Here is a 72,089-nt window from a genome sequence, read left to right as displayed (position 1 = left end):
AGCCATGGGGGGGGGGGGGTGTTAGGTTTAGGCACCCCTTGGGGGGTTTAGGGTTAGACACTCCCCGGGGAGGATTTAGGTTAGGCTGTGTAGAGGGGGGCTAGGGTTAGGCACTCCCAGGGGAAGGTTAGGGTTAGGCACCCCCCTGGGAGGGTTAGGTGTAGGGTGCGGGGAGGAGGATTAGGTTTAGGCACCTCCGGGGGGACTTAGGGTTAGGCACCACCCTGGGAGTTTCAGGGTTAGGCACCACCAAGGGAGGGTTAGGGTTGAGGGGAGGGAGAAGGGTAGGGTTAGCCGACTTACCTGCCCCGTCAGAACTCTTCTTGTTCTGGCTTCCGGTGTCGGTATTTCATACCCAACCCCAAATTAACTACACTTACAGATCAAAAGGCATTAGGAACAATAACAGATACCTTATACCTTTGGCAAAAGTATGCAAAATGCGGTCATTTTCCAGCCGTTTTTTACAGTGCAGACACCTGCGCCGACGTGGGACTTCCGGAGAGGTAAGTATAATATGGGTGCAGGGTGTGCACCCAGGGGCTCGTGTGCCCCGCACACCCTGCACCCATTATAAATACGCCCCTGGCTGGGTGACTTCAAGCCTGGATTTCACCTGGTTCTAATGAGTCACAGAACCTGTGTAAATCCATGAGTGTCCCGATTTAAAGGGATGATATGGTAAGCATACAGTATGTATACATATATCAGTATCCGATTCAACAGCCACACATATGCAGCCCATTACATTTCCTTTAGACAATTATTAAACTGTATAATGCTCAGATTGTGGGAGGGCGATGAAATTACTGGTTTAAAAAAAAATCTCTGTCCCTTTCATCCTAAATGTCACCAGTACATTAGTTAGAGAAAGCACTATAGCTCAGTAGTCTCGGCAGCTGTATTGTATATAGATACAGCAGACTCAATTAGAAGCTGTCAGGGACATGCTTTAAAGAAGTGACATAAAAAGTGAAGCGAGCACAAAGCCTGCAGAGCTATCACGATGATCACCAGCATAAAGCACCTATTGATTGCTGGCATAGGAGCTGTTTGCTGGAAGCTGCTATGAGTATAATTATTAAATTACAAATGAATAGCAGTCATGCACCTAGCAATGTGAGGGCTTGGGGGAGTGTCACATGTGTAAGTATAGGGATACTCATTGAAGTCCTTTAGGTGTTTCAAGACTGTGGAGCTGGAGTTTAACGATTTACTGGTGGACGAAATAAGTAAATATGCAAAGTCAAGTCTGGTAATTAGCAGCGATTAATGCATTTCAAAAGTTTTCAAAAGGTGGATGAAAAACAGAGACTAGTAAGCATGCCCATATGTGCTTGTGAGGAGAGGAGTCAGTCATTTGCAGGACGGCTCAGTATCCAGCAACTGGCAGGTATTAATACCCTGGCTACTGCTGGGGGGCTACAGATTTAAGCAGAGACTTGCTTGTCAACCTGGAACTTGTAGTTCCACAGCAGTTGGATTAAATGTAGTGAATGTGCTGTACTGGGATGATCAGGTAAGCAGGGCATAAGCAGGGGCGGGTACTAACTACCCAGGCCCGAACTTGTTGGAGGGGATACGATGCCTCCCCTCCCCCTTACTTGTCAGCAGCCAAGCACACGCTGCTGCGTGCTGGGCTGCACTGGGAGGGTCTCCCTGGATTTGCGCTGGGCTGAGAGGCTGACAGCACCACCCTCGCCAATTTTTAAGGGGCGTGGCCACTCCACCCACAATTAAGCCATGTCCCCTTCCCCGAGTCTGCTCTCTACAGCCCTGGGCATAAGTAATATTCCCAGACTAGGGTGCTTATGTAGTAGGATGCAAGCTGTAGCCACTGCAGGAACTCCTGCAAGTCTTCCCGTATTTTTTAAAGCGGCAATCATTTTAAAGACAAAACCATACTGGGGGCGTGGTGTGGGCGGAGCTGCAAGCGCAGTTCTGCCCACACCTTGCCCCCTGTCTGGAGGCACTGATCTCTATGTACTTCAGGCTCAGCAGGTGATTTGCCCCCCATTGGATGGCTAATGGGGCCATTAAAATGGGGCAGACTAGATGGGCCAAGAGGTTCTCATCTGACGTCAAATTCTATGTTTCTATGTATAATCTCCTGTGCTCTGGCCAGAGAAGGTGCCTAGAGCACAAGCTCCACTGGAGCCACCCATGGTATCCAGAGTATACATTGCATTCATGCCTCACAATGGAATTCTCATCAGACACCACTGCACACACTATGCTGGGCTGGTTACATGCTCAGACTAACAACAAACAATGGCCATCATTCAGAGCCGCTCGTTAGCGGCAGTACGCTCGTTCCGAGCGATGTTTGCACATCTGCGCATGCGTACGGTTTTTAGTACGCATGCGCGAACCAGTCAGTGCGGCCGAAAATCGTTGGTACGCAATATAGCGAGTGCCTGCTATTTTGAATGACAGAATGAGGCGTATGTGGGTGGTAACAGGGGAAGGTGCTTGAAAATGGGGAGTGGAGATCCGAACGCAGGCGTGCTTAAAGGTCAAAACGGGCGTTTTATGGGTGTGTATATTTAAAACAGCAGCGTCATTGTTCACGTCACTGGGTTATTTTATAGCCAGAACTGCTCGCAAATTTGTGGTAGCAAACACCAACCACAAGAATAGCGAGCAGTTCATACGCTGGTCGATGTACTCGATTAATCTAATAAATAGCGGACATGACGTAGGATGCGAGCGGCCAGGGGGCGTTTGTAACAAATAAACGAGCGTATGTTTTGCTCGCTCGTTCAGACTTAGAGGTGTGAACAGACTGCAATGTGCGTACGGATCATTTGAATAGCCACCCCTTGTTTTTAAACGAACGACCGCAAATAGCGAACGGCTCTGAATGAGGGCCAATGTTCTTCTAAAATCAAACCCACAGATTTCAGTAGGATATAAATAGCTGCACATTTAAATTGGTTTTGTTTAGTCTTAATACTATGGGCCCTATTTACTACAATCCACCTTTAGAATGCAGATTGTAGTGTGATATTTCAGGCAATATCACAGGGATTTATTAAAAATCCCTTGCAGGGACAAAATCCCTTGCAGGGGAAAAATACAGTGACAGGGTGCCGGCCATGCACCGTCCGGCCCCCGCTACACCCCCCCACACAATCATGTGACACCCTCGCGAGCCCCCACAGCCCCCCCACCTTAATTTCTCTTACCTGTGACCCGGTCAGCTGTGCTATGCAGCAGTTGACCGGGTCACAGTGCAGGAGCCGGGAAACCAGCTGACCCGGAGCCCCAGAGGACATCACTGGAGCACGGATCACCGGCCCTGGACTCAGGTAAGTTTTTTTTTTTTTAGCAGTGATCAGCTTGGGGCCTGCCAGGCCCCGTTACCCAGCCTGGTAAAGCTGTAGCACTGTATAATGGCAGCAGGTGGGCCCACCAGGTAATCCAGCTCTGCCATTCACTGACAGCCAGGGCCGCCATCAGAGGGGGACTGCCAGGACTCTAGTCCCAGTCCTGGACACTCGAGGGGCCTGCCCGCTGTTAGCCAGCTACCGGTTCACAATAGCAGTGAGTGATTGACAGGTCCAGCCCAGGGATGCCTCCCTTCTACCAATGCCGCAGCTGGATATTCGGGGGGCCTGCCCACTCCTAGTACCACCCGCTACTGCTATCAGTCATGTAACGAGGGCTGGGCAAGCGGGGAATGTTACCTGAATGCCATTGTGGATGGGGCGCCAGTGCAGGGCTTGCATTCAGCGCTGAACCAGACATGTTGATGAAATCTGCACACCAATCCTGTCAATCGCCTACCGGAGATGGGTGCTCCTTCCTATGGCTAGCACCGATGATCTCTCTGCAGTGTTCATTGCAGACCAGGCGGCAGCAGCAGCAGCACCTATCTCCCGGCAGCGTCGCGCTCATGATGTAATGAGTACGCATCAATGCCTCAGAGGAGCCACCTGGGAGAAAACAGAAGGGGGTGGGCTGATGAGCTACTGTATGGAAAGAAAATAATAATGGGGGAGGTGGCAAAATAATAAGTGGAGGGGATTACAATACAAATACAGACAGGTGGGCACTAGAAGAATAATGCAGACATGAGGCATTATAATAAAAATACAGATGGGGCATTAGACTAAAACTACAGACGGGCACTAGAAGAAAAGTACAGACAGACGGGCACTAGAAGAACAATAGAAATTGGGGCACTAAAAGAACAACACAGAGACAGGCACTAGAAGAACAATACAGACAGGGGGGCACTATAAGGATAACACAGAGTTGTAGTGGAAGCGAGGTGTTGAAATATGTACAACAGACTGTGGGTTTATTCATATACAGGATAAAAGTAATCCGGAGTGCACCCTAAGCAGCATCTAGATCGCAAGCCAGAGACAAAGCCGCACTGCAAGTCCCAGCAGGTGCCGACAGCAGACTGTGTAATATACACAAGAATCACCCAGGAGAACCTCTAAGAGGAAACTGTGCGCAGGGCCGACATCAGAAATTGTGGGGCCTGGTACTGTCAAAATAGGCAGGGCCCGAAAGAGCAGAGGTGGGCAGAGCTACAACAGGGGTGGGACATCAAGTGGTTTATAAACCAGTATAGAAATTCTCAAAGAATCTGTAATATAGGAAAATCAACATTGATTCTACATTATACACATTATATATATATAAAGCCAGGTCCACATAAAATACACTGAAAAAGCTGGAGCTACATAAAAAGCCAAAAGGAGTGGGAAGTGAAAAACACGGCAGAAAAAGGCTGGCTGGGGGGGGGGGAGGCACAGGGCAGAGAAGGCCGGCTGGACTGGGGGGGGGGGGGGGGGGACAGGGCATGGAAGGCTAGCTGGACTGGGGAGACAGAAAAGGCTGGCTGGATTGGGGGAGACAGGGAACACTGGCTTGACTGGGGGGCAGGGAGCGCTGACTGAACCTGGGGGGTAGGACAGGGAACACTGGCAGGACTTGGGGGATGGCGGCTGGCTGTACTAGGGGGAGAAGGCACAGGGCAGAGAAGGCTGGCTGGACTGGGGGGGGGGGGACTAGGCAGGGAAGGCTGGCTGTACTGTGGAGAGACTTGGAAGGCTGGCTGGACTACGGGGGGAGGCATAGGGCAGGGAAGACTGGCTGGAATGGGGGGCAGGGCAGGAGAGCCTGGACTAGGGGGGAGCACATGGCAAGGTCAAGGAGTACCTTACTTTCTTCAGCTGGCACAGGTAGAAGATATGGGGCCCGGGTGGCAGCGGCAGCCAGGAATGGAAGAGAGAATAGCTATACATCGCCGACTGCATTTCAACTATGTGATTGGCCGCAAGCCAATCGCAGCTCGCGAACCCGGCAGCCAATCAGGAGCAGGCGCTTCTGATTGGATGCCGTTCCGCAAACTCTGGCTACAGACCACCCGACAGTTTACACAAACAAAGAACCAAAACCAAAAAAGCTTGAAGGAGCACCATTGTCAGTAAAGAATTTAGTAGAAAAAGGACTTACTGTAAAGTTTCAGAATAACAAGTGTTTAATTCAAAATGGAAGAGAAACGCTAGCTATAGCCAGAACATTTATATTGTCTGGATATCACAGAGCAGCAGGCAAAGCTAAGTACAAAGAAACACGCTGACTGCATTGACATGTGGCATAGAAGATTAGGACACAGACAGCCAGATTGCACAAAGGAAATGCAGAGAAGAGACCTAGCCAGGGATCTCACAGTGTCAGATTGTTTGGAAATAATGAAATGCCAAAGAAAAGCAAAAGCAGAGCTCAAGACCACTAGACCTTGAACATAGTGATGTATGCGGACCTATCAAAATACGCACTTAGGAGGCAAAAGGTATACTGTATGCTGACATTTACTGCCAGGTTCACAGTCACTTATCTAATACAAAGTAAAGATGAAGTCTTAGACAATATTTGAAAAAGACAAGATTTTAATGTCAAATACACTAATTAGATCCAGTGAGTAACCTCCTTCAGAACCTCTCTGGAAAAAATAATAAAATATATATATCTTTATTAGTTATTGTTTAAAAAGATAATTGTCCAAAATATCAGGTGGAATATTATAAAATCAAACAAAAATATATCAGTTTAAAGTAGGGATGTGCAGGCTCGGATAGGTTCGAGTTTGCACGTGGAGTTCGGATTTTTCCCTCCAAAAAAACGGAACTCAGAAAGAGGCAAAACGTCATCTTGCATGGACGATCATCATTCCTGGACTTTTGTAAGATTCGAAATGATGTTATTTATTATTTAGGAATATTTATTTTCCAAAATGACCGAGAAATCAAAGAATAGAGATCATAAACGAGGGTAATTAGTCCCTCTTAGATATGGTTAGTGTTCCTTTTGAAACCATTATCACACAAACATCCCACAAATATAATCATTATATTGGATTTAATGAAGTTATCTATAAGTGATCCACATTCATTTTAATATATATTCTCTTCATGTTATTAGTTTATATGTGGATTCTTTTTATTTATATAATATTTCTATAACTCCAAAATCCTAAAAATATTCAATTAGATTCATCATATATGGATATTCGTTAAAAAAATGGATCATTAATATCATAGGTTTTTACTTCTTTCTATTGTTTATGATCTGTATTATTTATTATTATTATTATCATATTTTGCCATCTTCTGCTGTGCATATTGCCAATCAGGTACATGACATATCAGATTTATAAAGAAGGATACATATGGAGTTGCAAAAATTCATCATATGTCTCCTCCTGCTAATAGGATGATTTTATTCTATATCATAGGATATATATAAAAAAGGAAAGAAGGGGGGAGGAATGTATTCTTTGGCTAGGTTGTTATAAAGAGTTGTCTATAATATCACAGAATTCACTGTATATTTCCTCGTGTTGGTTGGATAATGTTATTCTCTGATGTTAAATCCAATTAATTGTTAATGTTGTTATTTTACCATTTTGGAGTACGGTAAATATATAGTTATTTTTATTCTCATTACTTATTTTCTACCTGAATAAATTATATGTATAATTATGTGATTTAGTGAAGGTGAGTGTTGAAATAATAAAAACTTAATATATAAAATGAAACAGTGCTACAAGTTCACACCAATGTGAATATCCGAAAAGTGAATCACTCATAGAACATGTGTTTATATACGTATGTACACTTCTAAATACATATATTATTCATGCATTTTAGTATCTATCTATTGTATGTGTTCAACTGTTCATATCCATTATTCTCAAATATATATATATATATATATATGTGTGTGCAGTCCCTAGAGCTCCCATTATATTCTTAGATTGTGTATTATATAATATATGTGAAATTGTGTATATTAATCTCAGTGTATATATATTGGGCATGAATTAATAATCAAATGTACACTGTATTAATTGCTACAGATAATAAGTATATTTGTAATAATAGAGAAATCCTATATCCTTCACCCTTTTCTGCCATACAATGTTTTTAGTTACTAAATATTTGATTTTAATGTCCTCTTTAATATATCCTATTATAGCATCTTTTGATTTTTGGATATATATGATCATCTTATTATTATCTTTTATTAGGTCATCCATCTTCAAATCTTCCAAAGTATCTATCCATCTCCAAGTTACCCTCCATCAATCCACTCCAATGTGGTGAGTAGTGATGCCTTTCTCCTTTTATTCTAAGTACTAAGTTGTATCATGGATTTATTATGATTCTTTCTGACTTTACGAGATTTGGTACTCAGTCTCTTCAGCCATTATGTCTAAAGGTAAGCTCTTTCTTGTTGGATATATTTCAAGTATATTTCAATATAAGGGAAATAAAACTTTTTATTTTATCATATCCAGTAGTGTTAAAGAAAGACTCCATACTGATTATGTTTGTTCATTCCATATGGATCCACACTATTCATTAGGAATATCATTCTAGATTATTTTTTCAATAACTCCTTATTGATATCTCCTCCCCTTATTCCTAATTGCACCTTTTTGATACCAAAGGCTTTCAAGTGATCAGGGTCCCCATTATGTTTTTTCAAACAAGCTACACTTGTTATGGGTTTAAAATTAATCCTGTCCATCTTGTGTTCCTTACGTTTCTCACATGTTCCGTGATCCTTTGTCTCAGTTGTCTTTTAGTCATGCCTATGTATTTAAGGCCACACGTGCAGAAGATGCAGATCACTCCAACTGTTTTGCAATTAATGTAATCTCTGATTACAATATCTTTACCATATCTGTCTTTCACTTCCTTCTTTTGTACTACATACTTACAAGTGGCACAATTGCCACACTTGTAACAACCTGTCACTCTTGTTGTTATCGGATTAATTTGTCTTTTGAAGTGACTATGTACCAATCTTTATTTCAGATTGGCAGATTTGCGCCAGCTGATGGAAACCTGGAGAAAATACTGGGAGTTGACATCTAAGGTAAGTATCCTCCAATGTTTCTGTAATATTCCTTAAATTTGTTTCCATTCATTGCAGAAAGTACCAATAAATCGAACTTTATCGTTCTCTTCTTTTTTCTTATTCCCATTGGTGGGGAAGATCAGGGTTTCTCTATCTCCTTTTTTGGCTTGATTATAGCCAGATTTTATCATTCTTTTACTATATCCTCTCTTTTTGCTATCTATTTGTTAATTCTACTGATCTTTCTTCAAAGTTAATTCTGTACAATTTCGTCTTGTTCTTAAAAACTCTCCTTTTGGAATTCCTTTTATAGTAGCAGGAAAGTGGGAGCAGTCAGCATGGAGAATGCGGTTAGTGGCAGTCTGCTTCCGAAATTTGTATGTAATGAATTTCCTTTCTTCTGTTACTTTCATTTTTAGATCCAAGAAAGATACCGCCTCCTGGCTTATTTCACAGGTAAGACCAGAAACAGATTCAAGAGGAATATGCTAGCACTTCGCAGCGACAACAACAGAGGTGAGTTCACAGGGCAGAAAATAGAACAGTACTTAAGAGGACTCGGCATTGAGCATCAGAATACAGTACCGTACACACCAGAGCAAAACGGTATATCTGAGAGGAAAAACAGATCGTTAACAGAAATTATAAGATGTATGCTTACAGATTCAGGACTACCTGATAATTATTGGGGTGAAGCAGCAATGATAGCCACTTATATTCAAAACAGACTACTCTCCAAAGCAGTAAGGAAAACACCCTATGAATTATGGCACGGTAAGAAACCCAGCCTAAAGCACATTAGAATTTTCGGATGCAAAGCCTTCGCCTACATTCCTGCCGAAAAATGGAGCAAGTTAGAGAACCGAGCAGTAGAGGGAGTTCTAGTCGGATACAGTGAACATTCAAGAGGCTACATTCGTGGAAGAAACAAGAGATGATGTCATATTTCCAGTAAACTCAATTGAAGAGGGGAGTACAGAATCCAAAGAAACGGATGAAGTAGAGATCACTCAAGAAGTCGATGTACAACACAAGACGGATACCAGCGACACTCAAAGTATAACAGAAGGAGTGAGACGCTCTTCAAGAGAAAATAAAGGAAAAGCCCCCATACGTTTATCTTACAAAGCAAAAGCAGTTAACATACGAGAACGTACATCATGGGAAGAAATTGCTAACTTTCCAGAAAGAGAAGCACAGAAATGGATAGGAGCCACAAAGGAAGAAATGGAATCAATGAAAGACAACCAGACATGGACACTGACTAAACTACCAATGGATAAAAAAGGCCATAGGATGTATGATACTGAAGGAAAAGTAGAAAGATACAAGTCAAGACTGGTTGCTTAAGGATATTCACAGAAATTTGGAGAAGATTATGATGAAACGTTTGTGAAGCACACCACCATTAGAACCTTACCCCTAACAGCAACCATAAAAGGTATGCAGGTGAAACATTTCAATGTGTAGACGGCTTTCCTACATGGTGAACTAAGAGAAGACATATACATATAGCACCAGGTTTTGTGAACCAGATCATGTATGTAAGCTTAACAAGAGTATATACGGTCTAAAGCAAGCAGCAAGAGCATGGAATACAAAGATAAACGAAGTCTTGATGGAGAAGGGGTTCGTCAGAAGTAAAGCAGACCCCTGCCTTTATACAAAGAAAGATGGTTCTATGTAGGGATGTGCAGGCTCGGATAGGTTCGAGTTTGTACGCCAAGTTCGGATTTTTCCCTCCAAAAAAACAGAACTTAGAAAGAGGCAAAACGTCATCTTGCATGGACAAACATCATCATTCTTGGACTTTGTCCAGGAATGATGATGTTTGTCCATGCAAGATGACGTTTTGCCTCTTTCTGAGTTCCGTTTTTTTTGAGGGAAAAATCCGAACTCGGCGTGCAAACTCGAACCTATCCGAGCCTGCACATCCCTAGTTCTATGTATTCATTTACGTGGACGATTTGCTAGTTTGTTTAGAACAGGAAGGGGATGAAATTGAACTATTACAAGAACTAAACAGTCAGCTTGAAACAAAAGACCTAGGTCACATAACGCATTACTTGGGAATGCAAATCTCAAGAGAAGATGATGGAACGTTCACATTAAGTCAGAAATACAAGATTCAGGAAACCATTGAGGAATAGGTATGCAAGAAGCAAAGATAGCAAGCACTCCAATGGAGACAAGTTATGTAAAGGACTCAAATGATCAGAGTAAACTGTTGCAAGATAATCATCTATACAGAAAAGCGGAATCAGTATGCCATACCGCCGCCCCTAAGCCCGGCGGATGAAATACCGACGTCAGAAGGCTGGCAGACGGAGATACGTAAACCACCTAACCCTCTTTTAGGGGTGCCTAAACCTAACCCCCCCCTCCCCACATCCTAACCAACCTGGGGGGGTACCTAACCCTAACCTGCCCCCGGGGGTGCATGACCCTAACCCCCCCCTTCCCCTAGCCTAACCCTCCTGGGGGGGTGCCTAACCCCGTCCCCGTGGGTGCCCCTAAACCTAACCCTCCCCCCCGCGACTATTTTCTCACGACGCCCGGATTCCAATGATAAGCATCAGGATTTCAACACCTATCATTAGTCTCTTGCTGGGATTAAACAGTCGGGAAGTCGGTGGTTGGCATTTTGACCGCTGGCTTCCTAACTACATCCCCAGAAAAGCTATAGGTACATTGCAACTGTCACCAGACAGCAGTTGGGATCTTAAGCAGAAAAGTTTCCAAACCAACACAGATGGACTGGAATGCAGTCAAGAGGGTAATTTGTTACTTAAAGGGAATGATTAACAAGAAGCTTAAACTCTCAGCAAGCACAAGTCACAAGTTAACAGGATATGTTGACTTAGACTGGTCTGGAGACACAAATGATAGAAAATCCACAATTGTATATTTATTCTCAATCGGAGAAGGATTGATCAGCTGGACAAGCAAGAAACAGTCTTCCGTAGCACTGTCATCTACAGAGGCTGAATATATTGCGGCGGCTCACGCAAGTCAAGAAGTGATATGGTTCCTCAAGATATATGAGGATAATCAAGGATGCCTTGCGTTAGTGTAGCAGGGCTGAGTGTACCAGTGCGGTCACTCACCCTGCTACTAGGCATCCTCACCCTCCATGCCTGGATGGTGGGGGTGCCTTGGGGCAGTGGGAGCCCCGGGCATCAGAGTGGGGTGGGATCCGGAGGGATCCCAGCCCCGTTCGAGCATGTGGCGGTGCCCATCCGCAAGCACGCGGCGGACCAGGATCGGTCGTGACCCACCCCCCATCCGGCGCAGCAGGCATGGAGGTAGCGGCGGATTGCCGCCGCTACTCCACGTGCGTGATGGCAAGTCTGAATCCTGGTGGATACAGACTCAGCCAATCAGCACGTGCCCCTTTGAATTTGGCGCCGATTGTGAACCATTCAGGGCTCACAGATCGGCAGCCAGCAGGGGATGGCCACGGCGAGCCAATCACAGCTCGCCGCGTCATCACCCCGCCCCCTGGCGTCGGCTTGAATTAGCTGGCGCGAGGAGGGGACAGGAGAGTTGAAGGTCGGGACGGAGCGAGGAAGAGCCCCCGAAGCAAGAAGCATGAGCAGCACAAGGAAGACGCCCGTCCCGCAGGGCGGCGGCCATTGAAAAAGAGCTCACCCAGGCCGCCGGGCGAAGAGCGGCAGACCGGCGCCCACCAGGAATGAGGATGGAGCAGGCACCAGAGGCCCTGGGGCAGCAGTGTGCGACGCAAAAGAGCTAGCCAGGCCACTGCTGCCCAGATGAAGACTGCAGGAAGCCAGGAGGTGGCGGAAGTTGTTCCACCTCCGGCAAAGAACACGCAGAGGCTGGGCCAGGATCAGCTCAGCCAAAGGCCCCAGGACTGGTAAGTCCCTCATACCTCCCTAGACCACCAGTATTTGGTCCTAGGCCGTGGGTCATGTTAATTCGGCGCTAGGCGTGGGTCACGTTAATTCGGCACTTGGCCATGGGTCATGTTAACTCAGCGCTAGGCCGTGGGTCGTGTTAAGTTGGCGCTAGGCCGTAGGAGTTGTTGCTGTTGGCGATAGGCCGTGATCATTGAAATTCGGTGTTAGGCCTTGGACAAGGAACAGTCAGGCTAGGCCACAGGTACGCAAGGGCAGAAGGCCCCAGAAGCATCGTGGAAAGAGGCCAGGCGGTCAGGCCCCCATCAAAGGTAGACCGGGCTGGGACCAGGACGTTCTCCCCCGCAGTCAAGCCCCCATTAAATGTAGGCTGTTGGTAAGTTGCTGTATCTCCCACAGTCAGGCCCCCATCAAAGGTAGGCAGTGGTAAGGCATCTGTTACTGTATCGGGCCCTGTGCTGGGCTCTTGCTGTTGTGTTTATCTACAGGTGCTGAGATCAGGACTCGTCCAGCTAAGGGACAAGATTATTTTCAGTGAGCGTAAATTGTTTTGTGTGCTGTTTGTGTTGTGTGTCACCCAACTTCCCTTTTCCCTGTCGGGCGTTTTCGTTCGGGGTACACCCTTGTGTTTGGTACGTAGGTGTAGCCAGTCTGAGGCCTAAAGTGCCAATGAAGACCATCCACTGATCCCAGTGGAGGTCACCCCGCCTCAGCACCTCGTCTGGAGTCTTCGGGGCCTGGAGTGGAAACCCCATTCGCGACTGTCCGCGTCCGACCTGTGTTCCAGGACCGTCGACGGGAGCGCCCTCGGCGGCCTGAAGGTGAGAGGCTGGGAGTCAGGAGGCAAGTGTCCGAGTTGATCGGCACTGCAGCCGAACCCCCCCCCCCCACCTCTCACATTAGCACAAATGGAAAGAGTGATTCCAGGGACCAAGCATATTGATGTCAAGCATCATTTTCTAAGGGATCTACAAGAACAAGGTGTTATAGCGCTGAACTATTGTTCAACAGAAGATATGACAGCTGATATCCTGACTAATGGTGCGCACACACTGGGCGATATTACTGAGCGACTGCACGATTACAACATCGTAATCCAGCAATCGCTCAGTAATCGTGCACAAATCGTGCACCTTTATGTCAGAAACGACAAGCAATGCGCACTCCCGCTGGTCGTTTCCGACATTGTCCATCGCCTGAACATGCAGCACAATCTGGCGATAACGACAGATTGGCATGTTCAGGAATGATGGACAGTGCCTGCACTGAACGACTGATCGTTCAGTGCAGACACTACAGGGGATCAGGAACGACGGTACGATTGCGATGTCGTAATCGAACTGTCTTTCCTGATCGCCTAGTGTGTACGCACCTTAAGCCTTTTTTTCGGAGAGAGACATTGGAGACTTACATCAAAGATGGGTTTAATTGAAGAAACCTAGTCTATTGAGAAGTGGTGTTGAAATATGTACAACAGACTGTGGGTTTATTCATTTGCATGTACTTACATTGGAGGGACAGCAGATGGCGATATATTCATATACATGTGTATTGTTTGTCTGTTGTATATTCCTGTACTTGCTTGTACTTCTTTTCCATGATGTGTGCTCTAGGAAAAGAGACTGTGGGCTCTATTTACTACAATCCGCATTTATAATGCAGATTGTAGTGTGATATTACCGACTCAATTCGCATTGCGAATTCAGGAAATATCACAGGGATTTTCTTGCGAGAAAGCTGTCCCTGCGAATCCCATCCGCACACTAGTCACGGTATTTTTGCAAAAAAATACCATTACTGGTGACCAGCGCATGCGCCGACCGGCCGCCGCTGCTACCCCCCCCTGGCGCTAAGCCCCGTCCCCCGCACTGGGACTGTGAGCTGTCACAGTCCCAGCACCAGTTAACAAGCGTTTGCGCTGCTTGTTTACACTTGGCTCCGGCCACGAGCCAATCATTGCTCGCAGACCGGTGGCCAATCAGCAGCGATCTGCGCCATATTGAATTTGGCGCCGGCCGCAAGCCAATCAGGGGCAGCCACCCCTAATTGGCTGCAAGTCCGCAGCTGGAGCTAAATTCAATATGCTGCGCCGACGAGGAGTGAGGAGAAGAAGAGACGGGAGCAGCGCCTGTCAGAAGAGTGCAGAGCGGCACTGGTCGGCAGGGTGCAGCGCCAGTAAGCAGAGTGCAGAGCGGCACAGGTCAGCAGAGTGCAGCGCGGAGTGGTGTGTGTTGGAAGATGACCTGGGAGGGACTTGGAGGTGAGCTGGTAGCTGTAATGGGAGGGCAGGGGAGCTGTAATGGGAGCTGTGAGGGTGGGTGAGCTGGGAGCTGTGCTGTGAGCTGGGAGTGCAGGTGAGCTGTGCCATGAGATGTGAGGGCAGGTGAGCTGGGAGCTGAGGTGTGAGGGCAGGTGAGATATACTGGTAGGTGGGAGGTGTGCTGTAAAGGGCAGGTGAGCTGGGACCTGTGCTGGGAGGTGTGAGGGCAGGTGAGCTGGGACCTGTGCTGGGAGGTGTGAGGGCAGGTGAGCTGGAAGCTGTGTTGGAAGGTGGGAGGGCAGGTGAGATATACTGGGAGCTGAGGTGGCAGGGCAGGTGACCTGGAAGGTGGGAGGGCAGGTAAGATATACTGGGAGCTGAGGTGGCAGGGCAGGTGACCTGGAAGGTGGGAGGGCAGGTGAGATATACTGGGAGCTGAGGTGGCAGGGCAGGTGATCTGGAAGGTGGGAGGGCAGGTGAGCTGGGAGCTGTGCTGTGAGATGTCAAGGGAGGTGAGGGCAGGTTAGCTGGGGGATGTGAGGGAAGGTGAGCTGGCAATTGTGAGGGCAGGTAAGCTGGGGGATGTGAGGGCAGGTGAGCTGAGAGGTATGAGGGCAGGTGAACTGGGAGGTGTGAGTGCAGGTGAGTTGTGAGCTGGGAGGGCAGGTGATCTGGGAGCTGTGCTGGGAGGTGTGAGGGCGGGTGAGCTGGGAGCTGTGCTGTGAGCTGTGCCATGAGATGTGAAAGCAGGTGGCAGGGCAGGTGAGCTGTACCATGAGATGTGAGGGCAGGTGAGCTGGGAGCTGAGGTGTGAGGGCAGGTGAGATATACTGGGGGGGGGTGCTGTAAGGGCAGGTGAGCTGGGAGCTGTGCTGTGAGGGCGGGTGAGCTGGGAGCTGTGCTGTGAGCTGGGAGTGCAGGTGAGCTGTGCCATGAGATGTGAGGGCAGGTGGCAGGGCAGGTGAGCTGGGAGCTGTGTTGGGAGGGCAGGTGACCTGGGAGCTGTGTTGGAAGGTGGGAGGGCAGGTGAGCTGGGAGCTGTGCTGTGAGATGTCAAGGGAGGTTAGCTGGGAGATGTGAGGGCAGGTGAGCTGGGAGGTATGAGGGCAGGTGAGCTGGGAGATGTGCTGGGAGATGTGAGGGCAGGTTAGCTGGGAGATGTGAGTGCAGGTGAGCTGGGAGATGTGAGTGCAGGTGAGTTGTGAGCTGGAAGGGCAGGTGAGCTGGGATCTGTGCTGGGAGGTGTGAGGGCAGGTGAGCTGGGAGTGCAGGTGAGCTGAGCCATGAGATGTGAGGGCAGGTGAGCTGGGAGCTGAGGTGTGAGGGCAGGTGAGCTGGGAGCTGAGGTGTGAGGACAGGTGAGCTGGGAGCTGAGGTGTGAGGACAGGTGAGATATACTGGGAGGTGTGCTGTAAGGGCAGGTGAGCTGAGACCTGTGCTGGGAGGTGGCAGGGCAGGTGACCTGGAAGCTGTGTTGGAAGGTGTGAGTGCAGGTGAGCTGGGAGATGTGAGGGCAGGTGAGCTGGGAGATGTGAGGGCAGGTGAGCTGGGGGATGTGAGGGCAGGTGAGCTGGGGGATGTGAGGGCAGGTGAGCTGGGAGATGTGAGGGCAGGTGAGCTGGGAGATGTGAGGGCAGGTGAGCTGGGAAGTGTGAGGGCAGGTGAGCTGGGAGGTGTGAGGGCAGGTGAGCTGGGAAGTGTGAGGGCAGGTGAGCTGGGAGGTGTGAGGGCAGGTGAGCTGGGGGATGTGAGGGCAGGTGAGCTGAGAGGTGTAAGGGCAGGTGAGCTGAGAGGTGTAAGGGCAGGTGAGCTGGGAGGTGTAAGGGCAGGTGAGCTGGGAGGTGTGAGTGCAGGTGAGCTGGGAGCTGTGCTGTGAGCTGGGAGTACAGGTGAACTGTGCCATGAGATGTGAGGGCAGGTGAGCTGGAAGCTGAGGTGGTCAGAAGAATGCAAAGTGGCACTGGTCAGCAGGGTGCAGTGCCGGTCAGCAGAGTGCAGAGCGGCACAGGTCAGCAGAGTGCAGCGCAGAGTGGTGTGTGCTGGAAGGTGACCTGGGAGGGACTTGGAGGTGAGCTGGTAGCTGTGATGAGAGGGCAGGGGAGCTGTACTGGGAGGTATGAGGGCAGGTGAGCCGGGAGGTGAGATGTGAGGGCTGGTGAGATGGGAACTGTGCTGTGAGGTTGGAGGGCAGGGTGAGCTGTGCTGTTAGGTGGGAGGACAAGTGAGCTGGGAGCTCTGCTGGGTGATGTGAGGGCAGGTGAGCTGGGAGGTGTGAGGGCAGGTGAGCTGGGGGAGGTGAGGGCATGTGAGCTGGGAGATGTGAGGGCAGGTGAGCTGGGAGATGTGAGGGCAGGTGAGCTGGGAGATGTGAGGGCAGGTGAGCTGGGAGATGTGAGGGCAGGTGAGCTGGGAGGTGTGAGGGCAGGTGAGCTGGGAGATGTGAGGGCAGGTGAGCTGGGAGGTGTGAGGGCAGGTGAGCTGGGAGGTGTGAGGGCAGGTGAGCTGGGAGGTGTGAGTGCAGGTGAGCTGGGAGCTGTGCTGTGAGCTGGGAGTACAGGTGAACTGTGCCATGAGATGTGAGGGCAGGTGAGCTGGAAGCTGAGGTGGTCAGAAGAATGCAAAGTGGCACTGGTCAGCAGGGTGCAGTGCCGGTCAGCAGAGTGCAGAGCGGCACAGGTCAGCAGAGTGCAGCGCGGAGTGGTGTGTGCTGGAAGGTGACCTGGGAGGGACTTGGAGGTGAGCTGGTAACTGTGATGAGAGGGCAGGGGAGCTGTACTGGGAGGTATGAGGGCAGGTGAGCTGGGAGGTGTGAGGGCTGGGAGCTGTGCTGGGAGTTGTGAAGGCAGGTGAGCTGTGAGGGGAGGAAGTGGAGGAAATATGAGGGGGGCCCAGGATTGGGCCTGCCTAAGTAAAGCCCCCCTGATATTTCCATACCCCCACTTCAAAATTTCCACTTCGACCACTAGTATGGAGTGCAAGGTTTGAAGCACACTAGAGAGTTCTGGTGATGGTGTTTCCCTTTTAAATCCAGTGGAAGTATATTGGGTATATATTATGATTAAGACAAGGAATGTGTATTGTAAAAGCAGAGCAATAGTATAATGTTCAGAGAATTACTGATATCATGTGATGGCAACGTGTGGCTCTCTATCTGTTGTGGAACAACAAGTCCCAGCATTAAGTAGCATGAATTACTGATGAAAACAAAGGCAGGCGTGAGAAATCCAATGCTGCCAATTCTATGTCTGCAGGAATTTGTTTCCAGTCTGAACGAGGACAGATCTCACCGGGATTAGGGAAAATCTATCTATTGGCCTGATTCAGTGCGGATCACTATTCTGCTTATACGCACGGCAGATGCTAATATCAGCGGTGATATGTAAATGTTAGCATTCACATTGTGATCATAGGCAGACATAAGGACGCCCACTTCCCCTTACTCACATCCGTATACTAGGGCAACATAGAGAAACAATCGGTAACATCGGACCCATATGCACACTTGCACAAGCCCTGACCTTACTTACTAATTGCTAACTGCCACGCACACTATCGGTGCTATGGCCGCTTATGGCCACGCAGTGAATAATTTGTGCACGCCCCTGCAATGGAGTTGAAACGCACTGGCACACCTGCGTTCACCCGACCACCCCCATCACTGCCCACAAATGGCACTTCCTGTCAATCACTCTGCTCTGGGTCTGCGTAGCCTCTGCAATCGCAGCTCCGAATGCAATTGCTAGCTCGCGCACTGCGATGCATACGCAGTACGCAACGATCGACCAATTGCGATCCATGCGCTTCAGGGTGGAGACTGGGAAGTGACCTAAAGTGACCGCAAAAAGAGGAGGTAGCATTGGCATGTTATTGGAGTGTCATGGGGTGTTTCGGCGCGCAGTTGCATCCTCACCATTCACCGCAGCCATAGTGGCCGTATTATAAGAAAGTTACAAGGGAGGCTGTGTGCCAGGCAGGGGCTGCTCGAGGAGTTGATGTTGCGATCGATGGTGGAGAGATCAGATCCACCAGCGTAGTTGAGCAGTTCTCACTTACACAAAGCGATAGTCACAAAGTTAGCTCAGTCCATCGCACGGCAGGAACGCTTAAACTGACATTTGCATATTTTCGCACTTGCGAATCCACAGCCGCACATGAACTGCGCGCACCTTTAAATCAGGCCCGATGTCTCCATACATAAATAATAACAACTCTACTAGACATGACTAGCAAAACACAGAGCATGCGGGAACTGACGCATGAAGATCTACTAGCAGTATTTGCGTAAACAAAGAAGCATTGTGGGTAAACACTTTTGTTTTGCCATCCATAAGCCACCATTACTTAATAAACCTCCTCATATATAGCAGCAGCAATAGTGACCCCTGCAGGTTATAGAAAGGAATGCAGCCTGCTACACTTAATAGAAAATATAACCAGTGAGGTATTTTTCTATTGAAATAAATTGTAAAGCTCAATTGTATTTACTTTACATAACAGTTTAAAATTTGGGTCTTAATGACGGATTTAATTAGCAATCATGTAACAGTCTCAAGCGGATCTGCTTTCAGCTCTTTCATCATCACCTAGTATATTTCTTTCATGAGTTTGTCTTTGTCTAAGAACTCTGCTTTGTGCCACCCTCGGATCAGCCTCACAATAAGGCTAAGTACAGTACATGATTTATTTGTAAATTCAAAGGCAAAAGTTTTAACGGTTTGAAAATTTACATTTACTTCTCATAAAACATCTGTAACTCAGTACTGGGTCTTGTCAATCCGTAAGTATGGGCTGGCATCTACCATCTATCCGAGAGTTTGTGACATGGTCTTTTGGGCACATCTGCTTGAGCTGCCCTATTCTCCAACCATTCTTGAAGGTTGCCATCTCTCCCGCCGGGATCAGTATGATTTACCGCCGGCCATGCCGTCAGCGGCAGCCCGACAGAGGAGGAAATCCCGATCGGCTAGAAAGGTAAGTATAACTAATCTAATTCCCCCCCTAACCCTCCTTTAGGGTGCCTAACCCTACCCTCCTCCCAAGAGCCTAAACCTAAGCCCTAGCCCAAACCCCCCCCTTCCCCTAGCCTGATCCTAACCTCCCGGGGGGGTGCCTAACCCTAAGTCCCCCCCAGGAGCCCTAAACCTAACCCTCCCCCCGTGGCTGGCGTCCGGCATCCCTTCGATCGGGATGCCGGGCGCCAGTCTCCCGGCATAGGTAAAAATGACAGGCGTCAGGATTTCGACACCTGTCATTTAACCCTTGCCGGGATTAAGCAGTCAGGAAGCCGGCGGTCGGCATTGCGTCTGCCAGCTTCCCCTCTCGCCTACCAGATTCTCCATTTACAAATTCCACATAACTCAAAATATGTCTTGCTTCCTTTACCTATCCTGGAGTTCCCCAAGCTGCATTGTCACATCATGAGTGCTGTTATCAGTTTGAAAGTTGCTGCATGGAAGAACCCATCTCCCCCTCTGTAGTTGTGTATGGTATATTTAACAAATGGAGTATATTACATGCGTCCCGCACAACTCCTCTGCATCTTTTCTGGCAGTGTGAGCTCCTTAGAGCTCATGGTTTAAACAACCTCCCTTCAATTTATGATGTTGGTGGTTTCACCACCCTACTCTGGAACCCTCCTGATCTCTCTTGCTCAGCTATGGACTTCACCTCCCTCCCCTATCTCATTCTTTTTTTTTTCTCATTTAAATGATTTCCATGACTAGTTCTTCTGTGGTTGCATCATTGTACTTCAGACTGTTAGGTGATACCAGCGGTTTTCATTTGTCACCTTGCAACCTACTGATACAGATCCTTTTGGCGCAGTCTATACATAAACTTTAACAAAACAAAAGTCAGCATACAAGGAAGATAGCCACAGTTTCCTCAGTTCCATGGATTGTCCATCCTACCCACAAGGGTGCCAGACTAGGCAGCTATCTTGAGTGCAATACACAGTACCAGACTAAGGTCCACAAGGGCCTGGAGCTGACCTTTATGAAGGGCCTATTGTGTGCTGCCGCAGGAGATGTGACCAGAACGGTGGGGGTGTGACTACTGATGTGTGGGTGTAGTCTATAAAAGGGGGTGTGGTCTGTGCCGTGGCTTAGCACTATGGACGTCTACCTTCAACCACCTCAATATCTTTCCCCTCTTTGCTTCTAAGAAGCAAACACCACCTGTTATATTATTGGCCACTGAATATGTGCAAAAAACTATGGAATATATATATATATATATATATATATATATATATATATATATATATATATATATATATACACACACACACACACACACACACACACACACACAAACACACACACACAGAATGTGTGCAATTCAAATAGAAAATCCAAGGTAAGTCGACGTTTTGATCATCACTGTGACCATTTTCGATACTTCCAGCCATCTAGTACAAACACTCCCAACAGCACCACACTTCTCGATGTATGATTCTGTTGGGAGCAGTAGTACTAGATGGTTGATAGCCTTAAAAATGGTCACAGTGATGACCGAAATATCGAATTACCTATTGGATGTTCTATTTGAATTGCACTGATGTGCTATGGATGTATACCGCAATCTTGTTCTAGTGGACATGCTGTTATGGGTGGTAAATAAATGAACCTCGTCACAGCGGCACTAAATGCAAAAAAAAGACAGGTTGTTGTTTTTGTGACATTTCAATGTTTATAAAACATTTTCACCAGGGTGCATACACACTTAATTACTTATCAAGCTAAGGGCCTGATTCAGCTCAGACGGAATTGCAAAGCTGCTAGGAAGCAACTTAGCTATTCCTTCTGTGCTGATATTTAATACAGTAGGAGGCATCACACCTCCTGCTGCATTACGTATCCAAGCTGCGTTGTCCAACGTAACATCAGATATTCTGCGGAACATCGCCCAGCTAATGTGACCCATGGGACCGCCACGGATGAGAGGGAGAAGCCAGGAATTCTCCGTCAGCCGAAGGAGATCCTGGCTTCTTCCCTCCCCCCCATATCGGCAAACAGAGGGCATCGTTGCCCCTCCCTACCCACAAATGACAGCAGACTGTCAATCACTGACAGTCTGTGAGCGGGGATAAGGCCCTAAATACCCACACTGGACCATCCATGATTTTGGTTTGACACAGCGTGATGACATCACAGGTCTCACAAGATTCGGCATCACAGAGCATCCGCACCACGAGTGAGCTGTAAACAATAATGTGAATGGGACCCTGCAGTGAAGCGGCGTCATGGACAGGCCCAGTGTGGATATTTAGCATGGTAAATATTATGTTTGTATGCAACCTAAGTAGCCCCGAATTTTGCACCAGGACACTGTAAAGCCTTAACAGAAGTATGTGTGTATACAGTATATATATATATATATATATATATATATATATATATATATATATATATATATACACACACACACACACATATATACACATACATATACATACACGCACATATATATATATATATATATATATTTTCAGATTTTGGCCTCTATTCACCACCACAATGGTTTTGAAATGAAACAAACAAAATGTGCTTTAACTGTAGACTTTCAGATTTAATTTGAGGGTAATTACATCCAAATCGGGTGAACGGTGTAGAAATTACAACGGTTTCAATATGTGCCTCCCACTTTTTAAGGGGCCAAAAGTAATGGGACTATCAACTCAAAAGCTATTTCATGGACAGGTGTGGGCTATTCCCTCATTATTTCATTATCAATTAAGCAGGTAAAAAGTCTGGAGTTGATTCTAGGTGTGACATTTGCATTTGAAATCAGTTGATGTCGACTCTCAATATGAGATCCAAAGAGCTGTCACTATCAGTGAAGCAAGCCATCATTAGGCTGAAAAATCAAAACAAACCCATCAGAGAGATAGCAAAAACATTAGGTGTGGTCAAATCAACTGTTTGGAACATTCTTAAAAAGAAAGAATGCATCGGAGAGCTCAGCAACACCAAAAAAAACGGAAGAACACGGAAGAACACGGAAAAAAACTGTGGTGGATGACAGAAGAATTATTTCCCTGGTGAAGAAAAACCCCTTCACAACAGTTGGCCAAATCAAGAACACTCTCCAGGAGGTAGATGTATATGTGTCAAAGTCAACAATCAAGAGAAAACTTCACAAGAGTGAATATAGAGGGTTCACCACAAGATGTAAACCATTGGTAAGCCACAAAAACAGGAAGACCAGATTAGAGTTTGCCAAACAAAATCTAAAAAAGCCATTACAGTTCTGGAACAACATCCTATGGACAGATGAGACAAAGATCAACTTGTACCAGAGTGATGGGAAGAGAAGAGTATGGAGAAGGAAAGGAACTGCTCATGATCCAAAACATACCATCTCATCAGTGAAGCATGGTGGTGGTAGTGTCATGGCGTGGGCATGTATGGCTGCCAATGGAACTGGTTCCCTTGTATTTATTGATGATGTGACTGTTGACAAAAGCAGCAGAATGAATTCTGAAGTGTTTCGGACAATATTATATGCTCATATTCAGTAAATGCTTCAGAACTCATTGGACGGCACTTCACAATGCAGATGGACAATGACCGGAAGCATACTGCAAAAGCAACCAAAAGAGTTTTTTAAGGCTAAAAAGTGGAATGTTATGCAATGGCCAAATCAATCCCCTGACCTGAATCCGATTGAGCATGCATTTCACTTGATGAAGACAAAACTGAAGGGAAAATGCCCCAAGAACAAGCAGGAACTGAAGACATTTGCAGTAGAGGCCTGGCAGAGCATCACCAGGGATGAAACTCAGCGTCTGGTGATGTCTATGTGTTCCAGACTTCAGGCTGTAATTGTCTGCAAAGGATTTGCAACAAAGTATTAAAAAGTGAAAGTTAGATTTAGGATTGTTTAGTTTGTCCCATTACTTTTGGCCCCTTAAAAAGTGGGAGGCACATATAGAAACCGTTGTAATTCCTACACCGTTCACCTGATTTGGATGTAATTACCCTCAAATTAAATCTGAAAGTCTGCAGTTAAATCACATCTTGTTTGTTTCATTTCAAAGCCATTGTGGTGGTGACTAGAGGCCAAAATATGAAAATTCTGTCAATGTCCCAATATTTATGGACCTGACACATATATATATATATATATATATATATATACATACACACAGACACACAAGAAAATCATACATGGTCTCTGTATATTTATATATATTACATTATATACACAGTTATAATTTACATACAAATATAAATTCACAAATATAATTCACATACACACATTATATATATATATATATATATATACACATACATACATATATACATACACATACATACACACATACTGTATAGATACACACACATAAATATATAGTTCCTCAGCCTCCAGTGCGTTATTCACAATATATTATCACACAGTAAGGCAGGCTGGCAGCTGGCAGGACTATTCTTAACTCTGGAGCTGCTCCGGTGCGGGGACACCTGCTCCGAAAAGCAGTTGCCCCACCATTATTAACACAGCTACAGAAGTAGCAGCATTACTTACCACCACCAGCTTCCGTCTCATTCGCCAATGTATTAAAAGTTATGTTTTGATCTTATCAGAGTGTGCCCCTTCTGCTAGAGTTCTCTTTTTGCTTCATAGGATTGATGTGACTCTGTGTTACATATTCTATCCATTATGTGATTTACTATCACCCAACATAATAGTTTGAGTTCCTGTGCGAGAATTAGCCCCCCCCCTACCCCCATTCTTTGAAATTGCACCCATATTCAACCAATTTACAAGGATCTAATTACCTCCGCTCTGTGTAGTTGACTAGGGAAATTTATTTATTTTCTATAATTAATATATAAGATTATTTGCAATTGTTTGCTATTTTGCATCTCTACATTACCTAGGGAAAGCTGTTAGTCACCGACTGAACTACGTCAAAGACAACAAAAGCAACATCACAGAGGAAGATTACTATATATAGGGCAGCACAGATGGTGTAACGGTTAGCAGTACTGCCTCACAGCACTGAGGTCATGGGTTCGATGCTACCACGGCACTACCTGTGTGGAGTTTGTATATTCTCCCTGTGCTTGCATGGGTTTCCTCCCACACTCTAAAAATATAATGGTAGGTTAATTGGCTCCCAACAAAATTAACCCTAATGTGTATGAGCATGAGCATGTGATAGGGAATATAGAGTGTAAGCTCCACTGGGGCAGAGACTAATGTGAATGGCCAAATATTCTCTCTGTAAAGCGCTGCAGAATATTTGCGCGCTATATAAATAACTGGTAATAATAATATAAAACATCAACATAATTAAATGTGTGAAAACTTTACCAGTGCACTCCCCTTATGTGCTTACACATGCAGGAGGGGGAGAGGAGATGTAATAAAAGACACAAAATCAATCTATTAATGTATTATCACTGAGGGCAGTGTAGTATCATCAGCCGTAGTGTTTTTAGCAACAATGTGGAATACTGAACTAATTGGATGCAACATATCAGTAATTATATTTTACTCCTACTTATCGTGCCTTGCAGAGAACGTTACATTAGAGACAGCTCTGTAATTTAAGGCAAAACACCACCATTAATCTCTGAAAATTGAGAAAAACTCACCACCATTCACACCAGAAATAAAACTATTCGTAATTCTTGAAATGAAAAAAAAAATAAAAATCACCTTTTTGTGCAGCAACACAAAGAAAAGACACCCCCCCACCATTCACACCCTCGCTCAGGATGGGAGGACGCGCACCTCTGGTTTCTGAGAATTGCGTCTTGTTGCCAAGCGCCCAATAATTCTTACACAATGATAAATTGATCTAAGAAAATGAAAGACAGTTTATCTACTAAAATAATTGCTAACTAACTTTGTTTCCCTGCATCCCCCGTGGCTACGGCTGAAGTAATGCATTTTAAAAATCCGCCTTGCGGTGCTGAGCACAGCACCAGCCATTATTTATAGGCCTAACATCAAATCACACAGCTGTGCTAAGGCACCTCAGCCCAGAGCTGGCTTTCTGTGCCCGGCTTTTTGCCTTTTTAGCAATCTGGCACCATACCCGGCCTACTGGCGCCGAGCACTATGTGTATGTTACGCTTCGCAGATATGCTGGTAAATAAGTAAAGACTGCATCAACACCGCCATCTAGTGGCTATTATACAGATAGAATCTTTTTATAACAACGTATTTACATGATCGGTTATCACAATTAGATCTCAAAACCAAAGAGTGAATTTTGGTAAATCTATGCAAATCGGATTAATGGATCCATATCTAGAAAGATACTGTGGCTCTGGACAAATGCTTGGCCTATAGAGGTAACCAAGGAGCAAAATGCGTAGGTTTATAAAGAATACCTAGGGTGAGATTTAACCCATCACAGATTATTGGTCACAAACTGCACACACTGTGTCCATGATTTGGATATTACTGCAAGGGGCTAAACAGGGGTTTAACACTTAATCCTGCACTCACCTATCACCTAGATACCAAACTAGCTGGATCACCCCTCAATCTTCACTGCCACCATTGATTGTATTAGGGCAATAGGACTCTAAAATTCTGTTACACAAATGTACATGCTGGCACACGCTACACACTCTCTGGAAGACAAAGGGTGAACACACGCTTCACACCCTAGCATTGAAAAAGTGTTAATACAGCCAAACAATACTTCTCGAAAGGCTTTTCAATTTGTTAGTGTAACCAGAACAAACTTATTACATTGTAGATTTAATATAAAACAGGTACAGCACTTCAAATATATATATATATATATATATATATATATATATATATATATAAAAATAAACATGAAATAAATGCAAAAACCATTGTAAAAATAAAAAGCAAAAAATATCAGATAGAAAATGTATGTAAAATCATATAATCTGTATGTTGGGGGATCGACATGGGACAGCTCTCCATTGGATTGATCCCCAAGAGTGACACGTGACAAAAGTTAATGTACTCACGTAGCAACACTGAAAAGGGAACCTCATACTTTTTCCATAAAGGAGCTCAAATTATGAAATGGTGAAAACCCTGGCTAGAGTACCTCTCTGTACGTATACAGCAGATGTGGGCAGTAAAAATCCCTACCCCTGCCCTAGGACTCTACAAGCATCTTCAGCATCTTTTTAAAGATCCCATTAAATGATCACACTGTCCATTAGCCTGTGCCTTATAGGAACGAGCTAAGAGATGTTGTGCCTGTGTTTTCTTATACAGGCCCTGCATCAAGTTGGACATGAACTGGGTCCCCTGATACAATAAGCATTTCCCTTGGGAACCCTACTAAAGATAAAGGACCTAATTAAGAGCCTCAGACAACGCCAATGTACACATACGCAATTTTTTTGTAACTGTGCATGCGCAGAAATGTCTTAAAACTCCCACGGTGTGTACACATAAAGGTGCTGCTGCAATTTAGACGCATGGTATCAGAAAGGTAAATGCAGGCAATGCCGATGTTCCCATAGCTGAGCGATTATTTGTTACTGCGCATACACAAAATATTCGGAAACCCCTATGCATGATTTACCCTGACTGTACTCATAAATGCGCTGTTACGTACGGGGCAGCTGGCATCAGAACTGCCGAGGGAAAACCACACTGGCGTTCTTGGGTGGTGACTGGGAGGTAGACTGACACGAATGTGGCCGTGTTATGGGAGTGTCGTGGGCGGGTCAGTGAAAGCTGCTGCGTTCTCATACGCAGCGCCGCAGCTACAGAGGCCACGTTCAAATGGAGATGCTGCACTTGCCGTTAGGCTGTTGCAAGTGTCGATGGTGAAGTGCAATGTATCAGCATGCACGGACATTAATAGTGGGCGTCTCGGGGCTTGCACAGTCCGGCGCACGCTGGTACACAAGGGGAAGGCTGGAAACTAGGATTTGCATATCATCGCTCCGCAAAAAGAAGTGGTGACTGCTTTTATACCTAACTACCTGGCACGTACATTATGTAAAAACACGTCTCTACAGCACCCGTCTAGCTTTATCACCACAGGTCATATAAACTCATCCACCCATGCAAATGACCAGCATAACCTGTATGTGTATTTATTATTTTTAATAGTACTCAACAACTGTAGGTTCCCCAAATAAATAGCTTGAAGGCACAGGTGTAATGGCGCGAATCCACAAGACAAGAAAAATGAGTGACTGAACGTTTACGACATCGTTCATTAATCATACAGTAAAATCCCGGCATCAAACAGCGATGTGCGCTCCGCTGGTCATTGTCGCCATTTGTCATCGCCTGAACTTGCTGGCCAACCTGACGAGATCGTCAGGTTGTGCATGTTGGGGGATGAGGGAGGGTGCCTGCACTGAACGACATATCGTTCAGTGTGGGCACATTACCCACTGCACAGGATGGTGAACGATTGAAATGTTGTAATCGTACAGTTGTTCCACTCTCGTGTAGTGGATACACACCTTAACAAATAGGGTTTGTAAAAGTTTTTGTAGACTATGAAATTTGCAAGGTTTGGTTGCCGGTGGAGATAGATCTTCTGTTTAAGTAGAATAACCTAGAACCCGACTCAGCAAAGACTCCCCCCAGTGTACTCTGCACCTCGGTAAGGATTGGTCTCCCGGCCGATACTGGACCTATGGTTGGAGATAATCTGTATTCTGCACACAAACAATTTGACGCACTTTAGGAAAATGTTTATCTGTAGAGCAAGTCGTATGTTAGCCTGGACCTTCAGCTCATTGGTAGTATCCAAGCCACAATGACCAGGCCCGTACCTGCCCATTTCTGTACGATTCGTATAATCACAGCGCCTTGGGTGCCATATGACGCATAGATGGGACTTTCCTTGCCATTTCCTTCGGCAGTGCACTTTGGCGTTCCGTGCTACATGTTCAGGAGCAGCGCTGCTTGCCGCGTGAGTGCAGAGCCACGTGAAGGCACCGATGCTCCTGGATCTGCCGTGTTCCACACATGTAGGGGCTGAGTGACTCCACCAATACTTTCGTAGTGACGTTCAGTCGGCCACAGCCTCTCAGCCGCTTGTTTCATCCTCATACGCTATAGCGATTCCTCGACGTCCTTCCACTGCTTTCACCACTGCCGAATGGCCCAGAGCCTTGTCCAGCCCTTGCCAGCTCCGGGAAGACAGGAAGGAGGCTGGTGAAAGAAGGGATAGTGGTGAAGATGCTCCTATAAAACTAATAGACTATATTACAGTACATTATTATTATCGGTTACTTATACAGCACCAATATATTACGTCGCGCTTTATAATTTGGAAACAAAGTAGTAATAAAATAAGACTAGGCAATAACAGACAAAGGGGGTATTAAATAAGGTGCGAAAAGTCCCGTACTTTCCGCATGCTGGACTTTTCGCTGACATCGCTGCTTTTCCATGCGGAAAAGTATCGCGCTCGTCACCGCTTATCCCCGTATTCAATTCCAAATCGGTGGAAACGGAAGCCAGGGAATTCGAAACCAGCGAAAAGTACTGTCAGATTTGGGGAAATAAGCCTGACACCCCACAAAAGATGCACTGACATTGGGGATCACTCTAGATACCCCCGAATAGGCCTGCTGAAGGTATTTGGGATACGGAAATGATCACAATAGCTGGTAATTAGCATCTTTGCAGAAGTGGTGAAGAATAGCATTTAGCTTTTTTCTTTCCTGGAAATAAGTAGTCCCAGCATATTTGGGGTACATGAAAATGGGGGCTACCATATTTTAAAGTTGCAAAAGCGAAGTATTAAAAAAAAAAAAAAAAAGTTAAAAATCCACCTGCCGCAAACACCTGCAATAAAAAAAACACCTGGGGCATACTTAGGGACCCCCCTGGAGTGTATTTCACTAGTTTTTAAGTTTGTCCCCCAACTTTGTTTTTTTTTTTCACTCCCAAAATGAAAGTACTTTTTTGGGATGTTCTTAAGTTGCTGGTTTTTGCTTGTTTTGACGCAGTTTACCTTTGGGGGCCTGTCCCAAGAGTGCAGGGTGGTTTCCGCAAGATTGCACCCCAAAACCCCAATTCTGCACTTTTTTCCGCCTAGTTTCAAAGGCAAATCTTTTTTGCCTATACCAATGCATTGACTTTACGCACCTGCGAAAAGTCTTTGGAATTGAATACGGGAATACGTTTTCATCTGGCGAAATGACGTCACCGGCGAAACTTCTTCGCTGAAAACGGCTAATTGCGGCTAATTGAATATGCCCCAATGAGGTAAGAGGGCACTGCTTGCAATCAATCTAAAGGGAAATACATAATAGACCAGGGAGTACAGCGATGTATTACAGTATACAGCCAATAGTGGGAGGGCTTTAACATTGGACAGATCTGCAAACTGACCAATAGAATGATGCGGTAAAATCCTAGGTTGGCCCATTAAAATGTGTCATTGGCCGGACATTCCTACATACTTCTTGACTTATAAGTGTATAGCATTATTAATAATATTCTTGATTTGTAATGCGCCAGAGGGTTCCACAGCGCCCCTCAGTGGAGAAACCAGGACATACATAAAATAGAGACATACAAGTTAACTAACATAAATGCAGATGTGAAAGCTAAAAGGTAGGATCTATACATTGGGAGTATAACTTATGAAGTGCAGTGGTCACATTCAGGGTTGTTAGTCACGCCATTGTGAGCCTAATTAACATTACAGAGAGGACGGCCTCCACTGTGACAGGTGCTGTTATACACTGAGCACAAATTAGGAAAAAGTATTTATAATGAAGAAGTAAGCTACATGTTTCAAACTGCCAGGGCATGAGGAGCCTTGTAGCTCTACAACTGCACGAGAATCACAGGTTGCTTGAGCCCGATGTACTGGATTGAAGCATTTCCTATTTTATTGGCAAACAAAACAATATATATTTTATATATATATTTTATGCAATCAGGAAGCCCGACAGCTGGCTTCCCGACTGCTTTATCCCGGCGAGGGTTAAATTCTAGACGTCTGTCATTTTACCGACGCCGGGAGACCGGCGCCCGGCATCCCGATTGAAGCCGCGGGAGGGTGGTGGGGGGGGGGGTTAGGTTTAGGGCTCCTGGGGGGGACTTAGGGTTAGGCATCCCCCTGGGCAGTTAGGGTTAGGCACCCCCCCGGGGGACTTAGGTTTAGGCGGTGGGGTAGGGGGGTTAGGTTTAGGCACTTAGAGGGAGGATTAGGGTTAGGCACTGGGGGGAAGGTTAGGGTTAGAACATACTTACCTAAAGACTAATTAAGATATTAATGTGATTCTTTGGCGACGGATTTCAATCAGCAATAAATTACAGAATTTGGAATAAAACTGTATAAAATTAGATGGAAAAAAAAAAGAAAAAAAAATAAAGAAAAAAAATCGACAAAAACCATAATAAATGCTTTGGTATAGCTAACCTTAAAATATCAAGAAAATTACCAGAACACAGAGCCTGACCCCGGGAAAGCGGGATAGGGGTGACCGCCACCGGCTGCTGTTCTCACGCACTACTGGGGGTCTGTGCTCTCACATGGACCCGGCGCCCTAGCCATGTGCCGACACTGTTTATGTTCTGCCCGGTTCGGGACCTGATCGGCTGCGTGACGTAGCTATTACATAATGAGGGAGGGCGGGTGGGCGGCACAACATGTGACACTACTGCCGTAGGGGGCGCTCTTCCCTCACCTACTTTCTCCAACACGTTGATTCCAGGCTCGCATCACCCAGCCAATCAGCACCGGGTGTGCGCCTCAAAAGCAACGCCTCTTATCTCTGCTTTCCAGAAGAGCTGCCGGCAGCCTCTGATTGGTGGGAGACGGTGAGGCGGAGTAACGGTGCATTATCATTTGTATCTATAGGGGCTCAGCTTGCTATAGCCCCTGGAAACGGTGCATTTTGCTTCAGAGTCCATGGTCAAATATATCATCGCACTTACAAATTGGCGAAATGTTACAATAAAAAATTCCCCCAAAAACATAAAAGGACGTGGCTTAGCCGGTTACGTTTCACACACATCTTTTATTACCCGATTCCGTCGTATTAACATACGATCTAGCCATTATCTAGCTAAGTATTTTCCGTACGTATGTTTTGGGTTCATATTAGCAAAATGTTCCCCACGGGCATACTAGTACTCAACATAAACAGCCTCATCTGACATCTGTGTAGGCTGTAGATGCATGTGCAACAACTTTATATAATTGCATTAAATATTACAACTGTTCTCAGTTCTTGATTAGCTTATTAGCTTTATATATTCACACAACACAGTTTCCTTTAAGATTTGTCTCTTCAGATAAAAGACCTTAGAGTAGAGGCCCTCACTTACCAGCTGGCCCGAGCTCAGCCACAGTGCGGTCACTGTTCCTCTGTGCCAGGGAGACACACGGCCCTTCATCAGGTGTCTCTGACGCAGAAAGACGGACAGACCTCAGCCCCCCAGTGATCAGAGAGACGTCTGTCCTGTCTGCATCCCCAGGGTGAATCTCTGGGAACGCCACGTGCGCTGAGCCACCTTCAAAAGTATTAATCAGCCATTAGTCACGGTACAAGCACAATATAAAACAGACACACGAGGCAACTAACATTCTAACGTCATTCATTTCTCCTTCCGCAGCTGAGGACGCAGGTTATATGCGTTACCCTGAGGAGACCATGTGTAATAACCACACAACTGCCAAAGACTGACTCTTCCTCCCAATAAGCGCACTACTCCATCCCCACTTACTTTACCAATGCCCTGTATAGGAGGGAGGGCACAGGGCTCAGCCATTAGTGATTAGGGGTTTTATTCTTATTTTTACATCTATCTACCTAGACTACGACAGGGGGTGTTCTTCACTGGTGTTTTTACTGATGGAGTGCCTCACCTCAGCATGGCAAGTACACTGTAGGCCATCTTGGGTGAGGAGGGGTTTAGACATTTCACACACCTGAGAAGCACTACTGGTTGCCCCAACTGGTCACCTCAGAAAAGCAGCTAGGTGGTCCCGTGCGCCTTACAGCATTGCGCAATAGGCTATTCTGTGGAGGGAGAAAAACTCTGAATTATCAGTAGTTGCCAAGGGTGGACCTTAATGAGGGGTATATCACAGTTTGTTGGTGAACTAAAACAGCTACCTGTCCCTGTGTACTTTTTGCACATTTTTGGGTGTGGATATCACCATGACTCCATAGGCAGCCTTTTGGTAGAACACTGGGCCTGATTCAGACCCGCTCGCGAGCGGGTCGATGGTGTGCTCTGCGCACGCGCAGCGGCCGCACTGCGCGTGCGCTAGCCCCGGAGCGAGAGAGAAAAACTCTCGCTCCGTGGCTCACTACAAAAGTGGCGGCTGTCGATGTTGATCGACAGCTCGCCCCGTTTTGTGGGCGTGGCCAGGAGGGTGGCTTCACAAACGGAGGCGTTCCCAAGCGTACGCCTGCCGTTTTGTGGGCGGCCCCACTGACATCACTACTATTAGAGCCAGAAACTCTCTGGGGCTTGCGGCCACGAGACCCTACCACAAGGGTCTCGTCGCAAGCTCGATGGAGACCATCATCCTGTCCGCTCGCTATAGCTGTGGTTGTCACCCACAGCTATGCGAGCAGCCAGGAGGCCGCACAAAAAAAAAAAAAACGCCCACATTCAGAGCGAGCGCTCTTTCAGAGCGTCCGTCTCTGAATCAGGGCCACTGTCCATTCCTAGGCATACTTCCACGGAGGTTGGCCTATGGACAGCCCACTGTGTATGCCCGCCTGTCTGCTGGAGAGGGAGCAAATGCTTAGCTGAAGGGGGGCAGAGACCATCTCTCAGTAATACTTCTCTTTCTTACAATACTTAATTGGCGATATTTAGGTTTTGTGAGGAAGGAGCAGGAGAGGAGTCAGTTCCCGATTAACAGATAACCTACCTACAAACAGCAAAACAACCGCAACATGTGTCCTTCTACAGCCTCGGAGAAAGGGATTTAACAATAACTACAAAAATATAATTTTCTCCACTTCTAAAATCATTGTAATATCACCGGTCTCTGCATTCCTTTTCCAGTCATAACAGACTTAATCAATGTAAAATTTTACAGTACACAATAATGTCTTCCTTCCAACCCAAAAAAAAAAAAAAAAAAAACAGGATTCTTTTAAGTAGTTTATACTGTTCCACTTTAAAAAGAAAGTTTGTAGTGTAATGTATCAAAGGGTTCCATGAAAATGTAAAATAATCACCTGGAAGCAATTCCCGGAAGTCTGTGATACAGCAGCCATTCCACTCCCGTGCCGGGTTACAGGCCACCTCCATCTCATCCGGTGTTACAATGGGCCGGTAGAAGTCACTAGAGTCCAGCATGGAGTTCTCAGGGCAGGCCACCAACACAAAGATGTCTACTTCCGGGAAGTTGGCCAGCTTGGCCGGGTTCAGCTTTCCCATAGACAACATGTAACTCTTCTTGCCAGCCCGATGGATTATGCCCCTGAGGTGCGTTAGTGCAGAGAGATAATCGGAGACACCTAGAGTTCCTACTAGGATGCCAACTACCTGGGCATCTCGTGCCTTCTCTATCAGGTAAAAGCGTTTCATGAGAGCCCGGTTAACATGGAGTCCTTCCTTCCTGCCCTCTCTAGTTACCGGATTAAAGCTGAAGGAGGAACAATTTGGCCAGGTCAGAAGGAGGTTATTGAAATTTGGACCTTCACCTCCCACATAGAAGAAGCTGTAGCTGTCTGGCCAGAGGTTTGGATCAGGAGTGAATCTTCGGCCAAACTTATGGACCTCACCGGGAGAGGGCACTTCCCCGAGCCAGGACAGCTTACTGAACACAACACGGGAGTAACTTGGAACCAACTGTGCCTCCAACTCATCTGCAGACAGAAGAACAGCAAAGTATGAGGTCTGTAACTTATGAGACTGTAGAGATGTGGTCAGGTAATCTGATCATTAATACAGGTTAGAGTCTCGGTGTTGTAAATATTACCTGGCTAACACTGACCGTTCCTGGACTGCAAGATAACAGCAGTGACTATAAATCATGTATGTAAGAATGAGGATATTAAATTTTATTTACTCACTTGTAGGATTAGGCTGCGGTAGGGTTGTTATTTGATATAGAACAAAACTACTCTGTAAATCACTATCAATTATTGACATGCCAACTGTCGACATTCATAATGTCGATATTAATATACCACACCTATAGGAGCAATTTTCAGAAGATCTGTTTAACCTGTTGAGGTCTGCAGGACACTACGGTATACAGATATAGCATGGGGGGGATATATAGCATGGGGATTCGGAATGTTTTTAGGGTCCTTATCAATCCAGGGTCCTCTTGGAACCACGGCAACAACCAAGTTCCTAAGCAGTGGTTTCCTTTGTCTCACCAGAAGCCTAACGCTGCCAGTGAGGAGCTCCTGTAATACGCACTGCCATTGACCGCACATGTGCAAAATAGGGGTATTGGTGAAGGTAAAAGATCCCTCTCCAAAAAAAAAAAAAAGTGAAAAATATAGCCTAAATTACCAAGCACTAAGTTTTGGAGCATGGCAAATTGCTACAGAACACAGTCCCTATTGTGATGGGTTGGGTACAGGATGCTAGCGGGATCCCGGTGGTCAGAATCCCTATAGGGTTAGGATACAGACAACTGTCGGTCAGAGTCCTAACCATCCTCCTATCCCTACCCCTAACGCTCCCTCCTTGTTGTCTAAACCTAACCCTCCCCCCCCAGTGCCTAAACCTAACCCCCCCCCAAACCCTAAATCTAACCCTCCCCCCCTTAGTACCTAACCCTTCCTCCTAAGCCCAGTACTTACCCATCAGGATGCCGGAACCAGGATTCTGACAGGTATCGGGATTCAGGTGCCGGCATTCTAAGTGTCGGCATCCCGCACATCCAAATTTTGACCGCATCCCATTGTGAGTAATTTGTACTGTGGTTTCCTGTAATAGTTTGCCTAAGGTAATGAATATCCTTTGCAGCTGACATTTATTAAATAACCCTGATTCTAAAATCATGTGGAGGCCTTTTAGAGCCTCTGGGGCCTATTTAAATAAGTTTCCCCCAAGAAAATCATGAAAATAATGCGGAAACAGCAACTCCCGCAGATAGCTTGGAACCAGTGACATCACTGAGGGATGGTCTGCATAACATTAATGAGACCTGCTTTATATTCATGAGGTACCTGGGTAATAAGCGGGCTAGATAATGACTATTGGTCAAGTCTCCTGCAAATCCTGGACCCATGTTACCTGATCAGTAACGCACCTAGAATATGACTATAGATCACATCGCTGAAAACCACAACTGGAGTTTCATGGTCAGTGATCAGGTTCTGAAAAGCTTCTGCACAGAGTTTAACATCAACGGGTTTACGCCCAAACACGTATGTGACTGGCAGGCGTCTGCACGGGCTCAAACAAGCTCTGCCATAGTGCACCAGGGCATCCGCACCGACATGTTCTGCCGCCACCTCGTCCACACAGCAGCTGTCGGGAAAGATCGACAGCAGACATTAGAATACATCATCATAAAATGAGTTCCATTACAAATAAATCTATTATCTGATAGGAAGGGAATGTATGGGTCAGGATGACCAGAGGTAAAAACCTTTAGATACCACAGTACACAATGCAACCAATTAAGCCATCGCTTTCATTCCCTACATGAAACACTTTCATAGCTTGCTGATTAAAATGAGGACTCATAGAAAAGTCTAAAAAAAAAATTCTGTTTAAATATTATGTAGTTGAACGGACTCTGGGGGTCATTCAGACCCGCTCGCGAGCGCAGGACGCTCGCAAGCGGGTTGATGTTGCCCCACTGCGCATGCGCACGACGGAGGGAGCTCCGTCGTGCACATGCGCGAGACCCAGATAGCGACGGGCTCTCCGTCGCTCCGGGTCTCGCACCAAAGGGGGCGTGCTGTCGATGTTGGGAACATGGGAACGCCTACCGTCTGAAGCCGGCCCCACTGACATCACAAGTGATGTCAGTGGGAGTGATTTTGGCTCTGATAGAGCCAAAACCACTCCAGGGCTTGCGGCAGGGAGACCCTACCACAGGGTCTCCCTCGCAAGCCCGATGGTCGCGATGGTCTTGACCATCGCGACCACCATCATGGACGCTCGCATAAGCTGTGGGTGGTCACCCACAGCTATGCGAGCGTCCAGGAGGACGCTCCATTTTCATGGAGGAGGGCCCTGATTCAGAGCGAGCGCTCTGGTCAGATCGTTCGGCTCTGAATCAGGCCCTCTGCCCTATATCTTATTTCCCCATTGAATGTCTCAGATTTAAGTTTGAAAGGATGAATGTATAAAATGTTCTTTTTTTCCCCTAGTTCCAATGACAGTGCTAGGGAGCGTGGAAACTGAACTCACCATAAAGCACATGTGCCACTGTTTGCCTTCTCTTCCCTATACTCCCTCTGTTCTCTCCTGTCAGTCTTATGAAGATGCCATAAACTTCTCACAATACAATAGTTTGGGGAGTGTGGCTTAGTAGAAGTGCATGTATGACATATGTTTAGGGGTAAGTCATAGGCTTATGCCTAGCGATGGAGTGATAACGCCGGTCGTAATCGCTCCATCGCTTGGTAATCGCCCGCAAATCGGGCAGTAAAAGGTTACATACGACCAGCGATGCGCGCGCCCGCTGGTCGTTTTTAACATCAATCATCGCCCGAACATGACGGTCAACCTGACGACCGCCGTCGGGTTGCCATGTTCGGGGATGATTGATCTGCATACACTGAACCTTTGAACGTTCAGTGAATGCAGTTCACCCCGCGGGAGACGACGGCGTCGTAATCGTGCCGCCGTCCCCCGCATCGTTAAATGGATGGGCAGCATTACGCAGACTGAGCAGCGGTTTAATACAACCAATATACAAAAATAAACATCTGTGATGTCACTGTTTGCTAGTGAAGGGGCAGATTACATGGCCACCTGCGCTTATGTAGGTAACCAGAGCACTTTAAAGTAAAGTGAATACAAATTTAAATAATGAAAGTCACTAACTGCACTAACAGAGTCACTGGACTGTTTGATTGACACTTACCTGCCATACGAGGTGTCTCCTAGAATATACATTTTAGCCCCTGTAGCATCTTCCAGTTTTCTGGCTACACTGACCGAATCCACTAGGAGTTCATCCGGAAACTGCAGAGCCACCTGAGTGACCGGGGATCACAAAAATGCAAAGTGGTTTATATACTGGTACAAGTTAGTAGCACAATTACCAGTGGAGTGGGGACATACATTAGGCAGATATAGACCTAGCTCCACAACATGGCAGCTGCCAAAATTATTCATTGCAAATATGCATAGAAATGAAAGTGTATCCACTACGAAATGACTGACATTTCCTCGGCTGATGTGTGCCTCATGCCTCAGTGATACCAGCAATTAATGCAGTTAGGGAACGGATAAGCTTCCTTCCGGGAAATATTTGTGTAACCCCCAAAATGGCTGCTGCCACGGAGTGGAGTCATTATTAAATAAATTGGAGTTACACAATTCACCATGTGACACAGGTAAGTACTAAATCAACATAGATCTGCTAATTATGATATCACACACCTTTGTAGCCCCTTTGCCCAGAATAAACGTAATGGTATTCTGAATATCATAGATCTCATCCAATGTTTCGTCGGAGCTTATACTAACACCCAGGTCCGGGGCACTGAGGTTCCGACTAATAACTTCCTCTCCATCGCTGCTAAACAGGGCCGTCGTCATAGTCAGGCTGTCATCGACCGGTCTATGGGAAGAATACACAAATCCCATCATGGATTGTTAGGGTACAACTATATTATAACAAAGCAATTTCAAGAGCAGGTAAAGAGTTTCTGACAGTAATAAATATGACAGTGCATTACTGAGTTGAATAATATGCATGCAATAACTGGAGTAAAGAGACTTAAAATGAATATGTCCCCCATGCTCTCTCGCTCTCAGATCTCTGCATCCGATTGCCACGGCTTTAATGGTCCTCTGGCCCCGATTGAAGTAGGTGGTGATAAAACTCTCTGTAGCCTGAACGACTTGTAATTGGACCGACTTCACATCCAATTTCCCTTGAGGAGAGAACATACCATATTGAGCATACACACTGTCCATTATCGAATACGTCCAAACGATTTATTGTATCGTTTGATCGGAAACGATTTATCGCACCTCCTGTACACAGGGCCTGATTCAGAGCCGCTCGTAAGCGGCCGCTCGTTCGCTCTGAGCATGCGTATGGGTTGTAATGCGCATGCGCCAACCAGTCAGTGCGGTCAAAAAACGTGTGTTCGCAAAATTGCGAGTGCCTGCTAATTTGAGTGACAGGATGAGGCGTTTGAGGGTGGTAACAGGGGAAGGTGCTTGAAAACGGGGAGTGGAGATCCGAACGCAGGCGTGCCAAACGGTGAAAACGGGCGTTTTAAGGGTGTGCATAATTAACAAAGCAGCGTCATCGACCACGTCACTTGGTTGTTTCTTAGCCTGAACTGTTCGCATGATTGCGGTAGGAAAATCCAACCACAAGCACTGCGAGCAGTTCAGACGCCTTTCGATGTACTCGATTAATCTAATAAATAGCGGAGATGACGTATGATGGGAGCGGCCAGGAGGCGTCTTTACAAAATAGCGAGCGCATGTTTTGTTCGCTCGTTCAGACATAGAGGCGTCAACAGACCGCAAAGAGCGAGCGCGCAATTTAAATAGCCGGCCCCTTTTTCTGAACGAGCGAGCGCAAATAGCGTCCGGCTCTGAATCAGGCCCACAGTACAACGATCACTGACTACTTTTAATAATGGGCTGTACAGTGGGTTGTGCTGTTAAGGGGAAATATAAAGAAAACATATGATGTCAAAACTGGCAAAATCTGACCAACATATCGCCTGGTCGTCCGGTTGGCCGTACACACTACATGATTGGCACCTAATCACATGCCATATCTTCCAGTTGGCCGTGCAGCACGGCCGACCACAAGACGTCACATACAACCCACGGAAGCACGCTACAGTACGTACACACTACCGATATGCACGATTTGTCGTACAGACATTGGCCAAGTGTGAAGCCGGCCTAAGGAAGAAATTCTTGAGATAATGCAGATCCTCTGGTAGAGAGTGAATTGTCCACATCAGTCATTATGTTAGTTAGTACATACTTATTTTGGAAACCAAAACAAGGTAAAATTAGTTAGCATTGTATCCTAGATGGTCAGATCTGCCCTACAGCACGGCAGATCTGGCAATGCGATGTGCGACCAGCGTGGACGCGCATCGCATCGTGATCGTGAGTGGGGACTCACGATTTGTCGTCACGATTCGTAGAAATGGGGCAAATCGTGTAAAAAAAAATCGCCAAGTGTGTAGGCACCTTTAGACATAGGACAGTCACAACAAACTCAGGACTATTGGAAGCTATGTGCAGCGTCACATCGAGCAGAGCAATAAAGGTGGAAGCCGCAGAGTTGGCTCGTCACAATTAAATAACTTTTAATGGCAGATTACAGTTTCCTAACAATTTATACTGAATTTCTAAATTGAAAATTAAACTGCATAAATAAAAAAAAAAGAAATATACAACTCACATTTTTCCGCTTTACCTTGGCAATGCATGAACTAATTGCGAATGATTCACACACAATATTTCACAGCATTAAACTAAAATGACCAGCGATCTAAATTCTATACAATGCAGTCAGAGGGTAATTTTTACTAAGCGGCGGTTTCTATTCTATTCTAAACCCCGGGGTTTGGTGGTGGTTTTGCAGCAGTTTCTAAATGACAGCCCTATTCTATTCTAAGTAAATTTTGCCCATCACATGGATAGCTTTAAATGTTAGATAATGGACGTAGCTGTGTCCTCCAACAACTGAAGTCTGAGACTCCTCACACAGGTGCCATATATATATATTAGGGGTGAGCGGGTTCGGATTTCTGAAATCCGAACCCCCCCCCCCCCCCCGATCCGAGTCAGGCTCGACTTTTCCCGCCTGAGTCGGATCTGAAATCGAGGCAAAACTTCATCATCCTGCCTTCCGAGTCTCGCGGGTTTTGGATCCTATATAAGGTACCCGCGTCGGCGCCATTTTCTCACTCGGCTGTGGACAGTGAAGAGGGAGGGTGGGAGTTAGGGCTGTGTAGTGTAGTGCTGCTGTTGTCCACTACTTCAAAGTCCATAGGGGCTGGCTGTGTTGTGCTGTGCTGCTGTTGTTAATAGGGGCTGTGTCCACTACTTCAAAGTCCATAGGGGCTGGCTGGACTGTGTTGTGCAGTCAGTTCTCCATAGGGGCTGTGTCCACTCCAAAGTCCTGTGCAGTGTCCCAGTCCTAAAGGGGTGCTGTAGTGTTGTCCAGGGGGTGCTCTGTCCATCAGGGGTGCTCCCCCCAAGTGCTAAAAAAATAATATATTTTCTGTGTTTGTGAATTGTGTGCGCAGTAGCCGCACGTGCATCAACAAAGTAGTGCCAAGCGTGCGCCTGTGTCATAAGTAAAGGGCCGGCTGGCTTGACCGTTAAAGGGTGCTGTAACCCCCAAAGTACACTCCAGTCCAAACCAAAAAAAAAATTATTTTCTGTGTTTGTGAATTGTGTGCGCAGTAGCCGCACGTGCATCAACAAAGTAGTGCCAAGCGTGCGCCTGTGTCATAAGTAAAGGGCCGGCTGGCTTGACCGTTAAAGGGTGCTGTATCCCCCAAAGTACACTCCAAACCAAAAAATATATATTTTCTGTGTTTGTGACTTGTGTGCACTGTGGCTGCACGTGCATCAACAAAGGAGCAGCGCCAAGCGTGCGCCTGTGTCCCATAAGTAAAGAGCCGGCTGGCTCATTTCTTAAAGGGTGGTGTAACCCACAAAGTGCACTACTCTCCTGCAAAAATAAAAAAATATTTTCTGTGTTTGTGTGCGCTTTAGCCGCACGTATATATCAATATAACATAAATGGAGGACCAAACTTTCTCCGATAAAAATAAAATAGGGAAAGATCAAGAACCACTTCCTCCTAGTGCTATTGCTGCTGCTGGGAGTTGTTCATCATCCCAGAGAGGAAGTAGGAACATCACTACTTTTACTAAACCATTGACCCTCCAACAGTCCCTAGCGATGAGGATGAAGTACGACAGCAGTCATCCTGAAGCAAAACGTATAACTGAGGCCTTGACTGCTATGTTGGTGTTAGACGTGCGTCCGGTATCCGCCATTAGTGCAGTGGGATTTAGACAATTGATGGAGGTATGTGTCCCCGGTTCCAAATCCCGTCTAGATTCCACCTGCATCCTCAAAGCAGCAGCGACAAGCGTGCGTCTGTCTGTTAAAGGGTGGTGACACCCTCAAAGTGTGCTACACAAACAATAAAAATATTGTTCTTTTTTTTTCGGTCTTTGTGAAATGTGTGGGCTGTAGCCGCACCTGCATTCTTAAAGCAGCAGCGACAAGCGTGCGTCTGTCTGTTAAAGGGTGGTGTAACCCTCAAAGTGCGCTCCACAAACAATAAAAATATTCTTTTTTTTTTTTTCTGTCTTTGTGAATTGTGTGGGCTGTAGCCGCACTTGCATCCTCAAAGCAGCAGCGACAAGCGTGCGTCTGTCTGTTAAAGGATTACATCGGTGACAGCATCCAAGTAGGCATGTCAGACAGTCCGTAACTGTACTGGCAGGAAAAAGAAGCAATTTGGAGGTCCCTGTACAAACTGGCTCTATTTTACCTGAGTTGCCCCCCCTCCAGTGTGTACTCCGAAAGATTGTTTAGTGCAGCCGGGAACCTTGTCAGCGAAAGGCGTAGGAGGTTGCTTCCACAAAATGTGGAGAAGATGATGTTCATAAAATGAATTATCAACTCTTCCAGGGAGACCAGCCTCCAGAACGTACAGAGGGACCTGTGGTTCCAGCGGGGACGAATTAATACTCTGTGAGGATGAGGATGTACACACTGAAGAGGGTGAGGAATCGGTGGATGAGGAGGATGAGGATGACATCTTGCCTCCGTAGAGCCAGTTTGTGCAGGGACAGATTAATTGCCAGCTTGTTTTGTGGGGGCCCAAACGAACCAATCATTTCAGCCACAGTTGTGTGGCAGACCCTGGCGCTGAAATGATTGATTTGTTAAAGTGTGCATGTCCTGTTTATACAACATAAGGGTGGGTGGGAGGGCCCAAGGACAATTCCATCTTGCACCTCTTTTTTTTCTTTGCATTATGTACAGTTTGGGGCCTAGTTTTTCAAACTGCCATCCTGTCTGCCACTGCAGTTTCATGCCTAGATGGACCACGTGTTTGTGCCGCCCACTCGTATCTCTTAGCATAGTCATCCAGCTACCTCGGTGCAACCTTTTGGACATAAAAACACTATTGTGAGGTGTTCAGAATAGACTGGAAATGAGTGGAAATTAAGGTTATTGAGGTTAATAATAGCATAGGAGCAGAAAAACCTACAAATTCTGTGATTTTAGCTGTTTTTATGCTTTTTTTCAAAAAAATACAGATCCAAAACACAAAACACGGAAGGGTGGTTTTGGCAAAACCAATCCAGATCCAAAACACGAAGAAAGATCCAGATCCAAAACACGAAAAGTGGCCGGTGCACACCCCTAATATATAATATATATATATATATATATATATATATGCAATCCATAGTACATGTGAGTAGTGGCAGGTAAGTGATAATAAATTATCTGTTAGTCAGGGATCTGTTACCATCCATAGTGTGGAAAATGTATTTATTCCTCCATTTGCAATTGTGAATGAGACATAATCCATGTAATTCCGTTGTACACAGCAGACTGATTGCTCTTGTTAGTACCACACTGCTGTATACATGTGAAATCCTATGTACACTGGGCTGTGCAGTACATACAGCAATGTCTGTGTAATAATGATAAGAGTGAGATCATCTCTGATCACTATAACATCCTTCAGAGGGCCCGGGCAGGGCGGTGGGTCGGTGCCCATTAATTACATACCTGATGTTATCTCAGAGTCCGCACAGCATGAACCAGACACATAGACAGCTCTGCGGCACCAACAACAACCACATGGCGACTTGGTATCTGATGACGTCAGGGCCACTCTACGGAAGGGGATGTAACTGTAACCCACTGACTACACACAAACAGTGTGGCTCATGCCACTACAAAGATGGCCGCCAACAAGCGCCACCACTTCCGGGTTTACAGAGGAGGACGCGGCGCGCAGAGGAACATGTAGACGTCACGTCACCAAGCAGAGAGCTGAAGGCTGCAGGTAGGAGGTATCTAGTATCTAATAGCTACATCTCTGATCCTAAGCTGTATAATGTAATAGATGTCAATGGCACATATACCTTACATCTCATCCTCCACTGATACATAAATAATTCTCACTGATACATAACTAATTCTCATTGATACATTATAACTCATACCCTCCTCATTCTCACTGATGCATTATAACTCATACCCTCCTCATTCTCACTGATGCATTATAACTCATACCCTCCTCATTCTCACTGATGCATTATAACTCATACCCTCCTCATTCTCACTGATGCATTATAACTCATACCCCCTTCATCCTCACTGATACATTATAACTCATACCCCCTTCATCCTCACTGATACATTATAACTCATACCCCCCTCATCCTCACTGATACATTATAACTCATACCCCCCTCATCCTCACTGATACATTATAACTCATACCCCCTTCATCCTCACTGATACATTATAACTCATACCCCCCTCATCCTCACTGATACATTATAACTCATACCCCCTCATCCTCACTGATGCATTATAACTCATACCCCCTCATTCTCACTGATACATTATAACTTATACCTCCTCATCCTCACTGATACATTATAACTCATACCCTCCTCATTCTCACTGATACATTATAACTCATACCCACAGCCGTAACTAGACTTTTTGGTGCCCTGTGCCAGAAAGCGTATTGGCCCCCCCCCCACCTCATTTTTCAAATAGGGACATAATGCACCCAAAGAAAGGGGAATAGCTTCATGGGGAAGGGCCAGGGAAGAGATAGGGGAGGCCAGGAGATTCTGGAGATGAAATCCGAGGAAGCTATGAGTGAGAATAATAATAAAGAGAAAATTGACAGGCCTGAACAGTGCCCTTGTCCTGCTTTGCCCTGTGCCACGGCACGGGTTGCACTACCCCAGTTACTGCCCTGCTCATACCCTCCTCATCCTCACTGATACATTATAACTCATACCTTCCTCAGCCTCACTGATACATTATAACTCATAACCTCATCCTCACTGATACATTATAACTCATACCATCCTCATCCTCACTGATACATTATAACTCATAACCTCATCCTCACTGATGCATTATAACTCATAACCCCCTCATTCTTGCTGATGCATTATAACTCATGCCCTCCTCAACCTCACTGATACATTATAACTCATTCCCTCCTCATCCTCACTGATGAATTATAACTCATTCCCTCCTCATTCTCATTGATACATTATAACTCATACCCTCCACATCTTCACTGATGCATTATAACTTATACATGCTCACTGATACATAATAACTCATATCCTCATCCTGACTGATACATTATAACTCATACCCTCCTCATCCTCACTGATGCATTATAACTCATACCCTCCTCATCCTCACTGATGCATTATAACTCATACCCTCCTCATTCTCACTGATACATTATAACTCGTATCCTCCACATCCTCACTGATACATTATAACTCATACCCTCCACATCCTCACTGATACATTATAACTCATACCCTCCTCATCCTCACTGATACATTATAACTCATACCCTCCACATCCTCACTGATACATTATAACTCATTCCCTCATTCGCATTGATACATTATAACTCATACCCTCCTCATCCTCACTGATACATTATAACTCATACCCTCCTCATTCTCACTGATACATTATAACTCATACCCTCCTCATTCTCACTGATACATTATAACTCATACCCTCCTCATTCTCACTGATACATTATAACTCATACCCTCCTCATTCTCACTGATACATTATAACTCATACCCTCCACATTCTCACTGATACATTATAACTCATACCCTCCTCATTCTCACTGATACATTATAACTCATACCCTCCTCATTCTCACTGATACATTATAACTCATACCCTCCTCATTCTCACTGATACATTATAACTCATACCCTCCACATTCTCACTGATACATTATAACTTATACCCTTCTCATCCTCACTGATACATTATAACTCATACCCCTTAATTCTCACTGATACATTATAACTCATACCCTCCTCATTCTCACTGATACATTATAACTCATACCCTCCACATTCTCACTGATACATTATAACTCATACCCTCCACATTCTCACTGATACATTATAACTCATACCCTCCTCATTCTCACTGATACATTATAACTAATTCTCACTCATACATTACAACTAATATCCTCCATCTCATGAACCACTTTTAATACATGAGGGAAGTTTAAAATCTGAGATGTTTAAGCCAAAATATAAAAGGTCAAAGTTTTAAATAGCAACCACCCTGTGTCTGGTTCTGAGTCGGACGCAAGTGTGAATGTAGTTGGTTCCAGCGGATTTCAGCTTAGAGCGCATACGCCAAAGAAATAAATTGGCAACTGTGTGTGCGACAAATCAGACCTCAGCACAGAGATGGAGTTTGCTCTCTCATGGGCGTGTTGGACAACTTTAGTGCTCATTCGCAGTGTGCGGACAGAAAATGAACTTCTGCACCCAGCATGGGAATGGTGTAGGTCTGGATACTTATGATGATGGCTGCGAACATAAGAACAGGGATCGGGATGGACTATCATATGCAGTCACACAGATTTTTTGTATAAACAGTCGGATTCTTGCATCAGGATAATGTGGTAAGCATACTTCCGCGGCCAGACGGAAAAACGACCGAGAATGCCTCCAACTCAGAATCCGCTGCCCCTGTGATCTAACCTTTTACATTTCTGGCTTAAACACGTTTGGAAGTAGCGGCTTATAAAAGTCGCCATTTAGTAAATAAAATTCTTCCACTTTGAATGAATGGGTAATGCTTTGTAACTGGCAACAAACACAATAATAAAACTAGATAGTAACAGTATTTAACCCTAGGTAAGAGGATGCTACTTGTAATCTGTGGGACCAAATGAGTTTGATACATTAGGCTAATGCTAGGTACACACTAAACGACCTGTGTACCCAATGCGGCGGACGACATCGTGCGGTACATACAATCACGCGATCTGGTGAACGACCGCACGATATGCCATTCTCCCGCCACATCCAAATGCATGGGGGCGTCCGTCACATCTTCAGATTGAGCAGCATCTACGGCAGATCTGAAGATGCGATGGACGGCGCCGTGGGAGCACACATAATGCGCATACACTGGACGAGTTGAGCGATTTGTCGTGCCAATCCGTCGGTAAACAACCAATTGATGAAAGAATCGTCTAGTGTGTACCTGGCTTAAGAGTTCCTTGTTATAATTGGTGTCATATTTTGTTACAGGTTGTCTTAGGGGTATTGTGCCAATCATGGACTCCGCGTCTGCAGCTAAACCCAGCGGCAATCTCCGTATGGTGGAGAAACACGCTCAGCTCGTGCTGCAACATATTAACAAGATGAGGCAACAGCTGGAGTTCTGCGACCTCCACGTACACATCAGACAGGCAGTGTTTGGGGTGCACAAGTTGGTTTTGGCTGCAAGCAGCCCGTACTTTGCAGCCCTGTTGTCCGGGTGGATGAAGGAGTCTTCGGATGATGTGGTGCACATTCAGGATGTGGAGCCCGGCATCTTCCAGCTTCTGCTGGATTTTATGTACTCTGGTAAGAGGTTATTCTGTGCCCCCCAATTCATTTCACAGTCTCTGGCAATTAGATGAGAATAGTCCATTAATGTGCAGAACTCGGGGAATCACTGGTACAGCAAAACCGGTTACAAGATCTATGATCCTGCACATTTCACCCTAATAAAACCTCAGAGTGCAACAAATTAATATTGTCACAAAATAGTAATTGGAAATTCTAACTCTTGAAAATGACTTTTATACCCCTTTTACACCAACCGAATAACCTGGGTTATTGCCGGGTCGACCCGGGTCGATGCTCTGTGTGAACGGCTCCCAGAAAAATTTCCCGGGAATCTTACTCTGGTTGAGAGCAGGGTTGAACACGGGTTGTTCCCGTGTCATGCGGCAGTGTGAACGGGTGCTACCCTGCTTATTTGACCCGGCTAGCTCTGATAATGCTGATTGGAGCTTCTGGGGCACTGGCAGATGATGTAATTTGTCAGTGCCCTGCAGAGATGCACATGAAGCCATCGCTTGCCTGCCTAACCTCCTGCACCACAGCAGCCTGACCAGCAGCCACAAAAGCAGGCAGGCACACAGCCTGCCACAGCCAGAACTGCAGCCTGCACCACAGCCTGACCAGCAGCCACAAAAGCAGGCAGGCACACAGCCTGACCAGCAGCCACAAACGCAGGCTGATACACAGCCAGAACAGCAGCCACAAACGCAGGCTGATACACAGCCAGAACAGCAGCCACAAACGCAGGCTGATACACAGCCAGAACAGCAGCCTGTAGCAATGCTGTAATCAGTCCCCACCCCTCTCTTTTGTTGCCTTTTGTCTTTGTCAGACCTTAAAACAGACCATTTTTAATGACTTCTATAGAGAAAAGCAGGGATTACCCGGGTTCAGTGTGAACGGGGCAAACCCGGGAATAACCCGGGTCAAGTTGCAGTGTAAACGGGGTCTGAAGCCGAGTTCGACCCGGGATTGACCAGTGTTCAAATTCCAGGGTTGGACCCGGGATTTTGGTGTAAAAGGGGTATTAGTTCTCTTAATAACTACATTGTTATAAATGTTTATGGGTTTTATGCTAAAACGTCTTGTCTGCTCTTCACAGAGAAAACATGTTCCAGAATTTTCAACTAATAGCCGTATTCAATATGAGGCGAAAAGCTGGAATCCGCGGAAAAGTTTAGCCGATGACGTCATTTTGCCAGGCGGAAAAGTATCGCCGTATTAAATTTTAAAGACTTTCCACCTAGGCGGAAAGTCAATGCAATGTAATATAGGCGGACAAGTTTTGCCTATGAATAGCAGGCGGAAAAAAGTGCAGAATTGGCGTTTTGGGGTGCAACGTTGCGGGCACCCCCGTGCAGCCTTCAGACAGTCCCCCAAAGGTAAACTGCGTCAAAAATGTTTTTTTTAAAAAACACTTCAGAACTCCATAAAAAATCACTTTGAATTTGGGGGCGAAAAAAAAAATGTTGGGGGACAAAGTTAAAAACTAGCGAACTAGACTCTGGGGGGGGTCCCCAAGTGTGCCCCAGGTGTTTTTTTCATTGCAGGGGCTTGCGACAGGTGGATTTTTAAAAAAAAATTTTAACTTAACTTTAGCAACTTTAAAATATGCTGACCCCCATTTTCAAGTACCCCAAATTTGCAGGTATAAGTTATTTCTGCAAAAAATACTCCTGAATACAATTCTTCACCACTTATACAAAAACGCTATTTAGCAGCTATTGAGGCCGTTTAGAAACACCAAATACCTTCAGCGAGCCACATCGGGGGTAACCATAGGGAACCCCCATGTCAGAGCATCTTTTGGGGGGTGTCAGGCTGATTTCCCCAAATCTGACAGGACTTTCCGCTTGTTTAAGTTTCGCCGGGTCCCGTTTTCGTGTACTTTCAAATTGAGTACGGGGATACGCGGGCACACGCGCAGTACTTTTCCGCCTGCAAAACAAGCAAAGTAGGTGAAAAGTCTGGGAGGTGGCAAAGTATCGCGGGTCCGCTCAAATTGAATACGGCTCTATAGCTGTGATTACTTGTGCTCATAAATTCAACAAGCGGCTCTCCAGCTGTTGTGGAACTACACATCCCAGCATACCCTGCAACAGTTTTAGCTTACCTTAATAGCAAAATTGTGTCTGGGCATGCTGGAATGTGTAGTTCCACAGCAGTTGGAGTTTTGAATACTCTGGTCTAGAGGGTGACCTCCGCTGTTTGCTTACTATAGTCGCTGTTTCTCTGGAGGTCTCTAATCCATAGGAAAAGGAAATTATATACGGCTGATAGATGTGCGTACCTCCGGGCCCATTCGGTTGATGTCTAGGAAACTCCACTTATGCAGTCTTTTGGGAACCCAGCTGATTTGGCGATGTCGGTGGCAAATTATAGGGGTAAAGTCTAAGTCTCAGCTTGCCTGTGCGACCTGGAATTTTTAATGAGTGAAACGGGCTGAATGCGGGATGAGACGACGGGATTCACAACATTTCACATCACCATGATTCCACCGCCCGTTGTGTAATGTCACAATTTGCAGAACAGCACATCAGAGGTGGGGCCACCCTCCACCCCCCCTGCTTTTGCCACTTGAATATCCCCTACAGGATCTCTCATCCCAAAAAAATAGGCAAGCATGACAACAGTACCGTCACTTTAGTGTTACCCAAGTTTAAATTATGCAGTACATAAGTCACTGCCCCATGAGAGCTTACAGCCTACGTACTCTACACCGTGCACACACAAAGATCCATATTGTCAGCAGCCAGTTACACCATCAATATGGGAGAGATAAAGGCCCTCATTCAGAGCCGTACGCTCTGAGCAGAGCGCACGCTCTGAATGAGGGCCGTCCTCCATAATTATGGAGCGTCCTCCAGGACGCACGTATAGCTGTGGGTCACCACCCACAGCCTATACGAGCGTGCAGTTTGATGGCCGCGATGGTCTTGACCATCGCGACCATCGCCACTGCGAGCCGGAGCCTGCGGTTGAGGTTTTCAACCGCAAGGCCCGGAGTGATTTTGGCTCTATCAGAGCCAAAATCACTCCCACTGACATCACTAGTGATGTCAGTGGGCAGGTTTCTGACGGTAGGCGTTCCCTTGGGAACGCCCCCGTCAGGGAGGCACGCCCCCGGCACGCCCACCAAAGGGGGCGTGCTGTCAGTCAACATCGACAGCACGCCCCCTTTGATCAGACACAACGAGCGAAGGAAAGTCCTTCGCTCGTCGCGTCTGGCACATGCGCACGACGGAGCTCCCGCCGTCGTGCGCATGCGCAGTGCACAACATCGACCCACTTGCGAGCGGACAGCCGCTCGCGAGTGGGTCTGAATCAGGCCCAAAGTGCCAACCAATCAGCTTCTATCTGTCATTTTTCAAACACAGCCTGTAAAAGGACAGTGGCTGATTGGTGGGTACTTTATCTCTTTCCTCTTTATCACTCTCCAGGGCTTAGTACATATTCCACTATGGCCCGTATTAAATTTGAGGCAAAAAGCCGTTTTTGCGTGTTTTTGGTGGAAACTTTTCGCTGATGACGTCATTTTCGCCTGTTTTGACTTTCCTCCATATTCAATTTCAAAGGCTTTCCGCCTAGGCGAAAAGTCAATGCAATGTAATAGGCAGAAAAGTTTTGCCTATGAATGGGAGGCGGAAAAAAGTGCAGAATTGGGGTTTTGGGGTGCAACGTTGTGGGAACCCCCGTGCAGCCTTCAGACAGTCCCACAAAGGTAAACTGTGTCAAAAAAATTTAAAAAAACATTTAAGAACATCCCAAAAAAATCTTTAAAAAAAAAAAAGTTGGGGGACAAAATTAAAAACTAGCGAACTAGATTCTGGGGGGTCCCCAAGTGTGCCCCATGTGTTTCTTTGATTGCAGGTGCTGGCGGCAGGTGGATTTTTCATGTTTTTTATCAACTTAACTTTAGCAACTTTTAAATATGCTGACCCCCATTTTCAAGTACCCCAAATTTGCTGGGATAACTTATTTTCTGGGAAAAATACTCCTGAATACTATTCTGCATCACGTATAGAAAAAAGCTATTTAGCAGCTAATTAAAAACACCAAATACCTTCAGCAAGCCAAATCAGGGGGTATCATAGCTAACCCCCATGTCAGAGCATCTTTTGGGGGGTGTCAGGCTGATTTCCCCAAATCTGACAGTACTTTCCACCTGTTCAAGTTTCGCCGGGTCCCATTTTCACGTACTTTCAAATTGAATACGGGGTAAAGCGTGCACACGCGCGATACTTTTCCGCCTACAAAACACGGGTTGTTGGCGAAAAGTCTGGGAGGCGGAAAAGTATCGCTGGTCCGCTCTAATTGAATACGCCTCTATCAGGGGTATTCAATATGGGAGCGAAAACATTGTTTTTGCGTTAATATTGGAGGTATGACGTCATTATCGCAGGTTTTACTCTTACACCATATTCAATTTCAAAGACTTATCGCAGTTTTGAAAAGTCTTTGATAAAAAACGGGGATAACTTTTCACCATTGAATAGGTGTCGAAAAAAAGTGCAGAATTGGGGTTTAGGGGTGCAGGCTTAAAAAAAATAGCCTGCACCCCTGGGAATGACATTTAAAAAAGAACTGTGTCAAAAAAGAAAAAAATAGGGACACCCCAAAAAATTTATTTAAAAATCGGGGTGAAAAAAAAAAATTTGAAAAAAATTGTTTAACAATAGGGAAATAGGTTCAGGGCTATTCTGCATGTATGCGGCAGGTGTTTTCTAAAATAGATTTATAGCGGCAGGTGCACAAATGCAGAATTTAAAAAAATTTACTTTAGGGACTTAAAAATATGCTAGTACCCATTTTCATGTACCCCAAATTTGATGGGACCACTTAAAAAAACGAAAAAAATAACCTAAGTGCTTTTCTGCATCACTTCTTCAATGTCGGGAAAAAAACACCTGCTGCGGCTATTTAAATCCCCGACTTTCAATTAAAGGCTAAAACGGGGGTACCCATAGTGTTCCCCCATGTTTTTACAACTTTAGGGGGGGTCTTACAATTTTTTTAAGGAAAAATTCGTAACTTTACGCAAATCCAACTTCGGAGTTTCCCGTTTTCGTTAATTTTATATTGAATACGGGGATAAGCGGGAGCGCGCCGATACTTTAACGCATGTAAAAACACCGATATGAAACGTTAACTTCGACAGTGAAGTTAACGTTTCATATTGAATACCCCTGTATGTCTTTTTGGACTGTGGAAGGAAATCATAGCACTTAGATGAAAGCCACACAAACAGGGTGACAACATAAACACTGCAAACAGATTGTGTCTTGGTATGAATAATTATACTTACCAATGTGCTACCATGCCACCCTTGCGAAACAAGCCTCAATGTAAATATATATATATATATATATATATATATATATAAATAATATGGTCATTTAGGTGACTATAGATATCTTTCAGGGCATTGCATCCTTGTGATAACGTTAATACTGTTGTTTGCACACACCCTCCCGCAACACTTCAAATAATTAACTTTGTGACTTCTGTCCCTTTTGTATATTTTTATTTTATTTACTTTGGTATAGAACACAGAGTGGCTCTGTGGTATCATTTATACCCATTGGAGCAGATCTGTGTCATATCCCCAGGAAACAGATAAAAGAGATAAGTCACTTTGCCTGATGATACCAATGCGTGGCTGGAAAACACAGAAGATATTTAGTGGAGCTGCAGGAGCAAATAAAGTGAAAGTCACCTGAAGGTTGAAAGTGATAACTTTGACTTATTTGTTAGTCTGAAGCTGATGTTTTATTTTTGTGTGCAGGGTCAGTAAGCATCAGTACAGAGAACGTACAGGAACTGATGACAGCAGCAGACATGTTACAGCTCAATCACGTAGTGGAGCTGTGCAGCGATTTCCTAAAGGAGCAGATCGAGCCAGCGAACTGCATCGGCTTCTTCCAATTCTCCGAGCAGCTGGCCTGCCAGCCCCTCCTGGAGTTCACGGAGACCTACATCCACGCACATTTCCCAAAGGTGCAGATAGGGGACGAATTCCCGACCCTGACCAAAGACCAGCTGATCCGGATCCTGCGCAGTGAAGAGCTGTGCATTGAAGACGAGCATCAGGTGTTCTCTGCTGCGATGACATGGCTCCAGAAAGACACCGCAACACGCAAGAGACATGTAGTGGAGGTTCTGGAGCCTGTGCGATTCTCCCTGCTCCCCCCACAAAGACTTCAGAAAAACATTGAAGGTAAAAGAGGCGACTGTTCAATGTCATCGTATGGGGAGCTGTCCAGAGTTCTGAAATGTTCTCTCCCTCTGCAGAAGTAACAGATTTCAGCCTGCGGGTGGCGCTGCAGACTCTGCTGAGGGAATACTGCGAACCTAGCCTATCGCCTAAAGACAAGAAACTCTGCAGCTTTCTGCACACTTCACGTGTCCGGCCACGGAGAAAGGCTCGGAAATTCCTCTATGCGATAGGTAAGCATGATCCTTACTATTGCAAATCTCTATGCAGCTGGCAAAATTCAAGTATGATGTTCATATTTTGATCAAAACTTTTAAGCTCACAGCCCGATGTAAAGGGTCCTCATTTTTATGAGTCCTACTCTGACATCTGTTCTTAAAACTGCACTGAAATACAGCTAAATCATATCTCTCAGTTCTCAGGTAAGGAGGCTGAATGTAACATGTAAAGCAGTTCCTCTATCCTGCTTGGGGCGTCGCTCTCTGCTCTGGTGCATCTAGCACACTCTAGTTTGTATCTCGGCAGTTTGTTGCATCAGCTGCATATGTGCACACAGGGGGGGTTCTGAGTACCCGGACAACCCCCCCCACCCCCCCCCCCCGCCCGCCGATCAGTGGCGCAGTGCTGCCAGTTTCAGTAAGTGTAGTGCGGACCGCATTGAGTGTGGTCCGCACTACACAGTAACAAACAATGCAGGGAAGTATATTGTGTGTCTTGTGTTTATATATGTAAGGGGCACTGCATAGGGTGGACCACTACTGGGGCACTGCATAGGGGGACCACTACTGGGGGCATTGTATAAGGGGCACTAGTGGGAGCACTGTATAGGGAGGACCACTACTGGGGGCACTGTATAAGGGGCACAACTGGGGTTACGGTTTAAGGGGCACTACTGGGGGGGGGCACTGCATAGGGGGACAACTACTGGGGGCACTGTATAAGGGGCACTACTGGGAGGAGGGGTCTTTAATAAATCATGCTGGCTGTATTTATTTGCTTGCTGCATTCATGTATTTTAGTGATAGAGGTGTGTGTGTCTGTGTCAGTCAGTGTATGTGTGTGTGTACCCCGTCATAAGCTGAGTGGTATACTTTACTGAAGTGGTCCTAAAGCCTGTGTAAGCTGTTTTTATGTGTGTATGTATATATATATATATATTTATTTGTGGCTAGATGTTTTTTTCATTGGTTCAGTAAACCCCCCTTTCAAAATCCTGCTTTTGCCACTGAGCTGAGTGTGCTACAAGCACCAGAGCAGAGAGCACCACCCCAGGCAGGAAAGAGGAACTGCACAGGCTGTGACAGGTGCAGGGTGTTAGAATGAACACTATATGAGCCCTATGTCAGTGGTAATTCAATAATATGCACTTTGTGTTTTGTGTCTGTAATATACTACAGTTATTATTAGGCTGTAGTGCGCTCTAGATCTGGATTTACATTAGTGGCAGACCATGTAGGTCCCACTACTAATGATGATGCCTGCCACATGCTGTCGTACAGATTTTTAGTATACAAAGGCGGATTCTCTTATTAGCATAAACTAGTAAGGTGGCACCACGACCGTATGGAGAAATAGCCGCAGGTGCGGCCGACTCAGGGGCCCTGGCATATAGCAGACCTCTAAAGACGTTTTAGTTAACGTTAATAAAATTATAGCACAGTTTTCTTAACACATTTCTCTCACTTAATGAACCCAAATGAATGAGCATTGTATGTACACCCTGATAACGTGATGTTAGTATGGTGTAGTGGATTGCTTTGTATGTAGTAAGTGGGCACGCACAGGAGAATGTGACCTATGGATGTTCTCTCTCGCAGGGGGATACACTCGCTTGCAGGGTGGGCGCTGGAGCGACAGCAGAGCGCTCAGCTGTGTGGAGCGTTTTGATACATTCAGCCAATACTGGAGCACGGTGTCGTCTCTGCCCCAAGCACGGAGCGGGATGAGCGCGGCAGTGCTGGAGGGAAGGATCTACGTGGTTGGGGGTACAGCACAAATAGCCAACCAAATATATTTATTGTCTGTTATTTACTGTATATGGTCCCTTTACAGAGAATATTTCAGTGATGCAGTCTATATTCCATGCCATACAGCAGGGCCCATATTGTCAGAATCCCATTACATTACCAGTATGAATATGAAATGTAGGAGAACACCGGGGCACCTTGGATAAAACCCACTCACATAGGGGAAACACATACACGCTCAGTACAGATAGGGCCCTGGCCAGAATCTAACCAGAACTGACTGGTTTCTAGTTAATTGATACATTGGTTCAGTCCACTAAACGGCAGGGACAAGACAAAAACCACATCAATTATTATTGTTTCCCATATCTGTATTGGGAAGATCTTTACGTATGATTGTTAGATGTGGCTGTTCAGCTACATTTTCACTAGAGTAAAGCTGGGTACACACTAGGCCAGGTGTAGCCAAACCTGGACCTCGAGAGTTACCAACAGTGCATGTTTTCCAGGTCTCCTCACAGACTCACCAGTGAAATAATTAGCTCCACCTATGGATCTTTTCAAATGTGTTAGTTAGTAATGATTACACCTGTGCACCAGTTAGGTGGTCTGGAAAACGTGAACTGTACTGGTGTGCACACACGGGCCCTGATTCCGAGCCGGACGCTCTGACAGAGCGCTCGCTCTGAATCAGGGCCGTCCTTCTGAATTTAAGAGGGCCTCCTGGCCGCTCGCATAGCTGTGGGTGACAGTGGGGCCGGCCCCAGACGGTAAGCGTTCCCATGGGAACGCCTCCGTCTGGGCAGCCACGCCCCGGCACGCCCACCAAAGGGGGCGTGCTGTCAATCACCATCGACAGCACGCCCCCTTTGGTGTGAGACCCATAACGACTGCTTGGCCGTCGTTATACGGGTCTCGCGCATGCGCACGATGGAGCCGCCTCCATTACGCGCATGCGCACTTGGCCAACATCAACCAGCTTGCGAGCGCTCAGCGATCGCGAGCGAGTCTGAATCAGGCCCATGGTGCGATCAGTCAGTGATAACGATATAGCTGACTGATCGTCCTGCACCTTCCCGGTGTGCTGGATGATCGTTATCGTTCATCCAGCACACCACCAACCCACCAACGACGGGCCAGCGACCCGATCGTGGGTCCCTATGTAACCTGGTCGATATCGACCAGGTTGGCCTGCATGTACGAGCGATGGTCGATATCGTTATCGTCCATACGTGCCCACGCTTCGCTGGTCGTTTGTGGGTTGGTAGGCACCAAAAAATGAACGATCTGACCTATAATGAAACGGTCGATATCGTTATCGGTCATATCGTGCATTTTTATCGTACCAAGTGTACGCACCATTAGTAGCTCTCGAGGACCGAGGTTGGCTACCCCTGCACTAGGCGATATTTCGGCCGTTTAGTCGAACGATTGATATATTGCGAGAGTGTGTTGGCCAGTGTGTATGTGAACGACGACGTTCCCAAACATATTGCATCGGCTTTGCAGCACAGCAGATGGCCGATACAACTGCAGATATATTGGTTCATCTGCTGGTGTGTACAGGCGACCTGCCAATCATCCGTACACATGCTACAGGGACTTGGCGGTGAGTGGCAGCTCAATTGGGCGTGCAAATTTAAATGCCTGCCCAGTTGTGATGTCAAGCTCGACACATCAGGCGGATGATTGCTAAGTGTATATGCACTTACCAATCGCCAGATAGGTCGGCGGGTTGGCCTAGTGAGTACCTAGCAAAAGGTCTCAATTCTAGCGACTGTTAAACCACTGCAATACGGTCTCTCTGCTCAGGGCCGTAGCTAGGGTAGTGCGGCCGGTGCATTTTCACAGGGCACCACATTTCAGGGGGCACTGTTTGGGCCTGCCAAATTTCTGTTTATTATCATTCTTGCTTGTAGCTTCCTCTTATTTCATCCCCAGCATCTCCTGGCCTCTCCTATCTCTTCCCTGGCCCTTCCCCATGAGGCCATGGCCCTTTTTTTGGGTGCATTATGTCCCTTTGAAAAATGAGGGGGGCACCAATGCTTTTTCTGGCACAGGGCACCAAAAAGTCTAGTTACGGCTCTGGCTCTGCTTATATAAGATTACATTGTGCTGGCGCTGCCAGTGAGAACAATGGGCAGCAGGTAAAAATAAAGGACAAACCTGTACTGTTTACAGAGTGACACAGAACAGTAACAGTAAGATATAGCACGTAACTGATCATCTTGATAAAACCAGGCTGCACTGCAGGTGGGGGATATTTATAATGTGCAGAGAGGTTTAGATTTGGGAGGGGGGTGTCCAAACTGACAACTAAATTGCAGTGTAAAAATAAAGCTGTGCAGGATTTGTGGGCTACATGCAGAAGCAGCCAGTATTTACCCTACATGTAAAATAAAATGTATGTATTTTCACCCCTTGCATTGCAAAATGGTTTGTGCTGGTTCACAGTTATTTGCTATATCTTACTCTATTCCCAAAGCTGAATCAGGCCCCTATATGCAAAACAAATCCATTGTTTAATATATTATGCAAAACCCAACGCCCATTGCCATGAAGACTCCTACAGGGAGGAAATTGTAAGAGCTGCTCAGAACAAGAATCCAGGTCAAACTGACAGGCAGATTGCTTATGCAGTTGTAACAAACGGTGCACTTGGTATAAACCACATAACTTTTAAAGCATCAGACATCTCCTCCTCCTCCTCCTCCTCAGGTGAAAAGGACTCCATGATTTTTGACTGCGTAGAATGCTACGACCCTGTGAGCAAGCAGTGGGCAGCAGTCGCTTCTATGAACCAGCCACGCTGTGGCCTAGGGGTGTGCTCCTGTCATGGAGTCATCTACGCTATGGGTGAGTGCCCGTTTCCGTCTTGCAGCAACTAAATAATTTTATTAGGAACAAATATTAGTCATATCTCTTTACACAGCGACAGCAGGAAAAAAGGCTTCCAATCCATATCTGCTGAAACCCAGCTCAGTGCCAGAGATTCTTACTGTAAATGTTCTGTGTAAATCTATGTATGTGTCACTTCACGTATGTTTTCCTGCAGGTGGCTGGGTAGGGTCAGAGATCGGAAATAGCATTGAGCGGTTTTCACCGGAGGACAATATTTGGCAGATTGCTGGGAAGATGACTGTGCCGAGATTTAACTTCGCCTGCTGCGAGAGACAAGGTGACCCGCGCATATACCTGCGGAATTAGGTTTTTGGTATTTATATATCCAGTATATCCACTAACAGCTACACCTAGTCCCAGTGTGTGGTCAGTACTGTACTATACAACCAGCAAATCAATGTATTTCACCACTTTATCATATTTGCGGAGAGTGATGTGAGCAGATGAACCAATCTTTTGGTTTTTAATTAGTCCTCCCCTCTAACCTACCCCTGCGGTTATTGTGTTTGTCTATAATCGGAACGGAGGATCCCAGGAACTTACGGCTGTGGGCAGGGGCTACAGTTAGGTACAATCGTTTCTGCTGGTGGTAGAGCAGATTCATGGTAAATGTATTTTTGTTTTAACCTCAAGTATGGGCTGATTATGGCTACAGCTGATTATGGCTACGGCTGATTATGGGTGGGACTCATCTCTTTTTACAGACACAAATAGTAAACTTTAGCATATAGCACAGGAGCAGGAGCGAATATAAGCATTTTTGCATGTCTGCGCTTGATTCAGAGTCGGACGGATCTTGGCTGGATCTCTCTCTGTGTGAAATGGGCGTTTCGGTGCAGGAACTAGGCAGCGACTATGCGATCACAAGGAACAGTTCTGTCTTGTGGAGTGTCTTGGACCTGTAGCTAGAGTTCTGTGCTGTAATGAGTCCTGCATACGAGGAAGTGAAGCCTGTCTCAGGGGGATCTCGTGCACTTGCAGATACTAGTTATGACTGTAACGGCTGTGGGCGGAGCATGAAGCCGCACTTATCCTCATATTAGCATAAGGTCGTAAGTCCGGCTTCTGCGACATCATGCAAACACGGCCACTTTGTGTCCGACTCGGAATCGGCGCCATTGTCTGCACAGCAAAGTGCGGCCGTGAGATGCAGACGTTCTAACCTTTATTATTATATATCCCTACATTTGTCACTACAAATTTGAAGTCATTTTCTACTGTAAATACAAAAAAATATTTTTAAAACAAAATAGAAACCCACCAGATATCTGAGTAGCGATTATTATAAACATGCGTTATCGGTACCATATTAGCAAATTAAAACACCAGTCATATCTGAGTTGGGAGTAAAGCTAAAAAGAGCAAGTGACTATGGGCCTATTTCAGAGACGGACGCTAATGTGATCGCAGCTATGATTACATACGCAACGCAGCAGCAAAATTATGCTAATGTTAGCAAAGATCACCCGAGCATAAAGACTCCCACTGCTCCCTTTTTACCTGCGTGCGACGACGCATACCCATGTAAATTTCTACTTCAGGGTCCATAGAAGGTCCACAGGAAACCTTGGGGTATAGGTGATGACGAAGACATCTGGGTACCATGCAGTTAAATTTTTTCTCCCACGATGCAACAGGACCTCCCTCTATACCCTGCCCCCGAGCTGGAGGCTTCTCATTTCGTTTGGTGCCCGGCCGGAGTCGGGTCACTGTATTGCAGTGGGGCTGTTACTAACAGCCCTAAAAATGTCAAGCTATTTTCTAAGTGTGGTCAGCGTGAACAGTCCAGTGGAAGTTCGCACGGCCGCATCATCACACCGCTGGTGCTGAGATACCGGTACTGATCCGTGCCTGTCGGCGGGCCACGGGTCTTGGCTTGGGACACCCTGCGGATAACAGCAAGTGTGGCCAGGCACTGAGTCCTGAGTCCACACTAAGCCGTCTGGGACTTGGGACTGGAGTTCTGTGGAACACTCCAGCGTCCCAGAGGTTAAACGCTGGCCAGGGGACGCAGCCTTCCAGGTCTAACAGCCGGCTCCACCCTACTGCTGAACACGCCTTTCCACTGTAGTCTGGGTTGATCTGTGACAGCTTCCTGTTTCCGGCTCCGCCTCCCCATGAGTTCTTCGACGGTCATTCTCCTGGCTGTGTGTCGCTGATCTCCACAGGCAGTGCGGAGTACGGGTCCCCCTACATACCTCTCCTCTGGTTGGTGGTCAGTGTATGTAGCACTTTTGTCCTACTAGACGCTAAGGGGTAAATTTACTAAGAAGTGAGTTTAGGTGAAAGTGAGTTTTTCGATGGTGAAGCAGATCGAGTTTTTTCGGCCAAATTGAGAGTTTAGAGAGAATTTAGATACTCATCCGAGATTGCAGTGTTTTCTCTCTTCCAAACTCACCCGAGCAAGAAGCCTGCACATATCATTGAGATATGTAAAAAACGGGTTAAATAATCTAAAAAAAAATTACATAGGGTCACCCCCCCCTAAAGTTTAACCAGCCCCAGACTTGCCAGCCAGTCCTGGTTCCTAAAATTATGGGGAACAAAATGAATAGGGTTTCACCATCATTTAAGAACCAGCACCAGGCAGCAGGGCCAGACCTGGTTTTAAATATAGGGTTAAAAAAATTGCGTGAGGTTCACCCTATATTTAAAACCAGCTCCAGTCCCTTTGTAGCGGGGGACTGATGCCACAGCCAGGGGAGCCGTTTCACCGGGCCCCCCAGCCGCAGCATCAGCCCTGACCGCTAGTCAGCCCAGGCCAGGGATCCCTGGGGAGTTGGGGACTCCTCCAATAAAGGGGCACCCCTGTCCTAGGCTGATAGCCTGGGGCTATCCCCGTACACCCCTGGGCGGTGGGTGCCAGGTTGATAGTGTTAGTGTGTAGTATAAAATAAATGGTCTTTTAGTTGTGGAACTACACATCCCAGCAAGCCACCCACGACAGTGGCTTATCTAAACCGTCAAGGAGGAGCTCTAAGTCAGGCGGCAATGACAGAGGGGGTCACGTATTCTGACATGGGCAGAAGGCCATCTACCAGCCATATCGGCGGTGTTCATTCCAGGAGTGCTGAATTGGGAAGCGGACTTCCTCAGCAGTCACGACGTGCATCCAGGGGAATGGTCTCTTCACCAAGAAGTGTTTCAACTCCTAGTGGACAGGTGGGGCCTTCCAGACGTATGGACCTCATGGCCTCTCGACTAAATCACGAGCTGCTTCGGTACAGGTCCAGAACAAGAGACGCCAATGCTCTCTTTGTGGACGCACTGTCAGTCAAGTGGACTTTCCAGTTTGTGTATCGGTATCCTCCAATCTGCCTCCTTCCTCAAGTAATTCGGAAGTTCAAACAAGAGGGAGGCCTGGTCCTGCTGGTGGCTCCAGCGTGGCCCTGACGTCCATGGTACTCATATCTTAGGAGTCTCTCCATCGACACTCTGAGGCTATTTCCTCAACGTCTGGACCTGTTGTCTCAGGGTCCTTGCCTCCACCCAGATCTGGGTCATCTGTCTTTGAAGGCATGGCTCTTGAGACATCCCTCCTAAGGTCCAAAATGTTTTCCGGCTTTGTGGTTAACACCATGCTCAGAGCACAGAAACCTGCCTCTGCCAGGATTTACCACAGGGTGTGGAATACCTACTTTGAATGGTGTTTCCCAGAGTTTACGACCCCTAAGTGTTTAGGATACCCAGAGTGTTGGCTTTCCTGCAAGCGGGTTTAGACCTTGGTCTCCACCTTGCTACACTGAAGGTCCATATCTCGGCCCTTTCAGTGTGGTTCCAGCAGTGGATCTCAAATGGCTTACTGTTTTTCTTCTGGCCATTGCTTCTGCCAGAAGAGTTTCTGATTTAGGGGCTCTCTCTTGTCGTTCCCCATTTCTAGTTTTTCATAAGGACAGAGCAGTGCTTCAAACTCGCCCTGGGTTCCTTCCTAAAGTGATCTATAGTTTCCACATTAATGAAGAAATTATTGTGCCGGCCTTTAATTCCTCTGACCTCTTGGCAGGGGAGGCCTCGTTGGATGTGGTACGTGCCCTCAGGATTTATGTGGATCGTACCAGTGCTCTTTGGAATTCTGACTCCTTGTTTGCTCTTTATGGTTTCCACAAGAGAGGATGGCCAGCCAATAAACAAACTTTGGCTAGATGGCTTCGCATGGCTATCTCTGAGGCTTACGTTCATGAGGACCTTCCAGTCCCGCCCTCTGTTACTGCTCATTCTACGCGGTATGTAGGCCCTACCTGGGCAGCTAGTCGTGTTGCCTCGGCTGTACAGCTTTGTAAGACGGCCACGTGGTCTTCTATCCAGAACTTTTTGAGGTATTATGCCCTTGATACCTTGGCCACTAAGGATGCTTCGGGCGTCGGATTCTCTTTTCTGCACAGGAGCGTCTCCGCCCTTGAGGGTACTGATTTGGGAATCCTCAAGGTTTCATGTGGACCTTCTATGGACCCTGAAGTAGAAAAGTAGAGATATGGTAAGAACTTACCCTTGTTTATCTCTCTTTCTACGAGGTCCATAGGGTCCACAGGGCGCCCGCCCTGACACACCTGTGCTTCAGATGGGCTTTGCTCTGGTCACCGGTTTTCCGTCTCCTTCTGTGTGAGAATGTGATTGTAATGTGTTCCAGACTTTCTTCTCTCTCTTTTATCCTCCTCCAGGCCTTTGGACGGCTACGTAACTGAGGAGCCTCCGGCCCGGGGGAGGGGTATAGTGGGAGGCCCCGTTGCATCCTGGGAGAAAAAACTTAAGTGCATAGTGCCCAGATGTCTTCGTCATCACCTATACCCCAAGGTTTCCTGTGGACCCTATGGACCTCGTAGAAAGAGATAACAAGGGTAAGTTTTTACCATATCTCTACTTATCGCTAACATCGACAGACATCGGCGGTCAGTTTACCCTTGCGGCAGGTCTGACCTGTCGCAGCCTAGAGAGCTCCTCTGCCACGCAGATCTGCGCATGCAATAGCAGTGGATAATTTATGCAAGCCCATGTAACGGCGTTCAAATGGCCAGGCACACCTGCGTTCCGCCAACCACCGCCCCATCAACACCCCCAAATGTTCACTTCCTATCATTCACTGTGTGATGGGTCTCCGGGGTCTGCGTGATTGCAGTGCGATCGCAGAGCTGCCTTCGCACACTGCGATTTATGCGCAATGGCAAACAATCGCTCGATCTGCATGAAAATTGCATTAGCGTCCATCTCTGAATCAGCCCTGTGTACCTGGACAACCATGCTGCAATGCAAGGGGTGCAAATATATCTGCCCCACAGTTAGACATCACTATTTACATACTGCCTTCCTCATGCAGCAATGAGGTGGATGACCCGGGAACGCCCTTTAATTACATGACGCATCAGAAGGCAGCGATGTGGTAGGCAGCACAATACTGGCTGCCATTGATTATATTCCCAATTATTTATTTGGACTGACTGAGGGCCTGATTCAGACCCGCTCGCAAGCGGGTCGATGGTGCCCTAGTGCGCATGCGCACGACGGAGGAAGCTCCGTCGTGCGCATGCGCGAGGCCCGCATAGCGACGGCCAGCCGTCGCTATGGGTCTCGCACCAAAGGGGGCGTGCTGTCGATGGTGAGTGACAGCACGCCCCCTTTGGTGGGCGTGCCGGGGGCGTTGCTGCCCAGACAGAGGCGTTCCCATGGGAACGCCTACTGTCTGGGTCCGGCCCCACTGACATCACTAGTGATGTCAGTGGGAGTGCTTTTGGCTCTGCTAGAGCCAAAAGCACTCCTGGGCTTGCGGCAGCGAGACCCTACCGCAGGGTCTCGTCGCAAGCCCGATGGTCTTGACCATCGCGACCATCATTTTGGCCGCTCGCATAAACTGTGGGTGGTAACCCACAGCTATACGAGCGGCCAGAAGCCGCTCCAATTTTAGGTTGGAGGGCCCTGATTCAGAGCGAGCGCTCTGGTCAGAGCGTCCGGCTCTGAATCAGGCCCTGAGTCCTTGTGTGCGGGACACATTTGGACAAGTGTGTTCCAAATTTCCCCATCTAATGGTTACATGGTTGGGGGTAGTACATGAACATTTGGAGGTGCTAGTGCAGATACAGCGGTCATCCATTTTATTTTTAAGAATTTCATTAATATCTTAAAAGTAGTTTTGGGTGGAGTTTACTAAGATCAGATAAGTACTACTTCCTTTTGGCTATCCAATGGTCCAGGTTAAGCCATTTGGGGGACCTGTCCGAACAGAGAATTGCATCCCCAAACTGAAATAAAATAATATCCTAGTGACTCTGAGCTACAAGTTATCATTTAACATTTTCAGCTCTGAGTAACTTCCTAGAAGTGAAATCAGGAACTCAGGTGTACATAAAACATGACAGATTACATGGGACGTCTACTGTCTGCATCCTTAAACTTATTGCTGTTTATTAAGGAATGCTACAAGTGAGGGCTGCTAAAGGACATACCGAAAATAAAAAGTTTTATTGTAAAACCAATGTATTTTTGCATAAGAAAATGTAAATAACTATGTGGACACTTTAGGGCTGTTTTGTAGATGATAAGTCTACGTACAGAGGTTCAGTGTCATGTCATAAATCTAACTGCAGCTGATCACGCAGTTAGATGCAGTGAGACTGACGCACATGCAGGTAGTGAGGGCAGTAGTCATGGTGAGTACTGTTACTTACTGAACACCGGTAGTACATAGATCATTTTTTTTAAGTTGATAGTCCCCCCTCTAACCCATACAATGTCAACCAGAAATAGAGCAGTGTACAAGGTAATTTGCAATGCAGAACCATCTATGTTCTGTAGTGCAGTTCTTTCAGAATAAAGCAATGGTACTCCCATCTCAGAAAGATGATTTGTACAAAAGTTAGTGATCTATAAACCTGCCAGTATTGTACCTTGTACCATGAGTATTCAACCACTAGAGGCACTGTTGCACTAAGGGCCTAATTCAGAGCCGGACGCTATTTGCACTCGCTCGTTCAGAAAAAGGGGCCGGATATTTAAATAGAGCGCTCGCTCTTTGCGGTCTGTTGACGCCTCTATGTCTGAACGAGCGAACGAAACATGCGCTCGCTATTGTTTAAAAAACGCCCCCTGGCCGCTCGCATCCTACGTCATCTCCGCTATTTATTAGATTAATCGAGTACATCGAAAGGCGTATGAACTGCTCGCAGTGCTTGTGGTAGGATTTTCCTACCGCAATCATGCGAGCAGTTCAGGCTAAAAGACAACCAAGTGACGTGGTCGATGACGCTGCTTTGTTAATTATGCACACCCTTAAAACGCCCGTTTTGACCGTTTGGCACGCCTGCGTTCGGATCTCCACTCCCCGTTTTCAAGCACCTTCCCCTATTACCACCCACAAACGCCTCATCCTGTCACTCAAAATAGCAGGCATTCGCTATTTTGCGAGCACACAATTTCCAATTTGACTGGTTGGCGCATGCGTATTACAACCCATACGCATGCGCAGTTGTGCGAACATTGCGCGGATCGAACGAGCGATCGCTTACGAGCGGCTCTGAATCAGGCCCAGAGTCTTGTACAGATTGACAAGACTGCCCATGGCTTATTATATTGATGTCTGAATTGGCTTCACTCATAGTAACTTTCTCTTATAGGGCTGATCTATGTGGTCGGTGGAATTAGTCAGGAAGGGTTAGAACTTTCTTCATCAGAAATTTTTGATCCCATTGCCAAGCGTTGGACTGCACTTCCTTCCATGGGCACCCGAAGGGCATATCTGGGTGTTGCCTATTTAAATGACTGTTTGTATGCAGTGGGTGGCTGGAACGAGGAGCAGGACGCTCTGAACACTGTGGAAAGGTTTTCATTTGAGGAGGTATTAAGCCTATGTTCGATTTGCTTTGACTTTACATGTGATAGCCACAAGATGGCTCAACCACTGCCAAATGTTCTAGGGCAGTTTCCACACATTCCAGTTTCCTAACTCGTGTAGATCAGGGAGATCCCAGAACTCAAATGAGGTCAATAAGTTCTGCATTGCATTGAGGGGCCTATTCATTAAACATTGCTCTCTTGCAGCGGTGCATTTTATTCTATATCGTAGTCATACAGATTGAAGTTCCACTGCAATTTATTACCCCACACTCACCTTGGAGGGTCTTCCGGGATCCTGAGAAAACTTTTTTCCCTTTGCAAACTTCTAACATGCCCTATTCAGTAACTTAATGCCCCAGAATAGGGCTTTTCCCCAGTCAGAGTAGCTTCCTGTATGGCAAACACTTGTGCAATTAGCAACAGAACTTGTCTCCAGACTGGTCGTACGTGAGCCGATAAGGCCGTGCATGCCCAGTAAACACTTTAACTTTCCTCTGTCACCCTGGTTTTCCATTAATAGCCATATTTCATTCTGTGTTGCCAGAACACTTCTTAGCACCTATTCATTTTTTATTATTATTATTTTTTTATTGAAGCATCATACGTCATACATACAAACATTGTAATGAACAGATGAGCAAGTGTTCACGGCAGAAAAAAAAAGGATGACAATTACAAGTAATAGTACAATAACAAAGAGGATTTATAGCATCATCCAGACAATAAAGGTAGAAACAAATAGGCTTTAGCACATTTAGATTTAGTACAATAAAAAATAAGATATAACAAAATTAAAGAACAGCAGAAAGACTAGGTAGCTCGCCATCCAACCCAGCCCCACACACGGCCCACTAAAATGCATGTAAAAAGCAAACAAACTGTTTTTTGACAAGTTGTTCACAATGAACAGAATCGAACTTCATAGTCGTATCGGAGGGTCATTAGCTGCAAGTTGTAAAAGAGGAATGAGTATGTAATACCGGCAGTTGCGATGCCTCCGTGTCCGGTAAGTATACTAACCCTTCCTTCTTGTAGCCTAACACTAACCCTCCCCACCCCGCTCCCCAGGGGTGCCCAACCCCACTATACTGCCTAAATCTACACCCCCCCCCCGCGCGGCTAACAGCTAAGACCTAGCTTACCTTGTTCAGGATGGCGTCTGTCTGTATTCTGGAGTCGGTATTTTGATGCCTATCTTAAGTCCCATGTCGTGGTTTAGACCGACGGCATTCCGTCCGCCAGTCTGCTATCTACAATGCCGTAAAAGATACCAGGACGAGTTCTGTAAGCTATGGTGGATTTGGGAATGCATAGGGGTAGAAAGCGTATCTATATTAACTTTCCCACATAAGGACGAATTTTTCCGTTTTAATATCCTTGACCAAGGTGACGTCAACCCCATTCATTCTGAGCAAATAATGTAGCTTTGCTTTAAATAGTGAAAGTGGGGGTGGGAGGGGGTGTATCCAGGTCTGCAGGATAGCCTTGCCAGCCACAGCACTTATTGCCAGGCATCTACCACCTGGAGTAACCTGGGTATGGGGGTGGAATTATTCCAAACAAGGCCCATTCAGGTGTAAAGGGAACATAGATGACAAAATTAGCAATAGAGTAGGCACAAACCTGGAGCCAAAATCCATTAATCATGGGACATGCTCAAAAGCAATGGTACAGGTCTGCTAACTGAGCGCCACACTTATGGCAGAACGCACGGGATCGCACATGCGCAGTACTACAGCTGCTGAGGATAGTGGACATACGAGCACAGCATAACGTCATTCGGAAATGGTCTTACTTTTTTTCCCCACAAAATGCAATAATTCATCTTATTTCTGAAATAACAATTCAGCTTATTTGTAAATAATCGCAGTCCTCCATACCAAGCTACAGGGACGCCATGCTATGCAAAATGACAGGAACCACAGATGAAATCAATCATTTTTCTGTAGTAAATTTTGTTGTTAAATTGCCTGAAGCATTGATTAACTACAGATAAAGCCCTGAATGTTCCTGTTTGGGGACGTCCTGTTTACAAGGGTGCATCTCGCACATTCTGTTTTTTTAGAGATGCTCTGCAGCATTGTGCCGTGTTTAGGTTACACATGCGGGTGTAAAGTGGGCACTTCAGCCTGGCTGTTGCCAAAGTGCAAATTTCCATTTTTTTCTCCTAAAATACTACAATCCTTGTTTGTCTCAAAGGAATCAAGAGCGTGAGAAAAATATATCAGAACTATCCTTATTACATGCGTTACCGACAAGCATTTTAGTGTGTTATTATAATGGTAGAATGACGCCTATAAATATGCATTCCCATATAACTTACGTCTGGGAACTGAAAGTATAGGTTGTGAGCTGATTTGGGCACAGCGTGTCTTGCCAGCCGAGTGACACTCACCTATTGCTTGGTACACGTTAGGCTGACAGGTTTGGCTGACCATCTAACAATTGGTATGTCGTCCGCCCGATGTGTTGGGCCTGATGTCACAACCGGGCGGGCATTTAAGTGTGCCCGTCCAGTTGAGCTGTCACTCACCGCCAGGTCCCTGCAGTCTGTGGATTGGCAGGTCGCATGTACACACCAGCAGATGAAATGATTTTTCTGCAATATATAGCTTCATCTGCCGTGCTGCACAGCAGATCGGATGTCTGTGAATTACGTGGTTCACAGGCATATCCGCTGTACACACTAGCAGATGCACTATAGATATATCGCTCATTCAATGGAACGGGCGATATATCTGTCAGTGTGTACTCTACTTTATGCTGGGTTCACCCTTAGCGATATATTGTTCGTGTGTACACACAATGGGTCTCATTCAGACACGGTCGCAAGCGATGAGCACTCGCAACCGGGTCGATGTTTAGGCCCTGCGCACGCGCAGCGGCCACACTGCGCATGCGCAAGCCCCAGTGCTCACTACAAAAGGTCCGGCTGTCAATGTTGATCGACAGCTCGGCCTGTTTTGTAGGCGGGCCGGGGGGGGGCGGTTTCACAAACTGAGGCTTTCCTTAAGGAACGCGTGCCGTTTTGTGGGCGGACGCACTGACATCAGCAGTGATGTCAGTGGGGAGTTTCCTGCTCCATCAGAGCAGGAAGCTCCCTGGGGCTTGCGGCTGCCAAGACCCAACCTTAGGGTCTCGTCGCAAGCCCCGATGGTCGCAATGGTCTTGACCATCAACCTGGTCGGTCGCTAAAGCTGTGGGTGGTAACCCACAGCTTAGCTAGCGACCAGGAGGCCGCACTTAAATATACAAGTGGCCGCCCTCATTCAGAACGAGCGCTCGCTTTTTGCGAGCGCCTCTGAATGAGGGCCAATATATCTGTGAAAGACGGTTTTCACTTAAGATAGATTACATTGGTCATGCTACATTGTACATGCAATCTATCTGAAAGATTTATCTTTCACATCAGCCTGTGTGTACACATGACATTCCGACCCATATGCTGGCCGCAGGAACTAGCAATAATGACATCACAGCTGATTCTTGTGACCAGACCTATCGGGTGGCAGATTGGTAAGTCTTATGCACAGGGTCGTTTGGGCATAACCTTGCCAAATTCTTAGATCGGTCGGTGGGCCAGCCGATGTGTACCCCACATTACGCACACCAAGGTTTTCATCTTCTTCAAGTTTGTTTTTTTCTCTTGTTTTGTAGGAAAAATGGCTAGAGGTGGCACCAATGAAGATTGCAAGAGCGGGCGTATCCGTGATCAGTGTGAATGGGCTGCTGTACGCCGCAGGGGGGAGAGCTACAGCCCAGAATTTTGTGGCTCCTGTGACTTCAGACTCTGTTGAAGTTTATAACCCCCACACAGATTCATGGACTGAAATCGGCAGCATGATTACAAGTCGCTGTGAGGGTAGCCTGGCTGTTCTGTAACAGTATGCAGTACTTCACCGCGGTATAGCCTAAGAATGTCAGCCTTACTAGCGAGCTCTAAAGTTATACAGCCAGATAGTGGCATTATAACCAGATGGGGTCAGTCGCTGTTTGGGGTGCCTGGCGTTGTTATAACCAGATGGTGCCTGGCGTTGTTATAGCCAGATTGTACCAGTCGCTGTTTGGGGTGCCTGGCGTTGTTATAACCAGATGGTGCTAGTCTCTGTTTGGGGTGCCTGGCCTTATTATAACCAGATGGTGCTAGTCTCTGTTTGGGGTGCCTGGCGTTGTTATAACCAGATGGTGCTAGTCTCTGTTTGGGGTGCCTGGCGTTGTTATAACCAGATGGTACCAGTCACTGTTTGCAGTGCCTGACATGTTAACCAAATGGTGTCAGCAGCTGTTTGGGAAGCCTGGCATTGTTATAAACAAATAGTGTCAGTCACTGTTTGGGGTGCCCAGCATTGTTCTAACCAGATAGTGGAGGTCGGCGATGTGGGTACTTAGTTATTGTATAACCAAATAGCATCAGCAGCTGGCTGGGGAACTTGGAGGCTGTATTGGTAGGTAGTGCCAGACACCAGTGGATGAGAACTTAAGTTTTATTAAAGAAAACAATTCTGCTGGTGGTTACATAACTAGCAACTTATAGTAATATTCAGGTAGTGTGATGGTACAATCAGAGTATCACCAGTGCTATTGCTGCTTCCATAAATGGACAGCCAAACCTATATACCACATAGGTGACTGCGGAAGCTCTCAAACTACCTATAATGAGGGGTAATGTTGCACTTTTTGACAATCTGGTGTTTACTGGTCTGAAATTTTTAATCTTCCAATAAAGACGTTTTTAAGATTTAACATTGGCTTCCTCTGTGGGCTGAGCTATATACTGTAGAGAAGTGAGTTGTGCACTGACTGTACGTGGCACGTGTATTCTCCGCTTGGAGGATGCCTTCGAGACTTAAACTGCACCCAGGTGTACGGAGAGGCTGAGGTTTCCAAAAAGGTGCATTCGGCAAAATTATAAGCGTCACATCGAAATCCAACCTCCTACCACTTGGGAACTGGCACATTTATTAAATTATAGTGTTTCTCCAATAATACTGATTGTCTCAGATCTGCCCACTGAGCCTGGAATGGTTTTATTTTTACATGGACACTGTATGAATATTTGTCTTTTATTAAGTTGTTATAACTGTTTCTTGTGTGATGGGGTTTTGTATGCAATAAAGAATGTAACCCAGGTTATACAGTAAAGCATGGGGGGCTGAAACTTCTGCAATATCAATGAGGTGAAGACCAACAAACTATTATAATGGTGTGACAGTACACTTATTTATTACCAGTTATTTATATAGCGCACACATATTCTGCAGCGCTTTACAGAGGATATATGTCATTCACATCAGGCACTGCCTCACTGGAGCTTACAATCTCTGTTCCCTGCCACATGTACATATTAGGGTTCATTTTCTTTTGGTAGCAAATTAACCTACCAGTATATTTTTGGAGTGTGGGAGGAAACTGGAGTACCTGGAGGAAACCCACGCAAGAACAGGGAGAATATACAAACTCCACAGTTAGGGGCATGGTAGGAATCAAACCCAAGACCTCAGTGGTGTGAGGCAGTAATGCTAACCATTACATCATCCATGTGACCGCTTGATTTTCTGATTTATCGATAAGACCTAAAACTCTAGCAGCATAAGAGGTCTATGAACCACAAGGTACTAGGTCAGAGGTTCCCAAATTTGGTCCTCAAGGTACCCTAACAGTCCAGGTTTTAACAATATATCCATGGTTGAGTACAGATGGTTAAAGACGTAAGGCGCACATCCACTAGGCGATATTAATTAGCGTTTGCACGATTACGACATCGTTAGTGTGCAATCGGTCATTAATCGTGCACTATAATGTCAAACGTCCAGCGATGCGTGCTTCCGACATCAATCATCGCCCGAAAATGCTGGTCAATCTGCTGATAACGACAGATCGGCCATGTTTGGGGATGAGGGAGGGTGCCTGCACTGAATGACTAATCGTTCA

The 72,089-nt window shown here is 46.2% G+C and overlaps 2 protein-coding genes across 4 annotated transcripts; one reads left to right on the top strand and one right to left on the bottom strand.

The window, feature by feature from the left end:
• Window positions 1-27,576: 27,576 nt before the first annotated feature.
• On the bottom strand, window positions 27,577-43,582 carry DPH2 (diphthamide biosynthesis 2). The gene is made up of 7 exons (XM_088455664.1): window positions 43,393-43,582; window positions 38,017-38,197; window positions 37,496-37,608; window positions 35,705-35,925; window positions 33,669-34,301; window positions 31,795-31,980; window positions 27,577-28,656 (listed from the first exon to the last, which is right to left on the bottom strand). The coding sequence occupies exons 2-7, from the start codon at window positions 38,173-38,175 to the stop codon at window positions 28,532-28,534; spliced, it is 1,437 nt and encodes a 478-aa protein (XP_088311790.1). The 5' UTR covers window positions 38,176-38,197; window positions 43,393-43,582; the 3' UTR covers window positions 27,577-28,531.
• Window positions 43,558-70,901, top strand: IPP (intracisternal A particle-promoted polypeptide). 3 transcript variants are annotated; one of them, XM_088455663.1, is made up of 9 exons: window positions 43,558-43,672; window positions 46,956-47,273; window positions 53,041-53,472; window positions 53,547-53,702; window positions 55,287-55,454; window positions 58,155-58,292; window positions 58,492-58,614; window positions 65,939-66,159; window positions 69,816-70,901. In XM_088455663.1, the coding sequence occupies exons 2-9, from the start codon at window positions 46,982-46,984 to the stop codon at window positions 70,038-70,040; spliced, it is 1,755 nt and encodes a 584-aa protein (XP_088311789.1). In that variant the 5' UTR covers window positions 43,558-43,672; window positions 46,956-46,981; the 3' UTR covers window positions 70,041-70,901. The 3 variants fall into 3 exon arrangements, with proteins under 3 accessions (XP_088311789.1, XP_088311787.1, XP_088311788.1); XM_088455661.1 differs by having other exon boundaries at window positions 43,603-43,679; XM_088455662.1 differs by lacking the exon at window positions 65,939-66,159 and having other exon boundaries at window positions 43,608-43,672; window positions 69,816-70,040.
• Window positions 70,902-72,089: the final 1,188 nt, after the last annotated feature.

Source organism: Taudactylus pleione, unplaced genomic scaffold (genome assembly GCF_031769625.1).
Source record: "Taudactylus pleione unplaced genomic scaffold, aTauple2 ptg000662l, whole genome shotgun sequence".
In the NCBI taxonomy this organism is placed as follows: Eukaryota; Metazoa; Chordata; class Amphibia; order Anura; family Myobatrachidae; genus Taudactylus; species Taudactylus pleione.
This window is presented reverse-complemented; position numbering and strand designations above follow the sequence as displayed.

Coding starts and splice junctions, on each gene's coding strand:
- DPH2 (XM_088455664.1), bottom strand. CDS start 38,175: ATGACGACGGCCCTGTTTAGCAGCGATGGAGAGGAAGTTATTAGTCGG. Junction 34,302..35,704: donor GATCTATAGTCATATTCTAG/GTGCGTTACTGA, acceptor TTCTGTCTGCAG/ATGAGTTGGAGGCACAGTTG. Junction 31,981..33,668: donor CTTCCGGGAATTGCTTCCAG/GTGATTATTTTA, acceptor ATACTTTTGAAG/GTGGCTCAGCGCACGTGGCG.
- IPP (XM_088455663.1), top strand. CDS start 46,982: ATGGACTCCGCGTCTGCAGCTAAACCCAGCGGCAATCTCCGTATGGTG. Junction 53,473..53,546: donor ACTTCAGAAAAACATTGAAG/GTAAAAGAGGCG, acceptor CTCCCTCTGCAG/AAGTAACAGATTTCAGCCTG. Junction 58,293..58,491: donor TGGAGTCATCTACGCTATGG/GTGAGTGCCCGT, acceptor GTTTTCCTGCAG/GTGGCTGGGTAGGGTCAGAG.